At 40.1% G+C, this 72,089-nt stretch overlaps 1 protein-coding gene across 1 annotated transcript; it reads right to left on the bottom strand.

Moving 5' to 3' along the window:
* Nucleotides 1-20,119: 20,119 nt before the first annotated feature.
* Nucleotides 20,120-54,401, bottom strand: MRPS9 (mitochondrial ribosomal protein S9). Its single transcript, XM_061472623.1, has 11 exons — nucleotides 54,275-54,401; nucleotides 47,222-47,401; nucleotides 38,902-38,964; nucleotides 38,781-38,811; nucleotides 36,379-36,458; nucleotides 30,063-30,145; nucleotides 27,323-27,398; nucleotides 24,483-24,651; nucleotides 22,601-22,709; nucleotides 21,636-21,805; nucleotides 20,120-20,314 (listed from the first exon to the last, which is right to left on the bottom strand). Exons 1-11 carry the CDS (start codon nucleotides 54,350-54,352, stop codon nucleotides 20,223-20,225), a joined length of 1,131 nt encoding a protein of 376 aa, XP_061328607.1. The 5' UTR covers nucleotides 54,353-54,401; the 3' UTR covers nucleotides 20,120-20,222.
* Nucleotides 54,402-72,089: the final 17,688 nt, after the last annotated feature.

Genomic DNA, 72,089 nt, shown 5'->3' with positions numbered 1-72,089 from the left:
CCTGAGAAGCAGTTGTGCTAAAAATGCCAGTGCTATAAAGCCACAGGTGAACATTTAGCGTTACACTCTGCCGTAGGGTGGCAAAGTCACTACAGTGGCAATGCAGAAAAAGAAAGGCTGATGAACTGCAACAGCCATGTTTTTTGTGCAAGGTTCAGAAGCCAGCTTCAGAAACTGCTCCCATCCTGGAAAGCAGCAAAGCCAGATGGGGTGGGTTCCCCTTCCCTACAAATTAAACTGAAAAAAGATGTGAAATAGTTTACTAGAAATCTGCTTTTCACTGACAAAACTTGTTAAAAGAACAGAGTTCAGTATAACCAAAGTATTATGGAGGGTTTTTTGTCTCAGAAATATATATTTTTCCATTTTTATGACCACAGGTCACAGGCAGTTTACATCATTAATGTCAGTGTAGCAGAAAATTGATTCCATGGTGCTTTACACCACTGCAATTTTATATGTAGTAATTCCTAAGCCTATTCCTCTACCTGTGTGAATGCATAGCAAGTCTCTTCTAGTAGCTCTGGTAACCTTTTCTAGCTCCATTTGCTTTGTCTGCTTTTCTGTCACTTCTACCCCCAACCCCTTTCCCTCTGATGCAAATAATTCCCAGCAGAAAAAGGCCTATGCTCAAAACCATCTTTTCACCCCGAATAAGGGTCCATGCAAATTAAATGCTCAGCCAAGTAAAATCCAGCTTGCTAAATACCAGTGAATTTATGTCATGGAAACAGACTCCCATAACCTGACTTTGCTTTTACCCACCACTTGTCAGACATGATCATAACAATAGCAAATTAACTTTAGAGGCAAAAGAAAAAACCAACCCTGACAGGGCAAAGATACTCGGGCAATATTCAAACCAACCACTTAACCTTTTGGTACTAAAAGCATCCTGCAATAATGAAACATTAGTCATTAACTCAATGTGCTTTGTTAAATATTAGACAAGAGCTGACATTCAATTTAGCACTCACATACCGTTAGCAACAAAGAGCCATCTGTGTTGACTACAATCTCCAGGATGGGAAGGGTGCTGTGAATGGCACTCTAGCATAGTAAAGCTCTGGCGGTGAGGGAAAAATGCGTAACAGCCAGTACATCATGGGAAAAGGTGATCCAGAAATGAGAATAATCCTGTTTATGAGACTATTCGCCTTCCAGCCTGTGCAAGCACAAAGGTATTCCTATTTCTCGAAGTAAAAGACCTACACCTAGCTAATGGGTAGGCAAGGAAAACTCTGCCCAAAGTAGGGTATTGCCCGTGCTGTTTGCATGGTTTTGTGGACAGGTTGCAGCATGTTACTCCTTAAACTGGGAGTTAGAATGCACTAAGTCACTGGATGGCACAAGCATTGCGACAGAAGCAGTGCTTGCGTAAGTGCCTCAGGGGCGCTGGGGAGAAGAAAGTGAAGAGAGCAATGACTTTAAAATAGTTGCCCAATTAAGCATGTGGACACAAAGACTGCATGAGTGGGACCTACTTCTAAAATGTGCCAAGTTCCTTCATGAGCAAAGAAAAGAAGGAAGAGATTTATTGCCTACCAAAAATTCATTTTTGTCTTCTTCTGTTCAGTCCAGAAACTGCTGTGTAGTCCCCTTCCCCCTTTCCTAGCCCTTATGGGCTCTCTGTTCACTCTGATTGAAGGGCAGTCGCTAGTTGGTAGCTAATGTCAGTAGGGCTGTGTCTGCTCTCCAACATTTGACATGAGGGATAAAACATCCTGACATACCTCCGCTGGCCATCTGATAAAACACAGATGTTAGCCCAGAGCATGTTAGTGGATCCTCAAACAAAGACTCTTCAAAATATCTGAGTTTCATTTACTGTATGATTAAAAGTTTCAAGATGAGCTTCTGAGCCATAAACCACTCAATTTCTTCATTTTAAACATGTGTATTAATATACCCATGAATTCATGTTAAAATAAGAAACTTTATTTGGCTGTCATCATATGTATTTCAATTGCCTGTAATTTCTTTTCTTGCTCCACAAGAACTCGGAAAGTGCTTTAGACAGCTCCTGACCAAGACACAGTACAAGTGTTGTCTTGTTTAGCTTTAATGATATTGCTCTGGGCAAGGTCAGCTATTTCATATTGTTCTGTCAAGAAAAGAAAACGTATAAGTAATAAGATCTGAAAGGTTTCAGGCCTTTTGGGAATGCTTCTTGTAAGGAACACTGCAGCAGAAAGTCTCAACTGGAACGACACCAAAAATATGTGCAATAGGAACAAGCTTCTATAGCAAAAAAAAAATATATATTCTGAATTATTTCCAAGTCCTTTAGCTGCAGAGAAATGCTTTTACAATTTCTACTGAGCCCTATAGAGGGCTTTGCATCAGCACTTGAAAATTCAGGGTATTCTTTACTTGTACAAGTTCCTTATTTGTGACATATATCCAAGCCCATAGCGATGTAGTTCCTATTTGGACAACACCACAATTAAGTTTCTGGAAGCAAACAACCAAAATCTCTCTGAGCCATAATTTCTGTATATTTGGGTTTTCTGTGCGAGGTGGTTGGTCCCCACTTTCAAGAGGTGATTTCTACTTAATCTTGGAACACCTATGGAAACTTCAAAGTTGTGAATCACAGGAGTCTTCAGCTGGTGCCTGCTACTTCTGTTGGAAGATGCCAGATAGAAGAACACACAGGTTAAAACAATTGTAAAACAATTGTAAAACAGCAAGAGAAGATTTGCTGCAATTTGTCCTGGATCTCTTACTACAGATTTTTTTCCAGCTACTTCTCTACAATGAAAGTCACCCTTTCCAGACACAGTGAAGAGCTGAGAATATATTAAGTGCCAAAACATAAAGCTGAACAGTTCTTGTCACAGTACATTATGATATGATGATAGTGCTTTGTCTGAATTGTTCCATTAAAAAAGCTATTCTAAGGGGAAAAAACATGGTTAGCAGTCAAAATATTAGGAAGAATTCTTAGTAAATGCCGCCTTTAAAAGTCTACTAGAATAGCTGTGGAGATTGCACACATGGAATAAAAAAAAAACCAAACAGTTTTATTCTAATATCTATCTTTAGCTAGGTTTAACTGAAAGATTCAACCTACAGTAGGGCAGCAGAGCAAAGAGGGAAAGATGCTTTTTTTGGAGGATTCATTTTTTGGCCCATAAAAATAATTGCATTAAAGGTAACTAGCAAAATGAATTTGTAACTGAGGAGACCTGCTTCTACTGGGAAATATGAGCAGGCACCTTATAACAATCTTCCAGTACCTAAAGGGGCCTACATGAAATGTGGAGAGGGATTTTTTACAAGGGCATGTTGTGACAGGACAAGGGGGAACGGCTTTAAGCTGGAAGAGAGGGGATTTAGGTTAGATATACAGAAGAAGTTCTTTACTGTGAGGGTGGTGAGGCACTGGCACAGGTTGCCCAGGGAAGCTGTGGCTGTCCCATCCCTGGCAGTGTTCAAGGCCAGGCTGGAAGGGGCTCGGTGCAACCTGGTCTAGTGGAAGGTGCCCATGCCCATGGCAGGGGGGTTGGGACTGGATGAGCTTCCAAGGTCGCTTGGAAGGTTGCTTCCAACCCAAACCGTTCTGTGATTCTAAGATTCTATAAACTCAAAAGGCCAGAGGAGGATTTCAAGTGAGGTTTCCCACAGCTCTGCTATGAGTTCGTGGCTCATTTCTGAGCTGCTCAGAAGCTGTAATCAGCCCAGCTGCCCCAGTGGGGACCTCCCTGCCTCCCCGCCTCCCCTCCCTGCACCAGCACCTCCAGGAGACCTGGCTCGGGGCAGACTCCAGGGAGCACGGGTGGCCTGCTCTGTGTCCATGGAGTTTGGTGGGGGCAGCTAGAGGCAGGCAGGCTTGTCTATGTGCATACATCCATGTACCCGCATGGGACATTTCAGAAGGATTTTGCACCTAACCTGGGACGTTACGAACTGTTTAAAAGAAGGTGTTCAACTCCTTAATAAAGGTGGGTTTCAAGTTTGGCTTAAATATGCACTATGTGTTTTATCAATGCATGTTCAACACATATATATGATTTTGTATTTGCATTTATATCTATACACATATATATTTACATATGCACCTATATATAACTCTGCAATTGTCATTCTTAACGACTGATTTCTATGGAGCAGCAAAATAGGCACCATGTGGTGGTCTCATATCATTATGACAAAGTTCGCCCAGAGTTGAGGGGGAAAAGGAGGAGAGGAGAGGGAAGGAAGAGAGAAACTGCATATGAACATTTTTGTTTGGGGGGGATTGAAGGCATTTAAGGGACCTTTACAAAGCCCACATTTAAGAGCCCTCTCGTTCATCTCGCAAATAGTACAACAACAGCTTGCAGGAAATGATAATTATCTTCTACTACCACTTATGGTACCCTATAAAATATTCTTTTAAAATAGCTAATGCGTTGAGGTGTGTCAAGTAGCTTTTTCACCACATGATGTGTGATAAACAGGATATCTCTCATAATCAGAAATCTACAGCACGCGGAATGTAAAGATTAAAAGAGCAGTGTTTTTCTTTAAATGAATGTAATCAATGTGCTTATTAGTTTGCTGCGGCAGAAGGAGGGAGTGGGTGGGTGTTTCAGAGCTGGCACATGTCTATTTGGCAACAGTGAATAGCGTGAGTGTTTATAGAGAGAGCTCTGTGGAATCCCTAGATTCTGCAGATTTCCTTACCAATTTTGTCTTGGATAATTAAGGATTTTAAATAATAAAAGAAAAAGTTAAAGAGGAAGTACAAGCTCCAGCTGGATCAAATGAAAAATTAAAAAAAAAAAATAAAGAAGGGTTTTTAAATTCTCAATATTGCCTTAAAACTAAAAATCAGCACTAAAGCACAATTTGGCTCTTAAAAGTAACTATGGGAAACTGGCACCTGCTTCCTCAACAGATCTACTCCCTGGATGTATCCAGAGATATATCTTCTTAAACTAGTGATTACAAAAAGTTTCTACAGCTGTTGGACCTGCGAGACACAGCCCACAAATGAGACAGGATTGAGCTGGAGACATTCTGGTCTGTACCTAGCCAAACTGCACCACTGCACTGACCTGAGTCCCCAGCCACAGGTTCAGTATAAAGCTGTTGTCAGTCACGGTGATACACAAGCAACAGCCCCAATGTCTTCAAATCCCACTGTGTCCTAGAGGAAGGCTAAGGTGCCAGCAACCCTCCTTGGCTAAAATGGAGATGGATGTCAGTTTGCACAAACACAGCCTAGTCAGTCATGCCTAGGAATAACGGTGGCAGCCCTCCAGATGGGACAAAGCCTCCTTCCCCGGTGAGCAGGAGCACTTAGTGCGTGCATCGCCCGTGGGAGGAAACTCAGTGCAACAAGCTGGACAGAGCATTACTACACCTCTTTCCTGCTCACGAGACTCCTGGAGAGCTAGTGTGGCAGCTGCTGCTGCTGTTGCTGCCCTCAAGGAGGAGGTGAAGACACAGAGAAAGAATATCATTCATTTTTGAGGAAGAACTGGCACCAGTTTTGCTAATAGCAGCGAAAACAAGACCCACCTTTTTCTCCTTTCTATGGCTCAGCCTAGCCACACAATTCTACAATTACAGAAAGCCATTTGGGGCCAGTTTTGACCACCACCTAAAAGTTATATAGCCATACTATGTTTAAAATGTCTCAAAAGCCTGCTGAACCAAGCCCTTGGAGGTCTGGTGGCCAGCTTGGAGCAGATAAGGAAGCAGCACTACTCTCTGAGAGCAGCATCACTGCGGAGCCAGGAGCGGCGGCACCAGCCCTGAGTGGGTAAAAACCTGCCCCGGGGAGCGCGGGCGCCCAGGGCTGGTGGAGGCAGATGAGCGCTCGCCTTATGAGCAGGGCCCGGTGTGCGAGCTCTGCTCCGGCTGCCCCGGCGGTGGCCAGCGTAGGCACCCAGACAGAGCCGATGAGAGGGGAGGCTGCAGCGCAGAGCTCGGAGCGTAGAGAGTGCCCGCACCGGTCCTGTGAGGGAATGGTGCACAATGGGCAGGGCTGCACTCGGTGCTCCCTGGTGGAGGTCCTCCTGCAGCAGGGGCTGAGCTGCGGGATGCTGTCAATAGACTGCGAGATGTCAGGGAAGCTGAGAGGAAGCGGGACTGCTTGCTCCAGGCCCAAACTGTGCAGGGGCCTCGAGCGTCCCCCATAGCTCATGGAGGAAAGAAGGAGGCCGTTAACCCGGGAAGATGGGGAAAGAGCAACAACAACAACAACAACAACAACAAAAAAAAAGGAGGAAGAGGAAAATTAAAAGCAAGGGGCTTCCCCCTAAATCTGTTGTCCCCACCCAGCACTGCTTTGCTGTCCTGCAGGGGCTGATGAGGAAACACACTCGCACCAGGCTGATGCACTGCCAAAGAAGATCACTACTGGTGCTGCCAAGAAAAAGCGGAGGGTCGTAGTAGTAGGCGACTCTACTTTGAAAGGGACAGAAGCACTCATCTGTCAGCCTGACCCAGTCTCAAGGGAGGTGTGTTGCCTACCAGGGGCATGGATCAGGGATGTTGCAGAGAGGCTGACTGCTCTTGTAAGTCCCACTGACTATTACCCACTTCTAGTGATACACGTGGGTGCTAGGGATATAGATAGTCGTAGCCTGGGGAACATAAAGAAGGACTACAGAGCCCTGGGGGAGGTGGTTAGGGGCTCTGGAGCTCAGTCTTTTTGTCAATTCTCCAGAATACAGGGGAGGATGTTAAAAAGGCTCGGAGGATTGCCCAGGTTAATAAATGGTTAGAAGGGTGGTGTCATAGTCAGGGGTTTGGGTGTCTTGAACATGGGACCCAAGTTTGTAGGCCAGGTCTACTGGGGGCTGGTGGAGCTGCTTAGTGGTTTTGGTAGGAGGCTTGCCAGACTTGTCAAGGATGCTTTAACCTAGATGCATTGAGGGAGGGGAAATCATTCCATCCCAACACACCCAGTCAGCTGCCAACTAATAAACACTCGCAGGAATGTAGAGATATTCCAGCCAATGAGCCGGCTTCATTTGGAGCTCAGCTGAGATGCCTCTATACAAACACCTGTAGCATGGGGAACAAACAAGAGGAATTAGAGATGTGTGCACGTCTACGGGGGTATAATAGGCATCACAGAAACATGGTGGGATGGCTCCTATGGCTGGAGGGTTGGAATGGAAGGTTACAGGCTCTGTAGGAAAGACAGGCCTGGCAGGTGGGGAGGGGGAGTTGCCCTTTATGTTAGGGATAGGCTGGAGAGTACGGAACTCTGTCTGGGGACAGGTGAGCAGCCCACAGAGAGTTTGTGGGTCAGGGTTAAACAGCGATGGGAGACATTACTGTGGGGATCTGTTACAGACCGCCTGATCAAGAGGAATCTGTGGATGAAGCATTCTGCAGACAGATAGGAAAAGCCTCACGCTCACAGGCCCTTGTGCTCATGGGGGACTTCAACCACCCTGACATCTGTTGGAGCGATGGTACTGCCTGGCACAAGCAATCCAGGAGGTTCCTTGATTGTGTGGAAGACAACTTCCTTCTGCAAGTGATAGAGGAGCCGACAAGGAGAGGTGCCATGCTTGATCTCGTGCTCACCAACAGGGAAGGGCTCGTTGGAAATGTGACGCTCCAGGGCAGCCTTGGATGCAGTGATCATGAGATGGTCGAATTTGAGATCCTCAGGACAGTGAGAAGAGCGCGTAGCAAGCTCACTGCCTTGGACTTTCAGAGAGCAGACTTTGGCCTCTTCAGGAACCTGCTTAGTAAGGTTCCATAGGATATAGCCCTAGAGGGCAGGGGGGCCCAAGACTCTTGGTTGATATTTCAAGGATGACCTGCTACAAGCTCAGGAGTATTGCATCCCAACTAGAAGGAAGTGCAGCAGGAGGGCCAGGAGACCTCCTTGGATGGATAAGGAGCTCCTGAGGAAAATTCAATTGAAAAAAGAGGCTTATAAAAGGTGGAAGCAAGGACAGGCAGCCTGGGAAGAATATAGGGATGTTGTCCAGGAAGCTAGGGAGCAGGTTAGGAAAGCTAAGGCCCAGTTAGAATTAAACTTGGCTAGGGATATTAAGGATAACCAGAAGGGATTCTATAGGTACATAGCAAATAAAAGACAGACTAAGGACAATGCGGGCCCTCTCTGGAAGCTATCGGGAGAACTGGCTACACAGGATTTGGAGAAGGCAGAGGTTCTGAATGACTTCTTTGCCTTGGTCTTCACTGGCAAAGGCTCTGACCAAACCACCCAAATCTTGGAAGGCAGATGCAGGGATTGTAAGAATGAAGGCGTTAGGCCCACTGTAGGAGAAGAACTGGTTCGAGACCATCTTAAAAATCTGAATGTGCACAAGTCCATGGGTCCTGATGAAATCCATCCGTGGGTCCCGAAGGAGCTGGTGAATGAAGTTGCTAAGCCACTGGCCATCATATTTGAGAAATCATGGCAGTCAGGTGAAGTTCCCGATGACTGGAAAAAGGGAAATGTAACCCCCATTTTCAAGAAGGGGAAAATGGATGACCCGGGGAATTACAGACCAGTCAGTCTCACCTCTGTGCCTGGCAAAATCTTGGAGCAGATTCTCCTGGAAGGCATGCTAAGGCACATGAAAATCAACAAGGTGCTTGGTGACAGCCAGCATGGCTTCACTAAGGGGAAATCCTGCCTCACCAATTTGGTGGCCTTCTATGATGGGGCTACAGAACTGATGGACAGGGGTAGAGCAGTTGATGTCATCTACCTGGACTTGTACAAAGCGTTCGACACTGTCCCACACAACATCCTTGTCTCTAAATTGGAGAGACATCAATTTGATGGATGGACTACTCGGTGGATAAAGAACTGGCTGGATGGCTGCATGAAAAGAGTTATGGTCAATGGCTTAATGTCCAGCTGGAGACCAGTAACGAGTGGTGTCCCTCAGGGATCGGTGTTGGGACCGGTCTTGTTTAACATCTTTGTCGCTGACATGGACAGTGGGATTGAGTGCACCCTCAGCAAGTTTGCCGATGACACCAAGCTGTGTGGTTCGGTTGATACACTGGAGGGAAGGAATGCCATCCAGAGGGACCTTGACACGCTTGTGAGGTGGGCTGATGCCAACCTCATGCAGTTTAACCATGCCAAGTGCAAGGTCCTACACCTGGGTCGGAGCAATCCCAGGCACAGATACAGGTTGGGCAGAGAAGAGATTCAGAGCAGCCCTGCCGAGAAGGACTTGGGGGGTGCTGGTCGATGAGAAACTGAATGTAAGCCTGCTTCAGTGTGCGCTTGCAGCCCAGAAAGCCAATCATATCCTGGACTGCATCAAAAGGAGCGTGACCAGCAGGTCGAAGGAGGTGATCCTGGCCCTCTACTCTGCTCTTGTGAGACCTCACCTGGAGTATTGTGTGCAGTTCTGGTGTCCTCAACATAAAAAGGACATGGAACTGTTGGAACAAGTCCAGAGGAGGGCCACGAGGATGATCAGGGGACTGGAGCACCTCCCATATGAAGATAGGCTGAGGAAGTTGGGGCTGTTCAGCCTGGAGAAGAGAAGGCTGCATGGAGACCTCATAGCAGCCTTCCAGTATCTGAAGGGGGCCTATAGGGATGCTGGGGAGGGGCTCTTCATTAGAGACTGTAGTGATAGGACAAGGGATAATGGGTTAAAACTTAGGGGAAGATTAGATTGAATATAAGGAAGAAATTCTTTAAGGGTGGTGAGGCACTGGAATGGGTTGCCCAATGAAGTTGTGAATGCTCCGTCCCTGGCAGTGTTCAAGGCCAGGTTGGGCAGAGCCTTGGGTGACACGGTTTAGTGGCAGGTGTTCCTGCCCATGGCAGGGGGGTTGGAACTTGATGATCTTAAGGTCCTTTCCAACCCTAACTATTCTATGATTCTATATGCTTATATCGGACCCTTTGTCCAACACCAGTATAAAGCAATCTTTGCTTTAAGGCCATTGTTCTGCAGCCTTTCCCCATTTGGAGGCATTCTGTCACCTGGGGAAAAAACATCAGGCACCCAACAAAGATCCCCCAAAGGGCATGGCAGGGCTTGCAGCTCTCTCGAGGCACTCAGTGTTTAATGCCAAGCTGAAAGGGGTAGTCACAGCTCCAGAGCCTTTGCCAGCTTCAGGAGCCTCACCAACCTTTCGGGTCACAAGCTGTAGAGGGTGGAGAGGCCTCTTGACTCAGGACACTTCTGTCTGGTGGGAAGGAGAGGGAGAAGGGATAATCCTCCACCCTGTTTGCTCTCTGGTGGACCGGTGGATTTGAAGAAGCCATAGGAAGAGTGCAAACCCATAAATCACACTGTGCCATAGGCATTGATGGAATTCCACAGAGGATAAAGGTCATATCTTAAATCCTTGAAAACATAAGGGCCTGATGTAAAGGGCCTTGAAGTCCATATGATTTCCATATGATTTCCACTGACTTTGAATCAGGTCCTGAGGGTACCAGACAGTGGGATGCTATCCTTAGGCAAGACCAGGACAAATGTCACCCAGAAGAGGCGGGCTGAGAAAAGAGGCTTTTGCTTGTTCTGAGCTGTGAGGTACAGTTGCAGCTCCATGCTGCATCTGTTCTCAGTACACATAGCATCAGGATAAAACATTTTAAATCGTACTCTTCAAAGCACTTCCCAACTATTCAGCTTTGGCAGTGACCATTTTCTCACATGATGTTGATTACCCCTACCATTTCCATGACCATCTATTATAAATAATGGCCATGCACAGAACTGTGTAGGTGAAGCACATTAATGTGCTTATACCACTCTGCAATGGGGGCATGTGAAGCTGCTTCTATGGGAAGGTTCCTCCCCCCTCCTATTTTGATTTTTCTGCTGCTATACTTGATGACTAGCAATAAAAATGGGTAAACAGAGATCCAAGGGAAATGAAACTACATCTGCGGAACATTCAGAGCCAAAATACACAAGGTGGATAATTTGCATACTGCATGTAAAAAGTAGTTACGCAGCTTTCTTCCTACTCTTTACATCTCCACAAAACATAATAATGGATTTCTAATTATACATCCAAATAATAGGCAAGCTGCAAGATGCTGGGAGAAATTGGAAAGGGGGAAAGAAACTAACCATAGGTACAGATGTAACGAGGCTAGTGACATTTCTATAAAGATGCTTTAATGGCTGTTAAGTAGTCATTTTGAAACAGAAAATTTTAAGTGTCCTAATAGGAGTTTTCATTTTCAGGCAATTTGCTACGCAGTTAAGTGATGTCAGACTACAAGCTGTAATCTACTACAATGACCGAAGAGGAGCTGTTTTCACGCCCACTACAATATATAATTGATTCTTAAATTGGCGTTCTACAAAAGAAACCAATCAGATTGGTGCCAAATTCAGACAGTGGATGAAGTCTTGACTTTTGATAAACATCTGATAAAACTTTAGGCTAAAGTAAAGCGTTCTATTTGTGAATGGTAAGCTCCTTAAGGTAGAAACAGACTCACAGCGTGTTATGAAACACAGCCAGCATCCCCTTTTCATTGGCAAATGACAGAATTTGGATTGGCCGCATTGCTGTAGGGAAGGGGCACATAGAATCATAGAATTGTTAGGGTTGGAAAGGACCTTAACATCATCTAGTTCCAACCCCCTGCCGTGGGCAGTGACACCTCACACTAAACCATATCACCCAAGGCCTCGTCCAACCTGGTCTTGAACACTGCCAGGGATGGAGCATTCACAACCTCCCTGGGCAACCCATTCCAGTGCCTCACCACCCTAACAGGAAAGAATTTCCTTCTTATATCCAACCTAAACTTCCCCTGTTTAAGTTTGAACCCGTTACCCCTTGTCCTATTACTACAGTCGCTAATGAAGAGTCCCTCTCCAGCATCCCTATAGGCCCCCTTCAGATACTCCTCTGCCTGTGCAAGGTGTGAGAGCTCTGGCCAGCAGTTCCTCCTTCCCTTCCCCACCACTGTCCTGCCTAGCTGAGGCCAGCCCAGCTGCCTGCCTCCTACTGCTGGCCAGTGTGTGGTGGGGAAGATCCAGGACCCCATCCCTCCTGAATGAAGGGTGACATCCCAAAGGACTGAAGTGCTAGACACCATCACTGCATGGGCTGGTGCCGCAGCATCCACACTGAGCAGCAATTAGCTGCTTGAGCTGGCTTTTCTCCCAGAACCTCCCCAGCCTTCAGCAGCCACCTGATGCTCTAACAAGTTCAGTTGCCCTTGACCCTCTGCTGCTGCTCTGAACTGTTCTGCCTCCCGCCTAGTTTTTGTTTTGTACCTTGGGATAACCTTATGGGACAGCCATTTTGCACATTCCTAGTCTGAGGCATCTTCCAGAGGGTAATGCGTATATTTTGCAGGTTCAGCCCGTCAATATCCAGCTCCATCAGCATAGTACCTGATGCAATCAGCTCTCCCCAAAGTGTTAAGGCAGAGATTACCCAGTAATCTTGCTGTTACAGAAACAAAGCAGCAAATGTTTTTCTAATGAAATTTTCTAAATATCGTTTTCCTTTCTCATTTTGCCTTAGTCAAATAAAATCATTAAGTGTTCTTCGCAGCCTGAGTACAAATGAGTCCTTCAGCCTTGGAAGCAGGCAGTAAGAGGAGGAAATAATCTGCCTGTTTGCTTAACAAATTGCTTTGAAATTAAATGGAGTTCAGAGGTAATGTTAGGGGGAGATTTAGACAGGTCTCAAAGTGACTTTTTCACAGGGAAAGAAACTCTTTGAGGGAAGCTGACTGTTAAACCTGAACGTCTCATCAGCTCTCCTAGCAGAAGTAGTAACTACCAGAGAGTTGTCTTAAGTGAAAGATACAGGAGGGACCCCTGTGGCCTTGGCTCAGAAATACACAAGAGATGTCAAAGCTCTTGTCAACATCTTCTCAATGTCTCACTAAAGAACAAGTCTTCAATTCCTAGGAATTTAACTGCAGCTGAGTGAGGAGGAAACAGAATTCTGCTCTACCTTGCAGTGGGCACAGCTGCAAGGCCCAGGATAGTGTTCCGGGCAGTGGCATGGGGCACAGCGTATGTTTCCAGCCACCCGGTGGTTGCTTCCACCATGGTAAGCACATGGCGCTTGCCTTGGCAGGTCGGTGGCAGTGTGATATAGTCAATCTGCCAGGCCTCCCCATATTTATAATTCAACCATGGTCCTCCATACCAAAGAGGCTTTAACTGTTTGGCTTCTTTAATTGCAGCACATTTCACACTCATGAATAACCTGGGCAATAGTGTCCATTGTTAAGTCCACCCCTCGATCACGGGCCCATCTGTATGTTGCATCTCTGCCCTGATGGCCTGAAGTGTCATGGGCCCACCGGGCCAAAAATAATTCACCTTTATGTTGCCAATCTAAGTCCATCTGAGCCACTTCAATCTTAGCCGCTTTATCCACTTGTTCGCTGTTCTGGTGCTCCTCAGTGGCCCGACTCTTGGGTACATGGGCATCTACGTGATGTACCTTCACCACCAGGTTCTGCACCCGGGTAGCAATATCTTGCCACAGTGCAGCAGCCCAGATGGGTTTACCTCTGCGTTATCTGTTGCTTTGCCATCAGATCCAGAGACATCTTTTTCCCTTTCAAGGTGCTGGATAGTGTTGAACAAGGCCCTATAAGTTTAGGCCAAGCCCCAGCACGTTGCCATGATTTGTCCATCTCTGGTATGGCCAGAATGACCACACACCTTATTTGTTTTATTAATTTTTCTGGATTTTGCACTTGTTCAGTGGTGAACTTCCAAAGCACTGGAAGGGCCCACTGGACTACGTACTTGCCCATACTGTCCTACCCACCCTGCCACTCATGACTGTCCAGCCTCAGGGAAAATCTCTTGGTCCTCCTATATCGTCATCTAACCCTAGACAAGACCCAAACATGACTCTGCTTAACTCTTGAAATCAGATGAAATGGTTGTGGATAAAACACACTCTGTATGTGTGCCAACATGGTGATCCCATCACAATCAGCAGGCAGGCCTCAAGGGTATCCAAAGGCCATTCAAAACCTTCAGAACTCTCAAATGATGCTGTAAACGGTCTGGTGGTGGGGCTGGGAAGGTGAGGGAATGTCTCCTTCACAGGTTGACCACCAAAGGAGGGAAAAAAGCTGTGTAATTGCTATACACTTCTATTATATACCTCCCAAAGTATAGATGTGACCACACTGGGAACGCAAGCCAGATCAGTTTCATGGTCAATGACTCTATTGTATTACAAGCAATTACCATAAAGTACAATGAAACAAGAACCTTAGTCCAAGGCCCCCCTAGCTGATAAACACTAACACAGCAAATACTGGCTGTAAGTAAAGTACGACATGCTGAAACTGTGAGATCAAGAGCAACAACTTTGGGAGCCAATAATTCAGCATTGTGACGAGTGACTATTAATCTGAAACAATGAATGCTTATCACAAATATGATCAGACACACTCCGGTCAGATCTGTCATTATCTCAACCCTTTGAGCCCCACGTTGGGTGCCAAAATGAACTGTTGTGGTTTAAGCCCAGCCAGCAACCCGGAACCACGCAGCTGCTTGCTCACTGCCCTCCCTCCCTCCCCCTGCTCCCAGAAGGATGGGGAGGAGAATCGAAAGAATGTAACTCCCACGGGTTGAGATACGAACAGTCCAGTAACTAAGGTATAACACAAATCACTACAGCTACCACCAGTCATAAGGGAAATAACAAGGGAAGAGAATATAATCCCTCACCACCCGCCAACCGATAATACCCAGCCCGATCCTGGCAGTGATCTAGCCCTTCCGGGTACCTGCCCCCAGTTTATATACTGGGCATGACGTGCTGTGGTATGGAATACCTCTTTGGTCAGTTTGGGTCAGGTGTCCTGTCTCTGCTTCGTCCTGGTTTCCCCTCCTCCCTGGCAGAGCATGAGACTCAGGAAGTGCTTGGTCAGAGTAAACATTACTGAGCAGCAACTACAAACATTGGTGTTATCAGCACTGTTCCCAGGCTGAAAGTCAAAAACACAGCACTGCACCAGCTACTAAGATGGAGAAAAATGACTGCTACTGCTGAACCCAGGACAATGATATAATGGATAAACTCTTACTAAATAACAGATCCTAGATATATTACATCTACATGAGTAGGGGCAGCCCTTGCTTTAGTGATGCCGGGCTCCAACCCCACCACAACTTGAGAGTCTCACTGAGACCCTTCCAAGTCTCACACCCCCTTTGCAGTACACACAGACAGCAAACATGCCAGCAGCAAGCAGTTGCTAGTGGGGGGTCCTTAGCTATCTCCAAAGTTGCTTACAGAGATGGGAATGTCTAGCTCTGGCTGAGCGTGAAAGGTGGCTTGCAGCAGCAAATTGGCAGATCACAGAATGGTTTGGGTTGGAAGGGACTTCTAAAGATCATCTTCCAACCCCCTGCCATGGGCAGGGACACCTTCCGCCACACTGGGCTGCTCACAGTCCCATCCAGCCTGGCCTTGAACACTGTCAGGGATGGGGCAGCCACAGCTTCTCTGGGCAACCTGTGCCAGTGTCTCACCACCCTCATAGTAAAGAATTTTCTTCCTAACACAAATCTCCCCTCTTTCAGCTTAAAGCCAACTCCCCTTTTCCTATCTCTATATGCCTTTCCAAAAAGTCCCTCCCCAGTCTTCCTATAGGGCCCCTTCAGGTACTGGAATGCTGCTCTAAGGTCTTCCCTGAGCCTTCTCTTCTCCAGGCTGAACAAACCCAGCTCTCTCAGCCTGTCTTTATAGGAGAGGTGCTCCAGCCCTCAAAGTGTTGTAAGCCTTCCTCTGGACTTGCTCAAACAGTGGTTCCAAAGAATGTTTACCAATATCATGATAGGCACTTTATATATATAAATATATATATACAAAATACGTATTTCTTAGAGCTGAATGAGATAAAAAAAAAAAAAAAAAAAAAAAAGCAAATTCTCCTTGGTTTCAGGACTGATCCTTCATCTGTTCCTCCTTGCCTGGTTATACTTTCTATTAGTAACTGCTCTTTGTCAAAAAACACGATGCCAAGATAAAGGTGATTGCCCCGGTAGGACCAGGGTAGAAATTACTCAAAAATCTCAACTGTGTCCAGGTACAGTCCTTATTTCAAGTCCCAGAGCAGCCCTGCGAGATGGAGGTTGGTGGTGCTTTGACCTTAAATACACTGTACCTCGAGTGACAGCTCACATGTAGGCATTGGCAGCTATAAAGTTTTCAGCTGGTGGAGATATTACCAGGATTTCTTTTTTTTTGTTTGTTTAAACTTGTGTTCATATAATGTAAAAGAGGAAAATACTGTGCAAAGTGAAAGTGGTATATTCATTGTCAACAATAAAATGATACTTACATTGTTATAGTGCATAACAGAGGAAAAAGAGGTCACTGCATTGTAAAGAACCTTGTGACTATCTTACTGATTTTCATGCTTGGCTGAGCACCATGTACTTGTCTCTGCAAGTGTGAGGTTAGCCAGCAAAATCCCCACTGAGAGCTCCTGTGCAGGGACACCACTACGTAGCAAAGCTATGTGCAGCTGAAAATACTGTGTGAGACAAAACATCTGCTTCATCCAACTTCAGTGCAAAAAGGAGAACGCAATCACATGGTTACATGATATCCTCCCCCCCTCAGCTCACATACAAAACCATAGGGCAGCTGGGTTCTCAGGATCTTCGTCAGGGACTGTAGTAATAGGACAAGGGGTAATGGGTTCAAACTTAAATAGCAGAGATTTAGGTTGGATATAAGGAAGAAATTCTTTACTGTGAGGGTGATGAGACACTGGCGCAGGTTGCCCAAAGAAGCTGCGGCTGCCCCATCCCTGGCAGTGTTCAAAGCCAGGTTAGATGGGGCTTTGAGTGATCTGATCCTTTTCAGTTTAAACCTTTAAGGCCCCTTCCAACCCAAGCCATGCTATGACTTTAACTTTATGATGACTGGCACAATGTTACTCTACCATTTCTAAGCTTCACACATTTGCAGCTAGCATTTCTCAGTGTATACCCTGAAATTAGATTGTTGAAAACTAGCATTAACTGATATTTATTATTTCTCACTGAAATCTCTTTCCAGAAGGAAAAAAAATCCTGGAAAGACAATCTGAATCTACCCTTTTGAAACCCAACACATTTATTTTCATATTAATCTGTTGCTATAAAATCAATACAAGGAAGATTCATCGTAATTTCTTTCTCAAGTTACATACCAGTTCTGAAAATAGCTCTTTTCATTAGATTGCAAACTGCTCCATCTTGTGGTAACATAGCAGCATTAATGCAAAACGGCAACACCCCTACAGCTTTACCTTTCTGGTTATACTCCATTTGTCTTAGAGACAGTTTGGTATCTTAACTCAGAGCCAAACATCTATGTGTTGAAGGCAAAAAAGAGGAACCCGGATGAATCGCAACATACATCAACTAAAACCACAGACAGCCTTTTCCTTTCTGAAATGTTGTTGGCAAGATAAGTTGGTCCACACAAAGTGGTTCAAAACAGAGGCCTGGGAAGCCTGGCTCAGACACAGTTAGTAGGCTGATGTTCAGGGCTGCTGCTTTCAGTAACTTTGGGAATGCAAGGGAATGAGAGAATCAGCAAGTTAAAACAGATTACTCAAACTGGTGAACTGATTCTACTACTGTGCTGCTGTCACAAACCAAAACTAACAACCCCAATGAAATTTCCATATTTGGCTCTCCTGTAAGATACTTCTGGTCTGATAAATATGTAACAATGAGTGACAAAAATGGTAGTTTCACAGAAACAGTCCTTAACCCAATCACTTCATCTCCTAACTCCTCAGCTGACATGTATTGCAAACAGAGACGGATTTCATCCAAGTGAAAAATTCAGAATTAGTTGGAAGCCTGAGCAAGTAGCTATACAAAAGCAAGCAACCTGGTACATTAATAGTGGTCCTAAGGACTTCCCTAGAAAGTTGTGATAAATTCTACAGCTTTACCCTATCTGAAAATTTTAATGGATCGAAGCAGCAAAGGACCTGCACGTACATTTTTGGACAGTAAAACATCAAGAAATCCTTTAAAGCATGACAAAAAAAATCCTGTATGTTTTAAGTACTGTTCTGCCGTTGCACTCTTCCACCTTCATTACCCAATACTGAGGTAGGAAAAAAAATATGGTCAAACTGATCCATTTTCATTTGTCTTAAGATAAAAACTCTACTATTAGATTTCATTCTCCATCTTCTTCAGCTAACACCTTCATTTAAGTCTGTATGTTCTGTTATGTAAACATGTCAAAAGAATCCTGAGGTACCTGTCCCAACACAGATATTTACTGAGTGATTTTATTACAAGCCACAGCTTTTACTGAAACATGATCTAGAGTTATTTTGCTACACACAAACAATTAGGAGTTGAATTAGCAGAAATGCTAATTAAGCCACCTTGTATTTGCCTTGGTGTAAAACATGTCTCATGTAACCCATTTGTTTTTCAAAGTGAGATGGATTGCCTCAGCTGTTGAATTCAACTTAAGTCATAGCATCATAGAATTATTTAGGTTGGAAAAGACCTTCAAGATCACTGAGTCCAACCATTAACCTAGCATTGCCAAGTCCCATGACTAAACTAAATCCCTAAGCACCACATCTACATGTCTTTTAAATACCTTTCAAATACCTCATGGGATGGTGACCACCACTTCCTTGGGCAGCCTGTTCCAGTGCTTGACAACCCTTCTCGTGAAGGACATTTTTCCTAATATCCAGTCTAAACTTTCCCTGGCACAACTTGAAGCCATTTCCTCTCAACCTATTGCTTGTTTCTTGGGAAGAAAAGAGACCAACACTCACCTTGCTACAACCTCCTTTCAGGTAGCTGCAGACACATTTTGAATAAGACACACTACCTTAGTTTACTGAGTATTCTCATGAAACAAGTAAAAAAGCACAGAGTGGTTTGGGGGAGTAAAGAATCAGAAATACATCAGTCAAGGATGCATACCCAGTTTACGAATTTCCCTGTTTTACTCAGTTCAAGAGATCCATTTACTTGCTGCCCTCTTCTTGAATAGTGCTCGGGAAAATAATGACCCATACTGATCACTCATAGCTGTTTATGACTTGCATTGCCCTGCCAGCACTTTTTGTTACCTCTGAGGTGTAATAGCTTTGGTATAACCTACAGCAAATAAGAAGTGGGGCAGACACTTTAGTGATTAGAAAATCTGCCTGGGAAGGAAGAATTCCAAGTATTGAAGTCTTCTAAATTAAAGTTGGAAGGTGCTTTGTTGTTAAAAATTACTGAGTTGAAAAGTTTTTCTCTACTTTCTTTTGGTGTGATGAACCTTATACTCTTTTTTGCTGTAGTTCCTATGGGCTATGCTCTTCTTTGGAAGCTCTATGTATCTGACCTCTGTCCCAGGGTTGGCAATAAACCAAAATCTTGCACTTCTGGGTGAATGCTGTTAAGCACTATTCTATTTTGAAAGGATACAATTATAGACACTAGGTGGGCAGCACTGTCATCACCTCCTGCTTCTGATTTAAAAAAAGAAAAGTTATGACTGCTTTTGGCAAAGAATCCGATGCTATCTTTGTGCATTAGCCATATTCGGAACATGCCCCTTGAGATTTAAGGGGTGGGGAAGAGTATTCTAAAAGATTAACTTTAGTCTAATCCCTTCAAGCTCTTTCTGCATTTGGGGAAAGAAGAGAAAAACTGACTCCTCCAGAGGGTGATTCAGAGCACCTAAATTTAGGTATTGCTCTGAATCACTCTCTACTTAACCTGGGGAGGCATCCTGAAGACAACTGATTCCACATGCAAAGGTTATGCTCCGTGACTGTTCCTTTCTCAACATCCCCTCAATTGTCAGTACCGTTCTCGCTACTTTCTTGACTCCACCACAGTTAGGTGGGAAGTTGTCACTAATCCTCAGATACATATGAGGCAGAAAGGGAGGCACGTCAAAGCTGTCCAAATACCTGGTTACGAGCTGCCTCATTCCAGAATTTAAATAGTCAAGTCATTAAACAAATAGACTGATTTTTAGAAGTTACAATCTAGCAACAGTTTCATAAATCATTATCGACTTCAGTGGAGCTAAGATGCAAAGCTGGCACTCACACTATTATTTCAGATGTAGCATTTTGGCAAATCACATCACTGTTTTCTGCAATTCTAAGTAAATTTAAAGAAAGTTGCTTGTTGTTTTTGGAACAAAGAGAAGGTGGTCGTTACAATGGAAAAAAATATCTTTATTACTAAATATATTTATACAACAGTTTTAAATCATAAATCAGTATGTTCTGGAATTATGGCAGCACTCTGTTGTTCTTTAAATACTCAGACTTATCGCTTTTTCCAGGTGAATTTCCGTCTGGCTCCCTCCTGACCAGGCTTTTTTCGCTCCTTCACACGTGGGTCATACGTTAGTAGTCCAGCTACAAAACACAGACAAGCACCCATTTGTTTACTGTTACTAGTTAATATTAGATATACTACATGTGGGGGATCGAAGGCAGCCAATAACTTCGCATATGAATTGGAACATCTAGAAGGATAAAGATTCAATATAAAACACAGGGAAATGAATTTCACCAGATCCTCTAGCATTTCAACTTTTCTTCAGTAACTGAAATTTCTTTACATTTTACTTTACAAACCAGTACAATCCCACACTATTTTATATCTATACTGCTTAAGCCTTTACAGCAGTGGTGTCCAAACTTTCTCAGCATGCACCCCCAATATATGTGTATTTATTAATTTAGAAATTATATAGACTACCAAAATTCTAGTATTTTCTTCCTGTACTCCCACGGTGCATCTTGCACAACACCAGGATGCACACACCCCATTCTGGAGACCACTGCTTTAAAGTGCACTTAGTGTTTCCAAAGTATATTTGGCAGTGTCCGAAACATGTTCGGAATTATGCTGATGTCGTTACAGACACCCAACTCAATACAGCGTCAGTTTACAGGAGTATTCCTAGCAAGTCATACTTGTCAGTAGGTCTTGTTGCAAAGATACTAGCATGAAGATAGCTTTACTTCCATGGATGGCAATAGAGTGAAAAAAAATCATAGTTGTTCTGCCAGTAATGCACACTGGTATGTCTCCCTACAAGCCCAGAAAGTGCATAGTTAAAAGCTAAATTATGATTATTCTTTATTTGCTGAAACAGTACGGCATCTAATCACTGAGAAGCACCAAATACTGCAGTTACTCAAATAATTTCTGTTTTATCCCAGGTAGCTTGTAACCTCTAAATAAAGCAATAAAGAAACTCTTTCAGTCTGGTTAGTTGCGTGTAGTAAGTTTATGCTCATTACTATCCCTTCAAAGCTAACCCTCTAGAATAAAACTTTTTAAACATCAGTAAGATGCAACTAATCAAGTAAAACAAAATACAATCTTAATACCTTATAGCTCAATAATGCCTGATCAAGATTTGTTATAGCGAGTACACATTCATGAGTTGTAATTCTATGTTTTCGCAACAGAAGACGGTTAACAGATATAACAGAGGTCATGAACAGATGGAAAGAATGCTCAAGAAGTCATCCAAAATGTACACAAAGGATGCTATGAAACAAGCAAAACCAACTTGAAAGTAAATGAAAATCCCTTCATAAAATATACAAGGTTTCACTGGGATTATTTACTCAAATCTGCGCTATCTGATCCTAAATGATCCTCGTATTAATTCCGTTAATTATCAGAGCACATTAAAAAATGCTGAGGTAATTTCAGTCCTACCTTGCCTCATGAATTCCACCTCCTTTTCTGTCACAAAGCTCCTTAAGGCTTTTGCAGAGGCTAAACGTATTGCTCCAGCCTGTGCTGATCTTCCTCCACCAGAGACTGTGCAAACCATATCATGTTTTCCAATTCTGTCGAGAAACTGGAAAGGGAACAACAACTGTTCTCTAAAAATAAAAATAAATAATAATAATAAAATATATACATGTATATAAAGTAACATGCTATGTACATTTCTTATCATAATATATATGAAAACAGTTAACTTTCAGGCAGAGATCCAGAAAGACATTTGTATCTCTAATTTCCTACTGATACCAACTAAATCAATGGGAAATCAGCAGCTAGAAACTGACAACAGTGAGTATTTTAAGTTCAATTTTACAACTAATTAGTGAAACAAAAGTATCTATAAATGCCAAGATCCTTCAACTCTGGATATTAAAACTGAGCAATCTCTCACTTTATTCCTGAGCTCAGGAAAAATAAAAATCACATGAGGGATAGAAACCTCATGTGAGCCTTATGAGAGGTCATCTCTATATTAGACTGTGCTCATCCTCCAATATCTGAAGCTTTACATGAAGTGTCTCACCTTGCTTGCCTCCACTGTGTTACTGTATGCCACGTACAATCTGCAAATCTCTCAGGAAACACTTAAAAGACATTGTGCATTTTTTTTTTTAATAAACTGCAAGCAGGGAACAAAATTTCAGGTACCCAAATACCTATGCTCTTGGGTTTTGCATCCCTTCAGAAAGGGAGAGACAAGAAACACAGAGCAAGGCTTACCTAGCAGTTCTTATACTACTGACTACTGAAAACTAGGAGGAAAAACAAGACAAAACGAAGAAAAAAAGCATCAACTCTGTGGCGGAACACAGAACCAAATATATAATTGCATGGCATGACTTTTGCTCGAGTAACTTAAGTAAGAATACAGCATTCCAAAGTGCTCTCACCTGTCCTGCAGCACTGGGAAGTAATGTAAAATGTCTATTCCATTCACTGTAACTTTTCCACTCCCATTGTCATACACTACTGCAGTAGCTCTTGCAGTTTTTCTTCTACCTTAAAGGAATTAAACCAAATCTGTTATGAGGCTTCAATATTCCACAGAACTTCAAGTGCCCAGAAAGTTAAGCAACTCTCAACACTTTCATACTGTATCAGCTGTTTCTTTTTGGATGCTGAGGTAACAACAACAACAAAAATTAAGTGCAGGAAATAAATACAAGCGATACACAACTAGCTTTCAATATTTGTACTCATGTCTGTCAAAGAGGTGGGGAGTGTGTGTTGGGAGGAGGTAAAAGTAACGCTCTACCTCCCATAACTTCAGTAAGTCAGGACATTTTCTTGACCTGGTGATGTCATGTATATGAAAATAAACAGCTTGTTGAACTCCCGTGTTTACTGTAAGTACATTTTCTAGTAATATTAAAATACTTTATAAAATCATAGAAAGGTACGGAAGTTTAAGGATATTCACATGGGAGCGGTTAACATTTTAATTATACTCGTATAAGCAATGCCTATGCATCAGTTGGCATAGCTTCCTCAGAAATTACTACTTACAGTTAGCTCTCTAACTGCATTAGCTTCAAGTTAAACCAGGATAAACTCCCTGTGCTACAGCCTAAGACCAGTTTTCTGAAGCACAAAGGAAGCATTCTGATAAAGGAATTATGAAAAAATTAGATGTTTTTCTCAGTTTAGGAGGGTGATGGGACACAAGACTGTTCTTGAACTTAAATTCTTATGGCTTTTCTTAAATAAGATGGGCTGTATGTTTATCAAGCTTCAAAAACTACTGTTCTGAAGGGACTACTGAAAATCAGTGTGGATTAAACCCCAGATTTGCACTCTAGCCTCTCCTTGTTGTCACATCATCTTGAAGCCAACCCAGCTAGAACAGAGCTCTCTAGCCATTTTGCCCTCAGATTCTCTGCAACCTTTTTTCTTATTCTCATCTGCTGTTTGCTGCTTAAGAATACACATCACCTCTAAGGCTCCTCTTGAACATACAGCATAAAATGTGTGCGCACACACGTGCTCTGTTCATCAAGTCAGACTTTACTACACGTTGTCGCTACACTACTTTTTCTAGGCAATCACTCATATCATATATCATTCTTCCCTCCACTAAAAACATAAGCAAGCGGTGTTTAGAGGATAGAAACCTTCACGGCTTTTCTCTAACATCACCTCTGTCTTGGTGATGGCAATGACTAATTCCTGTCTCCATCCCATAGTTAGCTCTGGTCATCCACTTGTTAAAAAAATTTAGGAATTCCTATTTTGCATGTTTGTAGGCTGTTTGTAAATATCCAGGCTCCTCCTTGGTATCTTCAAAGTTCTCCTTTGCTGGACTGCATACAAAAGTCATGATACAGGTTACTTAGTGGCCTAAGCATGCCACTTCTATACCAGCGTTACATCCATGTAATATATAGTAACAGTATAACAACACTGTTACATCCACTGAATTCTCCATATGGGTTTGTACTCTCCCGGTCCCTTGCCCTTTATGTTCAAGTCCACTCTTGCCAGAAATTAAAGTCCTTTTGTGTCCTACAACATGTAGCACAATGGGATCCTCTCTACTGAGGCACTACTGTACAGAAATACAGATAAAACTAACAGTTGATAGACTCTGTGCTAAAAATTTCCACTTTGTTACCAGACCATGTCATAACTTAGTATGCCATACCATAATGAACAATCATACATGCAATATACACGTAAGCATATAAAATGAAGTAGCATTGTACATATTATAAAGAAAGCAGTGTGAAGGGGAAAAAAATTCTGCATCATTACCAACCAACTTTAAATTATTACCTTCACCAGTGCTGAAGGCCACTCCTCGCTCATCGTACTTCAAGGGCTCAATAACTACCTTTTGTAACTGCACAGGAACTTCTTTGGTAAACTTCTGTATATACTTCTCTTCGATGTCACCATGTGGCAACGTCATCAATTTTTGCAAGAGTTGAATAAACCTTGAATACTGAGGACAACAAGACTTCATTAAAAAATGCGAGTGTAATTGCATTTGCTAAAACTTTCTATTTTTATATAATTGATCTTTCCTACTTTACTTTTATTGATGATTTCTGACAAGATGACACTTTTGCACCTACATGCTGATTTAAGAACAGCATGCATCATTTTCTGTGTGACTAAAGATACCTATTTCTTTCTTCAGGCAACAATGAAACTTTAATTCAAAGCATAACCAACCCCTTTGTGATACAGGATTATTGTATTAGAATGAAGTTCATGTCACTTTTGAAAAGAAAACATTGAGGGGGTCTTCATTCTTTTATTATTGTTTCATTAAAATGGCAAAAGGAAAAGATTTTCACCTCGTTTTCAGTAAGTTAGCATGTTCATTGACTTGGAAATAATTTTATTGCACTAAACTGAACCTCTTAAATGATTATATTTCATAATATATACAGGAAATACCTATCTATCTATCTTTGACTGTTCAAGCTGAGTTACTTTAATGTTTATGATTTCCTTTAAAACCGAACAATCAAGCTATTTAAAAATTCAAGAGATACTTGACTTAAAGGGCAACCTCTTGAAATAAATTATCCTTTGCTACTGTGTGGTTCTCCTTCCCCCTTACACCCCCACCAAAGTTCTTCAACACGTGATTAAAGAGTAAACACCACTGTGTTAACCCATTTGTGCTAAAAGGTGGGATGTCCTGTTACGAAGTGTTACTGCAGGAGCTGCTCACTGGATATAAAGGTATGCTATGAACTAAAATGGATTTCTCATAGAGATAGCATAACCTTACTTTTGAAGTTACCTTTACTTACAAGCTGCTATTAAAAGTGTTTTTTCTTCTCTCCATTACCAAAGCCTTCTGCACAAAATTAATACTTTTCTCGTAACTGAGCAATAGTCCCTAAACTCTGACATCACTTAGAAAGTTGCTTCTAATGATATGACACAGACGTGGTAAAGCCTTTGAAGAACAGAAATACAAACATTAAAAAACTGTAGAGGCTACAGATGCAGAAAGCTTCCAACAGTTCACTTGCAGAGTGCAAAGGGAAAAAAATACAAACAGCTCTGATTTTGTTTAATCATGCAAACACCACAGAAAATTTTGTTGCAATGGCAAAATACAAGAATTTGAGCAGGTAAGATCGGTAGCTCATATGGAGACATTTCAAATACATGTTTTATTCTATAGGCTGAGGCTTTGTGGTCTTACATGTGAGAGATCAGTTAAAAAGCTCTGGGTTTGTTTTGGGAGGTTTCTGTTTGGTTTTTGTTGGTTTGGTTTTGGGGGGGGGGGGGGGGTGTGTTGGAGTTTGGGGTTTTTTGTTTGTTGGGCGTTTTCTGGATTATTGTTTTTTTTTAAGTTTAGTGCAGTCTGCTTTTACAGCTGTAGAATGTACAAAACCCAAGCAGTGAAGAACTAAACTGGTTGTACAACTAGATCGGTTCCTGGCACTCTAAGAGGAAAAACAGCTATGCCAAATGGAGGAGGCACTGAAAACACTGAAGTGACTCACAGAAGAAGCAGTTACAAGACAGAGGAAGTCTCCTGCCTAACCCAGGATGGAGAATTTACAACAGTGATTTCTAATTAATGCTTATGGAACACAATCTGCTTGAGACCTTTTCACATTGCCCACAGACAAGGAAGCCATCACATGTTACTGCTCTGGATGACAAGGGAGCAAACGGCATGTTTGCTGCTATTATGCTATTTTTGCAATGATGCTGTCCACAGGACAGAAGACACTGAAGAACACCGTTTCTCTAGGTGAGAAAATACTTGAGATGTTCAGACAAATGGTGTTATATTCTCTGGTACTATCATATTCAAGCTTAAAATTCCAAAAGAAAACTGAAGCTCGCCCCATACACTGAACCTGCTGTTAACAAATTTAATGCTATTTAGGGGACTGTAGGAAAAAGCTCTGAGAAAAAGTGTACGACTATCAGGATGTATGCAGTCTTATTCCCAGAGATACATGTAAAGAAGGACTACAAATCTAGACAGTGACAGGGTTTGCAAATCCTGGGAAACTGCAAAACCCTCCTCTCTCCCGCCATAATATTCATATCAAGGAGAATATAACCAGATTACTGTATCATACCATAGATCTGTATAGCTCTGTATCTTGGTTTTGGTATTTGATTCTGTAGCCAATCAGTAAGAACAAGAACCCCTCATTTCTGTGGTTTACCATTACAGAAAACCACCATGTCTCCCGTCTTGAACATTTACCCCTCCTCTACAATAAGCAACAGAGGTTTTAGCTCTTTCATCTGTAACTAGAATAAATGATTATTTATGTCTATTATAAAGTGCTACCATACTCCTGACTACATAATTAGATTACAAGGAAAAGTGCCCTAGACCTCACAATGTTATCAGGAGAAAATCTGAATTATGTTAGTTAACAATGGAAAATCCTTAACAGTTTTGTACTGTGCTAGATAAAAAAAGCAACACAGCTCACTTTTCTTGAAAACACAAATGCGACAGTGCTGTGAGCATATACAAACTTTATGAGAAAGAGGAGAATTCTTTTTGAAGAGCACCTGCTTCTGTTCTGCACAGTACCTTTTCAGCACCCAGAAAAGCACCCAGAGTTCATATTTTTAAGACACAAGCCTCCTTAAGATTAGAAAGATTAATTACTTACATCATTATCTGACAGTTTTTCTAACAACATTTCTTCCAATTCAATCTTAGTCAGCCATCTGCTGCCAGCCAGGTTTCTGTTTAAAATATCACATATATTCTCCCTTTAATTAACCATGCAATTAGAGTTACATCACAAAGGACCACATATAAGTCAGTCTTCCTTCAGAAATACATTTTCCAGTATAAATGAATACTGATCACATTCCTATAGTAAACATAAGAAAGCCTACATTGATTTTAAAAGATCTATCTTTTGACAAGGAAGTAACTTCACGTATTGAATTAACCACATGAAAATTAAGAGTATCAGTTATGCATTATTCATATTATCAAAGTCCAAGACTGAGCTAGAGTAATACTGTAATAGTGAACAATCTTCCCCATAACTTAGGACTTAGTTTTAAAGGGCTGCTGCTAGGAAAACTTTGGCTTACAAGCAGCAAAGAACAAAATCAAAGGCAGAATGCTAAAAATCAGATTCTAAATTAACAGGATATTGCCTCTGGTCTTTACTCTTACGATCAATACAAAAAACTCCACTAGCACTAAGCATAGTCAAAGTACTACTGCAGCAGTGACACACTGTATGCCGTCTACTGTGTAATCTTGACCTGCTCAGAAATTGCACTGATGATAGCAAAAGCAGAAATTTCTAAGAATATAGCCTCATATGGAGGTGCTAACACAAAGAAAAAACAATGCTTGAAATAAATCTTTATGAAATACCTATGATACAAACTGACCAACTAAACAGAATGCCACCATAAATATATATGCCAAGATTATCAGCTAAATTTAAGGCAAAGTTGCAAATAGTTTCTTTCCTCTTCAGGATTTTTAGAAACAATCTTAATGAATGTTTTCAGCAGCATTAAGGAAGCTGTGATTCAGAAAGCACTCCTTCTGAAGGTTGATTTTAAGTAGTACTTCTTCTTAAGTATATATTTTAATGCTTTTCTGAGTCAGGGTACAAGAAACGTTTATTTAGAAATGATGCTGGGTTTAACAATAATTTTAAAAGGCTTCCAATCCTGAGAGACTCAAGTATATACTTACATTTACATATCACTACTTCCAGTGAAGTCAGTGAAATTTTTTACATGTGAAAAGCTGTAAATTTAAAGTACTTCAAGATCAGGTCCTAACCCTACAGTTAGTATTGTAGAATGGGTCCACAATAGATCATTTTCTGGGGAAAAAGAAAAACAAAATAGCCCTTCCCACCAAGACTTTACCTATACTTCACAGATGAATTATCCAAACTAATCTCAGAGGAAGTACCATATCCAGTGTGGAAAATAGGTCTCAAAAAACCTTTAAATTCTCTGAGCTTTTACAAACCTAACAGGGAAAAAACCTTTCATCTCTGACTGGCTTTAGGTCATTTTTCACATCAGTAAATCCACTGGCTGAGCTCCGTAAGGAGTCAGGTTATTTTTCAGCAGCATACACCAAGAAACTAAATTCATTTCCTTGTCTGCTTGGAAGCTAACATGAATCTATGATAAAACATTATGTGGGTCATAGGACACTATCTGTATCATGAAGAAACATGAACCTCTGTTACTCAAGAAACTGAAATAATCTCAGCAAATTAATCCTTTCTAACACAAATAACAAATGTCTGAAATTAACAAATAATAAACTAATATGATGTGGATCTGGAACAACACATAAATCTGGCTAGAAATCACACAGCAAGAACAAAGATAAAAATAACTTGAACAGTGAAAAACTAACTATACAGAAAAGCAATAAATGCCAAAATCAAAACTTTCTAGCTGTATCCATTTCTTTTAAAGACTTCCTTTTTTTAATACTCTAACATAAAATCCTTGCAAACCCCCCTCAAAATAGAAAATGAAGAGTATAGCCTAAGAGAAGCAAACAGTTCTTAAAGCATATACCCAGTTCAAAGACAATGCTGACTGTATGCACTAAGAAACAATCAACTGCAGCATCTCCCATAGCTTCTTCTGGTTGACATGTATTTTTTTCTGTCCATTGGTTAACTAGCTGAAAAGATCTCCCTGTGCATACCACAGAAGTTAAAGAGGAAAAAGAAGATAAACTAAATTCAGTTACTAATAATGGTGGTACTTAAACAACCCCAACCAAATAAACTTACTAAAATTAATATAGCTTTTGATGATTTACCTGTTCAAAGCCATTAGAAGAAAAATAGCAAGATTAAGAATTTTGATACTCTTCAAGTTGAATATTGGTAAGAAAAAACATTCAAGAGCTGTTATTAATGAAAGAGCCATAGGCTTTAGGATTTTTCCAACAGATAAACAACTTCTTAGGTATTTTTAAAGACCTTATTTTATTACAAATAAATTATCTCCTTTTTCAAAAATCTTTAATAAAGAAATAATTAGAAAACTTCATCTACAAAAAAACAGAATTCTGTATACACTCATTTTCAAATCAAACTTTTATATAGGAGAGAATATTGAAAAGAGCAGGAAGATATTAAAGAACAAGAGAAATGGAGGTGGGGGGTGAGGGGTGTGCCTATTCAAACAGTGAGAAGCAAGCACTGCAAACATACATACTACGGGTAAGTCTTTTCAACCTGAAATTACCATTAATTACTAAATATTAGGCAAGGAATAGGGAAAAAGTCTGAAAATGTTCTTGTGGAATAAAAGGCAGGTAGCGTGGCGACCCACAAGAAGTGCCAAAACAACATATGGAAGCATTTTAATCAATATTCAGTCTAACTGAAAACTTACTTTTTTTCCTTCTGAGGAGGTAAGTCTTCAGCTGTCAGTTCATCTTCATACTTCTGAACGTTCAGCAATTTTTCATATGTGTCCTAAAATGCATATATAAAAAGTACTTAAATGCACTTTTCCGTTTAATATTTAAATTTTGTTATTTAAAACACATGCTTATGTGGTTTTACTCTCCAAACACTTAAAAATGCAGGGGTTGGAAAACAAGCAGAGCTCTTGACAAAAAGAGAATACAGCAAGTTAAATCTAAACCAGTAAAAATTTAGGCAGTATATATAATATTTTCATAGGCAGGTCAAAAATAATTAATTTTTAATTCAGCTATTTTTCAGCAAAGGATCATATGCTTTTTAAAAAAAAATCTCAACTGTATACAGACTAGATTCATATAATGGATATACTGCACAATAATTTCATCAGTGCATCTACAGTTTAGTTTGACTTCCTTAAAATACTGACAAGGTTTAATTTAGTTAAGAGTTTTGTACTTTTAAGAGTGTGAGCTTTATTGGTGGTCTGCATCAGCCAAAACTCCCTCTTCCCCAGGCATGTCTATAGGGACACACAAAGCTGTATATTTACCATAATTAGAACTTCTGTTCTTTCAAATGTTACAGATATATTTAATCTGAATTTTGATTATTTTTTCCCCTCAAAATTCTTATCTATGCTATTATTTTCAAACAATGCTGTGACAGCTATTTACCACTTCAGAAAAACAAAAGGAAAAAAATACTCCAGAAATTCACACTGAAAATATCACAGAAGAAACACATTTTTAATTAAGTATTTTCAGGGGTTTTTCCCAGTTAAAAAACTTTCAGAGATACCTGGTTCTGAAATACAACATCTAATACTCTGAACTACAACACTGATTCAAATCACAAGTTTAATAGGAGTATTTGGAGAAATAATTTTAAGTGATACTGAAACAAAATAGGATTGCTGTACTACAACAAAGTACTTATTTGTCAAATAGTTTACTTCTATTAACAAGTGAAAATAGTTTATTATCACTATCATATACCTTATTAATATAATGATTAATAAGCAAATACTACACAGATACTATGGTGCAAGAATTAGCACAGGAAACAACTGTTAGGGTTTTTTTTCCTTTGCATTACTTACAAAAAGCAGTAAAAGAAGAAACATTAGCTCAGAAGTTAATCAATGAAACATTAGCTCTTAACGTAATATTGGGATGTGCAACAGCTTGCATTTAAAAAGAAAAAGCCAAGACAAAACCCCTTTGCTTAGTTATAAACACCTAGTGTTTAAGCTGATTTATCCACTAATATAATAATACACCCACACATAGACTAAAAATATTTGTACTGTGAGTGTATGAACTAAGAACAGATTGGTATCTGAGCAGCAGTTAAAGCATTTAAATAATAAATAATAAATAAGGACAACTCACTGAAGTCTTTGATGCTGGCCACTGGTGACATTTTTAACAGCACAGTGGAACAAAAGCACTTTTGGAATAACTACAGTATAAAATCCTGAAGCACAAAATTGTCTACTTTTGAGACAGCCTCTCATCATAGTAGCACACCTTTCAGAAATCTTTTATTTTTTATAGAGATAACTGTATCAGATAGAAACTCTGTAAATTTTTCAACTTAAAGTCCATCTTCAAACACAGGAAACATATATAAAAGAGTACAAGAAATTGTATTTTCAAATACTTCCAAAACTCATAAATAATCTGTAGATCTCTAAGATAACAAGATACTGCAGCATCACTGTGGGCAAGACGCATGTCACATCACTAATAATCTTAACATCTCCATTCAGAGCTGACTATTAAGCTGCAAAAATTACTGCCTATACATTAAAAGCACAAACATGATTTGGGTTAGAGTGCATGAGATGTGCCTGACACTAGGCAATTTTTAGGCATCTGTAGTTAGACATGAGAAAGAATCAGTACGGAAGGTTCTGTTTGGGACTGTAGAGGGAGGGGAGGGGAAAGAGCGCTGTGCTGTGGCTCTCCCTCAGTTGCTTGGAACAGGCTTAAAGACTCCGCCAAGTTCCACGAGTTTCTGCATTTGGGAGCAGTCAAACCAGGCATGAAGACAACATTCTGCTGTTAGATGATGAGAAGAGGTACTGGGTTACTAGGTCTTACGTATAAGGAAGTTTTCCACTTTGGTGCTAGTCTCCCAGCTTACCTCTTGCCTTTGCAAGGCACCGAGTGTCACCTTCCTAACTGGCAAAAGCAGTCTGCAGTCTGCCCCCTCAAATAGCCACCATCTTCACTACACTCCAGCATATACATTTATGTACTGGAATGGTCAGCAGAAAAACACATGAACCAGGAGCTCAATAAAAACACAGCAGTTCTTTAAAAAAGGGCAGAGGGAAGGAATCACAACTGTTAGATTGGGATAGACTGACTACAGTCAGAATTGCTTCTGAACAGCAACTGAAGGATTTTCAGGTAAGGATTTTGTCATCATACTCAGAAACTACCAATAAACACAGGCAAATAAAATGAGATATGGGTTGTCATCCACTAGTTTTTACTCTCAGAAATTTGTTGTTAAAATGAAAGAGCAAGCTTTACAACAGCTGGAACAAGATTTTCCTGAAGATCCTCCCTCTGTATTCCCAAAGAATACCAACACTCCACAGTCCATTTCAGTTCCAAGAATGTGCACTTCTAAGGATTACAATGATCTCTTTCAACTGTCCTTGTTAAATTACAGTAATTATGTCCATTCCTACAGAAAACCTTTTATGCAGGAAATTAAGTCAAATGACATTAAAAAGTAATATTTTAAAATACTTCCAAGTGTAAGAAAATCACTAAATATACTTTCCTGCATATTTCTGGCACTGAAAGTGGACTTGCATCTCTTAAGAAATAGAATTTTGGCTTGAAGTATTAAAAAAAAAATTAATGCATGTATTTAATCTCTGTATAAAGATGAAGTCAACAGACTAAAAGGACCACTCACGTGTGAACTCAAGTATGTTGGATTAGCCTTTGCAAAATCAGGAATCACATGTAATGCCTAATAATTTATCTGACAAATCTTCACTCCCCAATGGCTAAAGAAAGCTTCTGAAGACACACTTGCTTTTTCAAAGCTGACAGGTGAAGATTTTACTAATCACTTCAGAATTCAATAGTCCAATTCATGAATGTACACATCTGTGTGCCTTGTAAACTCAGCTATTACACAATCAAAATAGCTGATTTTACAAGATTGTCTATACACTGAAATGCTTCCATTTATAATAGAGAGATCAAATTTCACATACCTAGAAGGATGCTTTCTCAAAATAAAATCTTGTTTTACTGTGCAAAAAAAAAATAGTGATGAAATCAGCAAATGAAACCTTAGGAGGACAGATTTTTATTATAAAAAATATCTTCATATTTTGGTTAAAATATGCTGCAGATGATATTTTACATCAATTTGCCTTTTTCTTTTCTTATGTGGTTTTAACTTCAGCATATCCTTGGGGGGGGGAGTAGTTCTGGTGGGTTTTTTTGTGGGGTTGCTTGTTGTTTGTTTGTTTTTTAAGACTTTAAATGCTCTGCTGTTAGAGCATTTGCCTCTGATGAACCTTTGATATTTCCAAAAAAGTACAAGAAACACTATTACATAAAATTACTACTTTGTTAGACAAAATGGTATTAAGAAACCATTTTGTCTTGTTCTGCACATTCGAAGTATATTATTCTGGAAAACTCTTAAGTGATGATCAAACACAATATCAAACATTTGTGAAATAGTGTTTCATGCAATAAATATTATTTTGTGTATCAAAAAAAAAAAAAGTGTCCTTTTCCCTGCATCTAAACTTTATTCAACAGGCAGAACAAAGACAACAATGGAGTATAAAGCAAATATCCTTTACGAAAATTCACTTAATAGTCAAGGCATAACAACACATATATCAGCGGATATAATACATGCAAATATACAGTTTATTTTTAGTAAGTGTATAATATTATTTATTAGCATTAATTAAATAATGCTGTGATCAGTTATATTACTAGCAATTCATAAAATTCAAGTTCCACATGAGTCTATGCAGTAATTAATGACATACAAGTTTAAGCTAAATATTATGTTTATCCGATTTATTAGGCTTAATATAGCAATTTAAAAGACATCCTCAAATGGGATTGATTACTTACACTAGCCTGTATTAACATACATCCCCTTTTTTTCCCCAGCCAAATTAATTAGCTTTGAGACTTAAAAATACATTTTGTTAAATACACATTAGTCTAATAAGAGGTTAAAACAATGTTGGGAATTTCATGCAGATTTCAGCTTTCATTTGGCTGACTAAAGAAAAACCCTGTTAGACCTCACTTAACGGATTTAGATTTATAAAAGCCTATTTAATGAAAAAAATCAGAAACAGTAGAACACTCAAGTATCCTATACTAATGAAAATGCATTTGTCAAACCCGTTTGTTTCAAGGTGGTTGCCCTACTGTTATGAACAAGATGCACACTATTCTGTTAGAGATTTCCAAGGCAAGCTTGCATACCCTTTCTAACTGCTAGGAAGAGCTAAAAATAAACTCGTGCTCCTTGTAAAATTTGTAATTTCTTCATTATGATGGAATGCAACAAAACATCTTGCCCTTGGGTTGCTCTGTTTCAGCCAAAACAAATGCAAATGGCTTGTCAGATGACAGCTGTTTGATAAGGCTCCTCTACAAGACCTGCATGCTTTACTTTTTTTCCGTGAAACTTGGGATGAAAGGCAGAAGGCAGGAAGAGAATTAATGTAGCATACAGTCTAAAGGCAATGCTACAACCGTGATTAAGTAGAAAAGTTAAAAGGCACAGATTTTCCACAGCCTTGCTGCGTGCAACCCATCCGTGTAACAAGTTGACAGGCCTAGCGCATCAGCTCCATCATCCTCTCCGACAGCTAAAACGCAGCATTGCATCCCTTTTCAGAGAAAATTTGCGTCTGCACCATGAAGCGTTGTACATTATTTCTTAGCACTGCAGGGGGCTCAAGTCCATATGGAACCTTCACAAATATTACCACAGATCAAACCAGCGGCGTTTCGAGGCAGATTTGACATACCTATTTAAATGAACAGCAGGGGTCCTCGGGCTGCCTCAGGCTGTGCAGGAGAAAACCTCTGTGGAAAGCCTATGCTGCAGCTCCATTACTCAGCAAAGACACACTCTACATTTATCATTCATTTCATTTCTGCCAGGGCAAGAAGCTCATTTGCCCAAGGTCAACAACAAAAAAAGAAGGGGGGGGGGGGGGGGGGGTTGAGGGACTGGGGGGTGGGTTTTATTCTCCCAAAGAAATAAATGTACCTGACAAGTGGGGATTTTGTCCTTTGGGTAGGCAGAATGCAAATAAATATCAGATAATTCCACTAAAAACACTACCCTCAGTAAAGCTGTGCACTGAATTTGAGAACATGAAGCTTATTTTTTTGCTAACTGACTCACCACAGAACTAACTTTCTAAGACTATCTAATGAGGAAACAAAATCTGACATGATTGTCCAATTAAATCTTTCTGCATACATTATAAATTCTTTTGTCTTCTCTACATACATGAAAGAAACATGCACATCTTTCTATAAACTCCTCTAAAGAGAGAGACAATGCTGGCATCATTGATGGTCATAGATATGAAATGTCTGTTCATCATACACATTAAGACTCAGGGTCTAGTGATGTTCTATTAGTTACAGCTTTTTTCATATAGGTAAACAGATGCAGATCCTTTACTCCTGGAACCATACTAATCAGAAAAAGCCTTAAGTTTGCATGAATGGAAGAGTCTTAGAAAAATCAATTAAGCAGTTTAAATGCAAATTTTCTTCACACTGAATGTCAGCACAAATAGCATTTCCTACAGCTTTGCCCTTCAAGGGGGAAAAAAAAAAAAACAACACGAAAACAAACCCACAAACTAAAACAAACTATTTTCTATTCTACACTGAATTTTCCTAAAACTAGGCATTTTTGTTGTATATGCATTCACCACTGCTAACCAGATACTGCCTACAAGAAAGCATGAGGACTATTCAAACCTAATCCACAGCGAGAACTGTAAAATAAACCAAAAACTAATAGTGAGAACTATTATGTGGTCTGCTCTCTTAATTATGATATAAAAACACCACTAATAATGGATATTGTGACATAAAAATATACACTGCATTTAGCTTAAGTGATGATATTAAGGCCTACTGTGAAAACATAAGTAAACTCAGGAGCACCCGATACGCATCTCTAGAATAACACATATTTGACTGGGATCTAGCATTACTTATTACAGATTAAAACATACTTACATGCATTAATGAATAATATGCCTGCTTTCCAGTATAAAAGAGAAAGTGAAATGGTCGGCCATCTTCTCCCCACTGGATTTCTAATGAAAAGCAAGATTGGACAAGAAAGCAATATACACTTACCAAATAAAATCCTCTGTATTTAATTGCAGTTCTAAACCTCTTTCATAATACCTATTACCTTTTTAAATATCAGAGAACAAAGACACTTTACAGGTGTTCAACCTGTCTGGAAATCTAAAGATCTAGACTAGCTTGTTAAAAACCAATCTCCACCTGCAATTATAACCAAATATTTAATAGAATGTTTCTAAATATCATTTAACACAAGGGAATCCCTCATGTACCTCCTAAATAAACTTTCAAAGACTGTATAGTTGGCATTACAGACAGAATTATCCATTTTAGGATAGGAAGAAATACAAATTAAGAGATGACTGAAATCTACATAATGACTGTGAAAGATTAACAGCTCTAGAAAAATGGTGCTTTAAACCCAGAGCAAATTTCTTTTTAGTGTAATACTTTTAAACTAAACCAAGTATTCATACAATTGTCTTTTGCAGGTAACACAGCTGTATCAGAACCGGATGATTTTAGGACTTGTTCATGTTGATACGCTTGGAATATGTAAATACGAAGACCAATCCTATGTTTGTATAATTCATTCAGCATGAAAAAGTATGTTGCATATAATTCAACACATCCAGGTTTTAAAAAAAAATATTATTTAAGGAAAAAAAAAAATCAACTTACAGGGAAAAAAAAATATTAAAAAGACATTTTCCCGTTGAAGCGACAAAAATAACCTGAGAGCTCTTTACAACTGAAATGTAGAGAAAATCCAAGTCACTTTAGCCACTGAAGTTCAAATGAAGCTATCTATAAGCTACAGACAAGACTCCAAGAACCATGATATGTATTGCATTAGAATGTTAAAACATAATATGGTAGAAGCTGACCGCAAAGATGCAAACTTACTAGAATAGAAAGACTACAAGAGGCTTCTATCCACACATACTAGTAGTGGAATATGTGAATTTCCATATACGCAGCGAAACAGACTTTCCATGAAAGTCTATTTCATTGAAATTACTGTTCAGGTAATATTCTGAAGTATAAATTTACATTTTTGTACTTTAAAGTTACCAAAGATGTAATGCGTAAACAAGACAAAGCTGCCTTAAAATAAATACTTAGTTGCACGTGTTACTTTTAGATATAAATACAAATACACACATTAATACTAATTAGTCCTTACACTCCTCAGGACACAGCTAGTATTTCAAAGAATTCTTTAGTCCCGATAACATAGAGAATAGTAGTTTAGTTCTGCTGTAAAACAGCCCTCGGATTCTTGAAATTGCATAATGACTAACTCCCTCCTACCTTTTTGCTTCCTACTTTTCACTTCATAATACTATGAAATTTGAAAATAATTTATGACACCATTTGAAATCTGAAATACAAAAATTTCAGATAATTTAGCTTTCTAAAAGACATACAAAGCCTCAAAAATACCAAGTATCAATTAATTCCACAAACAGGAAAAGGCTAGAGAATGCTAAGATATCCACTATAGATTATCCACTGATAATTAGATGCGTCCATCTGGGACTTGTACTGAATGTAGAATTTGGTGAACGTAGAGTTTCATTTGATGAAATGAACGACATTTCATGTAGGTCAGTGAATGTAGAATTTCACACCCATGCTACTAGTTCATTCTAAACATGAGTAAAAAGTGGCCAACAGGTTTTGACACAGCTCTACGTCAAATTAATTTGGCAGTTTCAGTGAAATTCTCACTGACCACCACACTGGCATATCACTGACAACTGGGACTTCACACAGCATGTATGGAGCAAGACCAAAGACAGTACAGATGCAAGTGCAGAGTTAAACCTTTCAGGTCAAAACCGAGGCAAACTCTTCCTATTCTCTCAATTGGCAATTTCAAAGCTGTAATTTCTAAGCTTTTAGAGCAATGAATTTATCAGGAAAAGTTTGGTTTAAAATAGTATTAATGAATATTTTATGCCTGTGATAGACAGCTCTGACAGAAAGCTACTGAATTCAACAAAAGGTTTCCCCATGACTTCAACAAATTCTGCACGACATCCTACATATTGTTTATTTTTAAACAACAAAAAACATTTATCTATAGTCAGTTAACAAGATGTCTGAAAAGAACACTGGTATTCCAGAATCTAGCAGTACTTTTTATCCTGAAAACTAGAATATCAGATCAGGCTTCTGCTGCTTGTGTCTTAACAGTTATTAGGAACATTGAAAAAAAGGTAAACCTGTGAAAACAAGAAATTATACACATGCAAAAATTCTAAATAATAATAATAACAATAACAATAAAAATAATAAAACAACAAACTATGAACACTTACTCCTCTGCTCTGGAAAAATTTCAGTAGGATGCTGTGAACAAACAAACAAACATCAGCAAAAGAGAAAAGTTACTTAAAATCATACTACAGTTATTTAGAAATGTATCTGGAAAAATCCTACCTTCATCATGGGCCTGGCTTGTTTGTCAAATAAGCCAGAAGGAAAGAGATAGGCAATAGCTCTCTGAAAACAAAAAGAGAGATCATATATGTATTTTTTTTCCCACAAAAAGCATCATGGAAATACTTCTTAGGTACTTTCCCATAGGGAAAAAACAGCATAACTTTTGTAGAGCAAGCAACAAAACCAGTAAGGAAGAATGACATACATGTACTGTGCTCAAAAGCACACCATTTCCATAGGAATCCTCAGGAAAAGTTAAACCTCATTCTGAAGTCTGCACTCTACTGTATCAGAATAAGTGAATTTTCTCCTTCAGTTTAGTTTTTATGGTATGCATTTATCGTAACTTACCAAAACTACTCTAGTGCAAAGACCACCTTTATATACACAATGATTTTCCCCAAAAATTTCACGTGCTGCAACTTCTAGAGGAAATCACAACATTTATCTTTCTGAAAATACATTAACAGACCAAGCATGGAAATTTTACTTAAAGCAGCTGGACAAAGCAAAGTTTTATGCACTTAGAATCTCAATTTCTACATATATTTCTCTAGAAGTCTAAAAGCAGTGGTTGTAGTGGCAGTAGAAGACATTTTACATAGCCTAAATAAGCATTTTATTAACCACTGAATCTGGAAACTGCTGTGCATCACTACAATGTTTGTTGAACTTTCACTGCTCAGAAGACAGAGCTACAGAACATCTTTCTTCTTAAATACCTAAGGGTTTGCTAAAACAATTCAAAAAACATGACATTCATTACACACTCATTGTTTACCACTGTTTTCACAAAGTGTATCATTTGCTTTTACTTAACCAGTATCTACCACTATTCATGTGATGTATGAAGTTAGTAGTATTTGCCTCCAACAAGTAAAATAGGTATACCAATATTCCACATCCACTTCTGCTCAACATCAACTTACCCTCTGCAGCGTAACTAAAACATGATTTAAAAAAGCAAAAGTATGCATTTGTGAGAGCTGTTTATTTCCATTTGTTTTCAAAAACAGAACAGAAAAAGCTAGCCATCAAAAACCCCCAGAGGCAAGGGTCTGGCAAGAGTAGCCAACTTCAGACAGTGAGCAGTAGTGCTTAAGATGGAAATCTTGTGCTTGTACAGTAACAGTGGCTAACTGAATAAAACCCTCTGGCAGTGGTCTTGTTTATATTTCCATTAGACAGTACAGAAAAGTAGAATTACAATAAAATCAGAGTTTAAAATCTTAAAAAGAATGGCTCTTTGTTGGTTAGGTTACCTTAAGGCTGTTGCTTGCTGATATTTTTTTCCACGGACATGGAGTGGTTTGTCAGTGCTTCAACTGATTTAATATGCATGGAGTGTAAAAAGACCTAACCTATTACTTTCATTAATCCCCCACTGGCAGCCTGAACAGAAATTTTGAGAATTCCGAAGCAAACAAAAGGCTTAACTTGATTTTATGAAATGGTAATTTTGTTTCTCTTAGTGACTACTGTATTCCCATTTGTTAGTCAATGGGCATTTTATGCATACACACAGTAGGTGAACACCTATTTATGAACAAATGGGGATTAATTATGATGACAATAGAGAAGTCAGCTGTGAGCCAAATGATGTTAAACAAACACCTTATATAATATATTAACAGAATTTATTACACGATACTGAGACTGACTGTGTGTGCACTTAAGACATAGTCTTTATACAAGCATTTCCAGAATCTCAGTCAAACCAGCTACTGTAACTGTGACACCTTAATAAATGCCAAATACAACAATTTAACATTTATAATGAATAGAGTGGCTGCCACTGGAGACCTTCTACTTCTAGAAAGTGCATTTTATATTGCTTGAGTGTATACTGGCATCTTTCACACCAAAGCATAAACAAACCCTGCATCAAAAAATCCTACCATCTACTTTCAGCTCTCCACACAACTAGTGAAAGAATATTCACTTTGTAAATTCACTTTTTTGTTGTTCTGAAATAAAAAGAAAGCAAAGTCCTCCTTCCTTCTCCCTTTTTATGGAACTGTAATCAAGGATGGGGTATTTGCCTTTACCTCCCATTAGGAACTATGCTGGAACACAACAGAACAGCTTTGTTCAGAAGTTTCTCCTTAATTTTAAATAGCTGTGTCCTCAAGCTGTACTTTTAGGAAAAACATAGCGTATCAGTCAGCCTCTCGGAAACTTCATGTATAGAAGCTGATTTTTGTCCATGCAAATGTTTGGTTTGTAGAAAAGGAGCATTTTGGAAAAACCTGTAATTCTCAACACTAATGTGTACTAGCAATAAAATAAGATGGTGGAACAATCTTAGGAATGGCATCAGAATTAGTCTCTCCAAACTGCAGCTGGAGCACATAAATAACCATGAAATATTTTCCTGAAATCTTTTGACAATGTCTTCAGATTTGGAACACAGGCTTCCTTTCAGGAATCTCCATGTCTCAAGTCAAAATTCCATACAGAATTAACTGCACATTCTGCATTTTCCTGAACATACAAGAAGCAGGTGAACGACCCTCTTAAAACTTTATAATCAACGTTTTAAATGGTAGCAGTAAAGTTCCCAAGAAGCCTTTTAGGTTTAGCTGCAGTCTTCCATTCCAGGAGTGGTTTTCAGTTTAAGGGTCGTGCCCCATATCCTCCTTTTAGTGCTTAATTTGACCTGAACTCTTGATGAGAAAGGAAATGTAATGCTGAATATGACCAAGAACTATATGCTTCATTTCAGCTATGCAAGGTTCATTCACCTTACTCTAGCCTCCACAGGTTCAGGACTGCCATTTCACAATTCCATTTGTTAAATCACACTGTTACCATTGTCTTTGGAAATAAAACACAACCTTCAAAAAAAAGAAGCATCCATAATTATTTTCAGCAGAAACCCAATTAAAAATCCTGATACCTAGTGCTAAAATAGCGTTTCCCAAAATCATTATACAAACTACTGGAAAAAGGTGCAAAAGACACAGCCTGCTTCTGCTATGAGTTACTAAAATAAAAATAGCCATTTTCTTTTGGGATTTAAAAGTGTGCGTTTTTAAACTCTAATAGTACTCTACATGAGGGGAAGGGGGACGGGAAATTCAGTCACACCTTTAAAAATAGCAGATAGTAATGACTACATGTTAGTAACAACATGGCTTACTTCAGACATTTTTTAAACTGTGCTGGTGAACTTAACATTCCTGTAACAAACTGAAAGGAATCCTATTATATCCTTACTTGTTGAGGGATGGACTGAGTCTATATACTGCCCACAGGAGCACAATGTCTTTCACCTGCAACTGTAAGTTTGAATTCAAGCCAGTCTGAATAATGAGAAGAAGCTTCCATCCCTATTAAATAAATATATATCTGGCAGTCCTTCAAACATGCAAACCAGTTCATTAAATAATCTTTCCAGCACTGCATGTTGCACATTCTGACTTCTGATCCTCCTTCCATTCCTACCTATCTGCAAGCCAAGAAGTTTTATTCATTCGCTTCTTAAACATCAGACTGAATCAAACAAGCTCAGCTGGGTCAATAAGGGTTACTTTTATTTTTTCCTTAAGTCTTGAGAAATGAAGAATTCAGTACTTTAATTCAGATAGAGTTGACTGAGTCATGCTGGGATAGGGGAAGGAGAAACAGTTCAGTCCTTAAATAACCTGCCGTAAGGAGGAGAGGCTTGGCAGGGCAAATCAATCTTGCCCAAGTGTCTTCCCATACTTTTGTTGAATCTACAGCTCAAAACATTCTTCCAGTGATTTTCATTGCTTGAATCCTGTGCAAAGATGGTTATCTAAGTAACATCCAGTGAGAAAAGGTATTTTGTAGAGAACAAGGAAAGAAAGAAAAAGAAAAAAAAACAAAATCAAACCTCTACCCTGGGGTTCCCTTGCAACAGCATCCTTTTTGGAAGGGGACTCAAGAATCCAGCTCATTCTTTTTTAAATATACACGAAACTTTAATCATCAAAACACTGAAGCGGGAAGTGACACTTTACACCATCACGCTTAATGAAACACCTGAGCAATAGCTGTTTCAGCTTCTTCTACTCCTCAAATTGATCACACAAGAGCCACTTTTCTTAAACCTTGCCTCTTGAATCACGTTATTTAGCCTCTGTACTTCAGCATTTCTCAGACTGAGATGTTTGCTGGAACAGCTGTTTTCCTTTCTAACCACACTAACAGTATACTTTAAAACTTTTCAGCATCCAAAATCCAGAATATTTGAGGCAGAAAGAGGATTGAATGAAAGCATGGGACATAAAATGTTAACTCTGAAATGGTTTTATTTACTTAACAAAGGTTAAAAAAAAAATAATCCATGACATACCTAAGTTTGCCTTATAAAACAAAAATCCTTCTCTAACAGTTAACTACTTACATTTACTGAAACCACCCAATTATTCATCACTTTATCCGAGTTCTGGTTTGGACAGAAAGAAATTTCAACTTCACAGCGACATATCATTTTAAACCCATCACTTGAGGAAATAAGAAATGCTAGCATTACATGAAAAAAAAAACCCCACCTTTTTTATTACATTAATACTAGTAATTCCAAAACAAAAATTAACATCTTGTCCTGAGCTTGCAGAGCACAAAAATACCAAAAACCTGTTAAAAGAAACAGTCACTATTGCTATCTTCATTTCAACTTTTCAAAACTCTGGTCAATATGAAAAGGAGCTAAAAGAAAAGAATACAGCAGTCATCAACTCAGATAGACTTTGAAACAGAGCAAGAAAATACTAATGCAGAGTTTGGCTCCACTGGGAAATAAAAATGTTGAAAAGAGCATTCTAGCTTCAATGATTTAAAATAATCCAGCATTTTGTGTAAGCACAATGCTGGACAATACACTTCTTGCAGGTATGCATTTGCATTTTGTCCTGAATAATGTTTCTGACATTTCACATATGCCAATATTCATTCATGTCTAACACTGTGTTACTAAAATTTGAATGTTATTTAGAAATCGGATGTGTTGAACCACTTTTAAAAGCAACTGAATACAACCTATTTTTTAATTAAAATCTTCATTTATTAAACAAAACTATACCCTATGAGGAATGAAGTTTCTCCACATTTAACATTTTCATAGTTAACCTTACTGAGAGTTTTGCAACAATATATATGCTAGTGAAGATAAATACATATTTTAGATTCAAAACTGTTGTCAAGCAGATGGAATAATCTATTGAGTCACAGGGCAGACAACAAGAGGAAATGAGCACAGATCTCTCGCTTTTGACTAACTCTTATGTGGAAAGAGTATTGCTTTATGATGAGCTCACATGTGGGAAAGCATTTAGTGACTGCATAAAAATGAATAAAAAAAATACTGGGGTATAAGTAGGTCATGAAGATTAAGATGCTTTTTGTGTATTAATCTTACTTCGATTTCTGGGCTTTAAAGTAGAACAGAACTGACAGTGGAAAATGAAGGTGGGCTATTTACTATAACCATAAGTTAAAGTTAAATCACAAAATAAAAGGATTACAGACTCAACCGGGGAAAAGCACCAGGTCAGGACTGTAATCTCTATTAATTAGTTATCCCAGCTGGGCAGTGGGTATGCAGCTGTTAACTTGATCAATGACTTACCTAAATGTCATCTCCACTGATTCGCTTATAAATTACCAGCAAGTGAGACTAATGTACAGGTGCTGATTTATTTAAACTGTTCTCTGCAGTTCTACATAGCTTTATAAACTGCATCTGGCACCTAATGTTAGCTGTCAGTTGTACTTAGACATGCCTGTCCTAACGACTCTGTTCATTAGAAATGAGCACAAATTATGAAATATTGTGAAAAATGATACATCAAATGGAATGGGCAAAGCAAATCAATTAGAAAAACTTCATAGCACATATTCACACATAGGAGAATAAAACATCCTAGCTTCAGAGTGAGGTCTATAATACCAATTAAAAAGCAATTGGTAGACTTCTGCAGAGTTATATATCAATTTGCTGGATTTTTTTTCTCCTCCAAAAATATAGTTGTAATGCACAGCTTAACTTTTCATTCCTAAATAAAAGCATCTGTATGAGGCGATTCTGCTTCCACAACATCCAGAAGGATTAGCAAATAAGTCAACTTATTTTCCTGCTTAGAACTTCACAAGGTTTAGATTTCCCTAAGCTATACCTAAAACTCCAGTGAAGAACAGAATCCTGTGATGTCTACTTTAGAAATACACTGCACAGGCTGATTAACAGTAGAAAACATGGAGGTATATAAGCACTCATCAGAAAGAATTATTACTATGAAATGTAAAGCTTGATAATTCTCCTGCCAGTGCTTTAGCAGCTTTTATATTTTTATAACAGAAATTTAATTATGCATAGCAGACACTATTACACACACTAATTATTTTCCAACACCTGACAGAACACGAAGAAATTAAATATGTACCATAGATACTTGGTAACACCAAACAAAACATTACTCCTTTGACTCTAATTCTCTATCTTTTCAGAGATAGACTGCAAAGCAGTCCCATACCTGTCACCTGCACTGCATTTGTAAAAACTTGTTTCTAGAATGTATCTGCTTTTACTAATGATGAAGCTCAGTTAATTTTTTGCAAACCATCAGCGTTGTGGATTCATAAAGAAGAAACCACTACTTAGATCTGGTCATTTTCAGTTTCTTGCAGTCTTGTAAGCCATCTGTAAGCCTTCTCCCTAGACCTTATCAAGGAAGAAAGCCAGACTGCAGTTTGATGCATTCTCCTACTATTAGCTTTTTGGGCAAGCAAACAGAATTACTAGCAGCAGCATCGTACTGTACTAACATGGGAGGTATTCTGGTGGCAGCTCTGTGCATGAATCCGAGAAAGTAACTCAAAAAGATAAATATCATTAAAGGGAAGAAACAAACATCTGAAAAATACAGGAAAAGAAACTTCCACTGGCTGTACAGAAATAACAAAGCCAATGTAAAGAAACAGGCTGCTATTACTGCTGACTCAGATGCCTCGATGAATACTTTTACTGCAGACAGGACCTTATCAACTCTACACCAAGACTGTAATAGTCTCTGCATTGGCACTTCTGTGTAGAAGAGCAAAGTGACATCTACAATTCTGAATGAAAGTAGCCACAGTATTAGAGCAAAGCTTTGTACTCATAAAGCTTGATTTCCTATGGATTTGCGACTTGAAGTCAAGCTTCCCTTATGGATTTTCTGGTATCTTGTAAAACTCAAGTGTCATTTCAGCTGTTTTCCCAGCAGGCCAGTAACTGTGTGTCTCTACTGGCTATTTTTGGAGTTTTCAAAACTTAGTTTTGAAGCCTGTCGAATGTATTTGAAATTAGCCTGTATCACCACCTACAGACTTAGATCTTTCTTGGGACAAACATGCTGTCAAGACCTTTTGTGAGGACACAGCTATGCTAACAGAATCTTGCCACTGAGAGACACAAGAAACTCTTCACTCTGAAAAAGCTAAACCACACACACCTCTCATTTTGCACATACCACCTTACTATGTCTACCCCAAGGCCCCTGCTGATATACTGTGCTGCCATGGCTATAGTAACAGTGCTGCTGCTGTACAGACAAAGCTTCGGCCATGAAACTTCACACAGCTTCACCTAAGAGTGAATGCCACCAAATGACATTTCTCCTCCCTACAATTGATGCGTGATAAAACAAGACAGAAGTGAAGACCAGTTGGGACATAAAAAATTTTAAAAATCCATGCAACAAAACATTTTTCTAAGTGAAAGGGAGCATATCTATACATGAGCCTGAATGACACAGAGAAAGAGGAGGCCACCCATCCATCAGTTGTCAGAAGGAATGGCAGTAAAATAGTATGTTTGGAACTACTGAGACAAGTTTAAATTCATGTCTGTATTAAAATCTCTAAGCCAAACCAGAGTGTTAGTTGTAAAACATCCTATAAAATTTAATTTGCATTACCACAACTACAGTATCATACAAGAAAACCCGACCTAAGTATACACAGCAGGTGAAACTGTGGGTAAATGTTTCAAAGTGCTACATAAACCTTTACAGTGCCTCTTACAACCTCAGATGAAGGGTATTATCCATTAGTACTTTCAAAAAGAACCTACTGTGCTTTAGCAAGATATGGTATACAGCTCTAGACTATGATGCCTGACCTTACATGGTAGCAGGGCTAGAATCTCTATTCACAGTCACAATGTTTGCAATGTATAGTAGCATTCTTTCTTATTCTGACAGTTTGATTAAAATTCACAGAGAGCTGAGGGGCTCATGCCGAAGTAAAGTGCTTTTGATATCTGAAACTCTACAGTAAATTACTTCTCCAACAGAGCAACTGTACTTACATCAATATCCTCTTGGGTGAAAGTTTCTGGATCTTCTCCCATCATGTTGGCTAAATGTCTCTTTCCTAGGTTGAACTCTTCAATCTGTTTTTTAATAAATTCCTCTGTGTACTTTTCAGGTCCTGAGGCTCCTACATTTTTTCTCTGCACTGCTTTAGTGGTACAGATTAGCCTTAACACCTAACACAAAAAAAAAAAAAAAGTGAGATTAATTTTATATTTTTGGCACAGTGAGCTCTAAATAACATGAACAGTATAACAAGCCATTCATACCTGTAACAAGATTCAACACGCTGTTGTAATAAGCTGGATAAAGCAGTGTTACTTATGAAACCATTTTCTTCCAATTGTTTAATGCCCATAAACAGATAAACACACTCTAAAAGTTCACATTTTCACATATTACAATTAATTCTGAAGATTTTTCTGATGGAAAGAAATGTATCATATGTCAGGAACATCCAGCAGAAGCAAAACACAGCACTGATCAAGAGACACAGTCTTTAGATAAAAATCTATCAGTAAATACACAGGTTTTGCCTTCACCTATAGGCATCCCATAACAAAATATGAAAATAATCTGTGGGGCAGCTCTCTACTGGCTTTCAGAAGCACATGGCTGTACAAATGGTGCTAAAGGCTCTGGGAAGGTTATGGACGTCCTTGTTCACAGCGCCAGAATAGTTCTTAAGCTATTTCACCATCTCGAGCAGAACAATCAGAAAACTAGTAGGTCTCACCACAAATACTACTGAGCATCACTCCAGCTCAGAAGTCATTTGATCTTTGTGGGATATAGGTTTGGCTTTTTTTCTATCAAGATGATCAGTAGTTAAGTTGACTGACTTCAATCAAGCACTCTGCCAGATAAACAGGAGCTTCACTGACATAGTTACTTATAATGTCCCAATTCTGGCCTATTGCCAATATTATGCGCTATTTTGTCTCTCCAACGTTAGTATTAAAGTCCTCTGCAGCTTAATTATTCCACAAACTGAATGAGAACTGATTATTTGTGTGGTCTTCTGTGGGCGGGAGGAGGGAAGGAATTGCAAGTGAAAAAGCTGTGTGAGACAGAAAAGCAAAGACAGGAAAAGAATCACTTCTGAATCAGAAAAATGCCCAGTTGGGTTCACAACACAGTACTCTGAAACACTTCTCTCCAGCTCCTTCAACATGACACAGCCCGGCTTTGTGAGCAGGCAGTGCCATTTCACATGGCAGAGCGAGCCCACCCTATAGTCTGCCCTTACCAGCATTCTTTCCTCCATTCCCTTCACTTGCCCTGCACCATTTCTGGCACTCAGACTTTTTTGCAAGGCAGCTCAGGTCCCTACATGTGGCAGAATTTCTGCTCCCTCCCAGCGAGTGGCCACTCCTCAGCTGAGCTGGTTAAGTTCAAGCAATTCAAAGAAGGCTCTGAGAAGAGACAAAGCTGAAATGAGGTGGCTGAACCACATACAACTCAGAGCAATGAAGTAAAGGAGGAGTCCTCCCTTTACCTTCATTCAGCAAACTACTAAATTGCCTCTGTTCCTGGAGCTGCAGCCCCAGTCTGCATTTAGCCAAACATTAAAACCCAAACACACACAACAAAGCAAACTAGTTAGAGTCCTCATGAGGAACAGAATAAAGCTAGTATTTGAAACAATTCAGTGTTCTCCAGGTCCCAAGAATCATCTTCTCCAGGTCACAATTTAGACATGCTGACCATTTTGACGGATTTTTTTCCCATTCCACGTTAAGCTAATATGAGCAGCATAAAATACTTGCTATCTTCCTGTAACTAATACAACGTAATCTTCAAACCCAGCTGTAACCAAAATTATATATGTCTCATTAAAAAAAAGATTAGATTGATATATTTGCAAGACAAACAAAAGTGGATCAAACTTCCACCTTCTGTTTGTAATATGAGTTACCTTGCATGAACTTCTCCTGTGACTAGAAGCTTTGGGTGCCCTCTATTACATAGTCAAGACCCACATGAGCAGGAAATGAAACACAGATATTCTTGTACTTTCACAGAGCCTGGCTGGTATTCTGGATATCTTGCAGCCCAAGATGGGCTGATCAAACACACATCTGTAAAATTACCTGTCCAGGAGTGTCTCCAGCTTCAATACACAAACTAACAACCCTACTTAAAATTTTGGTTTGGAATAAAGACTACAATATCCTGCCCTAAATCTATGTATTGTACATGCCTGTGCTGCAGGATCAGTCCTATGAATTCAATAAGGTCTGACACGGCTGCCAAAGTAATCTTGGAATAACAAGGTCATATGATATGAAAAGAACTGACCCTCTATGCTTTTACAACCTGACATAGATAAAGATATGCCCCTCAAGGTATGCTCCTCAGAAAAGTCATCAATACCTCTGCCAGAAAACATTTAAAAACAGCTCCAAGGCAGAATTTGGTGCTGAAGAGCCTGCTGTTGATTTGTTTCTCCACACCTTATATGTATCATATGCAATGCTAGTCCTGGTTTGCTCCCCCACCCCCTTTTTTTAATTCATGTTTTTTGTGAGGTTACATTAACATATACAAAATTAAAATAAAAACAATCAAAGTTTAAAATGTTCACGATTTTCACAGGCAAGGCTCTGGTGATTTCCTTGGAAAGCAGCGGTATGCCCACACATTCTCTATTCTTCTCTCCTAGTCACTCCTCAGGAAAGAATTCAATTCATCTTCTGTCTTACTTGTCTTAATAGTAACTAATTATTTGTAATTCTTTTTAATGAACATATGATTCCTTATTATGTGGCCCAAAATTGCTTTCTCTCTGCTATGCTTTAAATGGAATACTTTAAAAAAGACTGCTTTCATCTTATTCCTGTCAATTTCTATTGTAATTTTCTCATTTTTGTCCTCCTTCCCTCAAGCTATTCATATTCTTCCCTAGTTTCAATTCATCACTAATCAAAAGTCCCTGGACACACAAACTGTTCATAATTAGAAAACAGCCTCTTATGCAAATTAGTATCTACTGCATTGGGTACCTCTTCTGGGATAAGAGTACTATTCCATGGGTGGCACAGGCAAGAACTGCAAAGCACAGCTAAATGCTTCTGGCATTCAGTCAAAAAAAGAAAGTGTCTCCCCTGCTTTCTGAAAGCTTGCATTCACTTCTTACATGTTTCATAAAGCATTACTGCAAATAGCAGCCTCGCAATTTTTTTTACATAATAACAGTTATTAACAGTAGCCCTGAAATAATAAACTCTGCCAGGACAGGGGAGAAGGGAAAGCCTTTACTTCTGGATGCAGCTCCATGGTACCAACCCTCTCTTTCCAACTCCTTCCCAAGCAACCTAGCATTAAGACAGCTTGGCAAATCCTGATTTTGAAGGAGACTATAAACATATGGAAAACCAGCTTATATAAAATTTGCCTTAGGAAAAGAAAAAGGCATTTTCAGACAAGTTCAACTTCTTGAACCTATTTTTTTCAAGAAGATAAGTAACTAGAACCTTTTAATTGCGCTGTTGAATTTGCTTCATTAGAGTGATATAGATACATCACCACATATCACTAATAGAAGAATTGAGCTTCCTATATTTTTGGAATGCAAGGAAAGGGGAACCAGAGACAGGAGCCTTTAAGTCAAGAGAAACATCATCCATTCGACAACAACAGATACTTACAGAGACAAAAGATGACGACAAATGATGGCACACATGCAGTTGTACCATTTTCATGCTGCTTCTATGCTCTAAGCTGGCACATATCAACCACAGCCTTTTCCAAAATCACAGAGCGCATAAATCTGCACCAAAAAGTTATCCCTAGGAGAGAACTTCTGTAAGAGATGTGGAACTGAAGCAATAGAACCACATCAGCATGCAGGACAAAAGCTGCCCTGTGTCCACTGCTCCAATTACTGGCACAGTTAGTGCTGCTGAACCCAGCAGACACGACACTAACAGTGGTCTTCTAGTCACTTGTTGCACAAGAAAAAACATGCATTATGTAGCAATCATATAGAATGTAAATGCTCAGATCCATCCCAAGTTTCTAAAGAATTACATCTCATTCAAGAGGTGACTTTCTGCTTTCTAGTGTGCTGTTTTACAAAAATGTGTTTTATTTACTTAAACAGTATTTACATAATCTCAGATTTCAGTCAGCCTATGAAATAATTAGGTGAATCAGAATCAGGGTTACATTTTAAGGAGCATTCTGTAAAACACTTCAGGAAGTATCACAAGGTGTCAGCAAATATGCATAAATGATTCTATATTACTTTTTATACCCAGTTTCACAAAGTATTTAATCAGAAGAAACTTCTCAAAATAAAGCCTCTTGACAGGTAATTGTAAAACTGCATCTCCCCCACCCAGGAAAATCTACTTTCTATGTGTATTTGACCAAACCTGCATATTAAGGTTTGCTTATACTATATACTATGGAAATAAATGACAGCTCTAAATGTATGGACACATGGCAAGTGGTCAGATGTACATAACTGGGAACAGAATTTAGATATGGTTGTTTTGAGGCACAAGTTATTAAACGCCAACAGGTTCTTCAACTCTAGCTTAGTTAACAACTGCAGAAAAAGCTACTCCATTCAAGTATGCAGTTCTGAAAGCAGTCACCAAAGTGCTTCCATCTCTTTCTGGTATCAGTACATATACCATCTACAGAGATTTAGATAAGGTACCTGAACCGATCAAATTAAGTAGCACACATGGTACTCTGAAATCTTCTGAGAACAGCTATTCAATCACACCAGAAGTGACTAACAGCAACTAAGCTAGATATTTTTTTTTCTCTTTAGAAATTGTGTTAAATCTCTGCAATTTGCTTATTTGAAGAACAAGAGACTAATCCTGTTGCCCAGTCAAGGCTAAGGGAACTGGAATTATAAAGTTTCTCTCCCACTTTCTCTAAGTGAGACACTTTCAAATAAAAAAAAAAAACAACCCAACAAAAAATCCCAAGAAATTGAACTGCTTCCCCCACTAAGATAGACAAGAAGTAATGAACTAAACTCCAGCAAGAGATTTTTAGGATCGTTATCATAAAAAATGTTCCCCCAACAGTAAGGGTAGGTAAGTGGTTAGTGTGAGAAATGGTTATTGCAGGTGAGAATAACAGTACATCAACTTATTGCCCTGTACTCAACAGCAACCAGTATCAAAGGCAGAACAAGATGACAAACAAGTACTGACCATTTTCCCAGGGCTCTTCCCCAGTTTCCCGCAATCTGCAGTTCAAAGACATTCTGATATCTGGTTTTTAACAGTCCTCAGTGGAATTTTCTTCCAAGTTTTCTCAAGTGGCTTTTTGTATTCAAATAAATGCTAAGTTTCCTAAACATCCTCAAAAGAGTTCCACAGGTTAACTACACCCAATGGAAGGAAGAGTTCCTAAAGTCTCCTGGGCCCTGCCTCCCATTAGATCCCTTAATATCAAAGAATTTTGGGTTGGACAGTTCCAACCCCCCTGCCATGGCAGGGACACCTTCCACTAGACCAGGTTGCTCAAAGCCCCATCCAACCTCTCTTGAACACTTGCAGGGATGGGGCAGCCGCAACTTCTCTGGGCAACCTGTTCAGTGCAGTGAAGAGCCTCCTCCTTACACCTAAAAAGCCATTCTCCCTCGTCCTGCCACTGCTTGCTCTTAGGAAAATGTCCCTCTCTAGCTTTCTTGTTTCCTTTCATTTACAGTTAGATGATCTGCATACAACTACAGACTTAGGTACTGATACCACCCCCACCTCGGGGGGGGGGGGGGGGGGGGGAAGGTGAGAGGAGTAGGCAAATGATCTCTTAAGGCCCCTTTGAGCCCTGCCTTCTACAGTGACTCCTCCTTCGAGATCATGTCCTTATTTACAATACAAATCCTTTTCAAACTCAAGCAGGTGCCTGCCAGGAAATCTAAGTTATTGTCATAATCATACCTTTGATAAAGAATAACCTAAATAACACAAACTACTCTGAGAATGGAAGCAAATGTTAGAATATTTTCAGACTTACTCTGTTTCGCATTCCCTGCACAACTTAAGCAGATGTATTTGTGCTGTATACAGAGCTATCCAGATGGGCACCAGGTCTTTATCCCTAATGGATAAAGCTAATCTAGAAGTAACCAATATAAACAGGTCAAATTGCTCCTTCCAGTATTACCTTTCATTTCCTTACTGCATCTATCTTCTGTTACTCCACAGCTTGGTTTAGTTCTGTCACCGAACAGTTCTTCAGCCCCTATTATCCTAAATTACTCTGTAATTTGAAAGTGTTACCAGCATGCCTTTTTATCCACTTTCTGTTGACTGATTAAATATACATACAGGTGTATCAAATACCACTGCACAAACACAGTGGCTGTCCTCAATAGTGACCGCAACCAAGCTTTTTAATTAAACATCAATCAGCTGAACACCAATATCTCTAAAAACAAAGGGGTAACACCGTTTAATCATAAGTTAACATACTTGTGGAGCACATTCCTCTCCCTGTCACAGGAACTGAAGGGTTCATTTCCTACTTACATGCTGAACGAACACAATTCAAGGCGATCAGCCTAACATATTACTGTCTAGTCTAGTAGAAGGTGTCCCTGCCCATGGCAGGAGGCTTGGAACTAGGTAAGTTTTAAGGTCCCTTCCAATCCCCAAACCATTCTCTGATAATTCAACTTTGTGTTGGCTTTAGTCTATGCACTGCCCTGTTAGTTCTAGATACGTATGTAATAAATCAGGTCTTAACTACGCTTTCCATCAAGAAAGATAAGCTCGACTCACGGCAGGGCCGACCTGAAACAAGGCGCCGGCTCTCGCCCTTTCCAACGCCGCCTCCTCTCGGAGCCAGTTCCGCCGGCGGCCGCTAGGCCGCAGCCCCGCCGGCCCGGGGGCAGGGCCGAGGCCAGAACAGCACCACGTCCCGGCCCAACCGGGACCTCCGCACTGTCACCCCGGCAGGGACACCCGCGCTCCAGGCCCTCCCGCGCCACCCTCCGGCTCGCCACCTACCGCCGCACGGAGCCGTCCGCAACCGGGCAGAGCCGAGTGGGCTCCGCACAACGGGGCGGCTCTCACCTGGGCTCGCGGCCCGCCCGGCACCGCCGCGCTCCAACGGCCTCCCAGCCGCAGTACGCGACCAACGGTAGCCGCCATACCCACGGCTCCCCGTCCCGGCCGCCACGCCAAGGTACGGCACGCCGTGGGCCGGAAGCTCCCGGCCGCAGAGCCCCGGCGCAACCGATTGGCGGGCGGGGGTAAAGGGGCGGGGCTACGCCTGCGCGCTGCTCTCCCCACCTCATCGTCGTACCGGGTCATTCGGCCCGCCCGCCTTCACAAGCAGGGTAGCTTCTGCCGCGTGGGTGGGCTGTGAGCGGGTGTTGGACTGTATTTGAACGGTGAAACGCTTCAGCGTTATTAAAGTTCAGGCTGATGTTTAAAAGGACGGTTTATAAGTTGCATTAACTTGGGACCAGGTCAGCAGTAGGCCCCTGGTGTCTGGCTGTCACCTAAGGTGGGCCCTGCCCCGGTGAACATTGCCCCTGAAGGAAGAGGCTTTAATGAAGATTCCTGTTTAGCGCTGGAAATCACAGCGCGTCCCTGCAACACGGCTACTCTGGAGAGTTGTAGCTAAAAGCGTATTTCACCTAGCACTGGGTTTGGATTTTTTTTTTTTTTTGTGGAAAAATGCCATTTTTCTAGATATGCAGCGGTTGTCTCTTGCTGAGTGGGGGTTGGTATCAATACTGTCACTTCCCAAGGTGATGTTAATCTGGATGTTGAACTATGAGAGCTGGAGAGTTTTCATTGAGTGTGACCAGCAGGTGGAAGGAGGTGATCCTGGCCCTCTGCTCTCGTAAGACCCTGCTTGGAGTATTGTGTGTATTTCTGGTGTCCTCAACAGAAGGAGGACATGTAACTGTTGGAACAAGTCCAAAGGAGGGCCACGAGGATGATCAAGGGACTGGAGCACCTCCTGTATGAAGATATGTTGAGAAAGTTGGGGCTGTTCAGCCTGGAGAAGAGAAGGCTGTGTGGAGACCTCATAGCAGCCTTCCAGTATCTGAAGGGGACCTACAAGGATGCTGAAAAGGGGCTCATCATCAGGGACTGTAGCAGTAGGACAAGGAGTAAACAGGGAGATTTAGGTTAGATACAAGAAGTTCTTTACTGTGCGGGTGGTGAGGTACTGGAATGGTTGCCCAATGAAGTTGTGAATGCTCCATCCCTGGCAGTGTTCAAGGCCAGGTTGGACAGAGCCTTGGGTAACATGGTCTAGTGTGAGATGTCCCTACCCATGGCAAGGGGGTTGGAATTATATGACCTTAAGGTCCTTTCCAACCCAAACCATTCTATGATTCCACAAATTGCATAGTATATACCCTTAGAGGTGACTGGATTTTGGCAGTAGTTTTTTCTACCACAGGAAAAGTGGAAAATAATTAAAAATTTAATTTAAGGAAGTTCTACTTTAGACTTATGGGGACCTTCTGTCTAAGAGCAGTTATTGAAATGAATCTCTGCTTTTCCAGGTTTGTTTTTCTTTTCAGATTTTCACGGGTGACGCTTTCTTTGCCCCATGCAGACATAAGGATGATTTTCTCTCTGGGATGTAAAATGGGGCATAAGAAAACTGTCTGTGGGTAAGGGAAGTCACCCATGTGGAGCGGTCAAGGAGAAGCTGCCTGGAAAGGTGCATTTATTCTTGTGGTTACCAGCTGTGAAAATGAAAACGTCAGTAGTTTTATTGACATGGATACATGTGAACACAATGAATGCTGCACTGAAGAGCAGTGGAGTGTCTCTCTCCTGTGCACACCTGGCCAAGCACTGGGAACTGCAGCTGTGCTTTCATTCACGGGATGCATAGGGATGTCATTTGGTTGCCAGCTGTTTCTCCAAAAGAGAAAACGGGGGTCAGGTTAGGGTCACAGTCCCACTGACCCACCTCCCAGAGCAGCCAGCTGAGCTGAAGGGGTGGAGAAAGCCAGAGATGGCATGGCCTCTTGAAGGCCCGTGGTGAATCTCATCTGCCATCTGTCACCCCGCAGCTTGGCTTTGTTCAATGGTGGAGGAGCTCCTCAGTCCTCACAGCACTGAGCAATTGTTACCTCTCACCCCTGTCAGCTCTACAGAAACAAAGCACTGCTGGAGTGAACAGCTCTTATTTGCCATATATAATTAATTGTCAGTTAAACTCCAGGAGAAGGTCCACCTATAAAATTCCATCCACTTATACTTGAGAACTCGTTGATGTAAATGCAACTCCCTTGACTCCCTAAATCTATCTACTCCTATGCCCACTGTGAAATAAACCTAAATGATTTTGCAGTTGGGAGAATTTTCAATGATGTGTGAGCTCATACAGTTTCAGTCTGAGGTTACAAAGTTGTTCTCACAAATTGCTGAATGGAGACCATGGTACATGTGGAGTCCAGCATTTAATTACAAGGGCCATGTTGTGTCCCTCTCAGATCTTTAGAGAGGTCAGCCCTTTAAAGTTAATGGCTGCCCCTTAAAGGTGGAAGGTTTTTGCACAGATTCCAGGTATGTTTCCCAACCATCCTGCTGCTGCCAAAGAGTTTACCTTGGCTTCCTTCTCCCTGGAAGACACTACAGAGGTGCCTGGATGACTCATTTCTCGACTAATTATATAGCTAAATGTGGTAGTAGGTAGTTATTACTTAGCATGCTTTGAAGAAAACATACTTTTGTGGTGGGCACGGTTAATGTGTCCCAGAAAGATTCCTTCCTGCGGAAGGACTGTCACTTCTGCTTGAACATCAGGAGTCTGGGTTTGCCACTTCAAAATCAGTTTTTAGCACAAGCCAAGAAGATAAAAATGAGCAGAAGTTATTTACATGCTCAGTCAACCTGCATCCCCATCCCTCTGTCAAGTTTATTAAGATTTTTAAGAGCTAGAGGGAAATGCAGGGAAACCATGTTTAATCTGCTTATCCAAGATTAACTCCAAGGGGCTTCTCTTTCTATCTTTGCATTTAGTTGACAAACTGTAGATGCTTACCTAATCCATGCAAACTACCCTGATGCTTCACTAAGCCCTCTGAGGATCTTTAGTCTCTTGTGGCAGGAATGTCCTTTTTGAGCACAGCTGGGCAATGTTCGACTCCAGGGACTTGTTCAAATTGTGAACCTGATTATCCATATACTCGTGTAACTTGCCAATCATGCTCTGTGTAATCACAGAACTGGGGACTGTTGCCTGTAGCACGTTACCTGCTTTGTTTTGAGATTTAGGTAATAAGGGTAAGCATATAATTTGGGATGATGGAAGCTTTGGAGTACTAACACAAATATAATGGTAGAGCTTGTAGTTTCTGAATTAAAAAATCACTGAATGCAAGATAAGGAAACTCTGCTGAGCCTGCCATGTGCATGGGTCAGGGGACAGCCTGAGGGGCACATCTGTAGTAGAGGCAAATTATTTAGCACAAACCGAAGGCTGAGCTTCTGTCCAAATTTGCTGATTGCTTAGACTACCAACCTAAATACATACAGTTTTGCAGTGAGATTTGGGGTGTCCCTTCGTAATTAGAGTTGGGATTTGTACATAGCATGAGGTAAGGTTACTGGTATGGATAATATGAAAAACAGTTGCTTGAGGAACAGCTGTCCCAGTGGCAGTGATGGAGATGTATGGATCCATCTCCAGCTTACTGCGTCGTAGCTGCAGACAAAAAAGATGTCAAGGATGACAGTACTGCATCAGACCAAAGGTCCACTGAGCACAATGGCTTCAGTCTAACAGTGGCCAATTATAGATGCTTACAGAAGAGTGGAAATATACAGAGATACTTCTCTAATAGTCTCCTGACCTGCAACAAGCTGAAGGCTGTATGTTAGACATACTTAGAAACTCATGCAGAAGAGGACAGGACTTAACAGAGAATGTAGCAGGTTCTGCTGCTATGCAACAGAAGAAGCTAATCTGCAGTAGAGGGGGTGCAAGAAAAGGGGTCTCCATGAAACAGAGGGCAAAATAAGTAATTGTAAGACAGTTAAAACTTTGCAGGATGCCATAATCTAAATCCACTTCTGAAGAGATGCCTAAGTGTTTTTAATGTTTTCCCTAAACAGAAATAAAATAGTAGAATTGCTTTTGAATTCTGAACTAAAGTTGTTATTCTTAAAAACTATTTTCTGTTCGCTTTACCCTGTGCCTTTCTTGCTTAGACTGTAAGTATTTTGGCTCAAGTTCTAGGGCACCAGTGCCAAAAGGGACAGCAATCACTAGGGCTCATCCAGGGACCAAGTGGTTAGGTGGCAGAGTCTGAGGATACTAGACAAAGCATCTGCATGCCGAGAACATTTCTCAGAGCCTAACCAAGTGCACTGTCTGGATTCTCTTTAGACCCAGGGAATTTTAGGAACACCCAGGTCTTTTGTCCAACAATAACCCTTGAGTTTTTGGCTAGGGAGAGCTCCAGGGAAGGGTGGCTTGGCAGTAAGCTTTAGGTTTCAGAAGTTATCAGTATGTGTTTGAAAAAAAAAATAATGCATGTTAAAAATGCAGAGAATTCAGCAGTATTTTAGCTCTGTTCCAGTTAAGTAATTTCTAGATATTTTATGGCATGTGCGTGCTTTTTGACATAGAAATTGGTTTGCATTGATCTTTTTCCTCACTATTGAAAGGCTTGAGGCTGATATATCCAGAAGTCATGCTTTCTTAAATGCAAACGCATAAATTTTGTTTTTAAAAACCTGGTAATAAGAGCAATGATTTCATTGCACCTACTTTTCTTCAAATGTGGAGTGAGCACACTCCATTTCGTAGACTGCATACACTAGCTACCTAAGGGTTGTCAATTATGTTACGCTATAAAAGGCACACCACTTAGGGGGCTGTCAATCAAGTCTGTTGTGAGAGAGATCTCAAGAATCATTATTCCAACAGTATTTATCAAATATAAAAATAAAACAAATTTACATAACAACACCAAATACAGAGGTACTGTATTTCATTTTATAGTGAAAGTGATTTGGATTGAACACAGAGGCAGTAAAGGGAAATCAAAAATAGCCAGAGGTCTTTGCTTGTAAAGCAGTGGCCCCTGTTTGGTTCATTCCTACAGCTTTCTGTCTCCATGAAAGAAGGTGTTACCCAGATCTTCACTGCACTTTGGATCACAGCCCTGCATCTGTTTCATTTTTATTTCACAGTCTGGTGGTTGTTGGTTGAGGGGTTTTTTTTTCCACAGCTTATGGGTATTGTTGAGCACTGCAAGACATTTTGGGGAACATTCTTTTCTGCAGTATTATGTTCCAGCTCTGCCATAATTTATGTGCTTGAGTAGCCCCCATTGATTTTACAAACAGTTCTCAGAAAGAAAGAGAACTTGTATGGATGTAATTTGGAGGCATCTGAAGATGATAGTTTTATTCCACATGGATGCCAGAGTCAGCCCAAAGAGATCCAAATGCAGTGTCTCGGCCTATTTTTAGTTGGCAAGTGCTTTTAGACTATGTAATGTGTCTTTGTCATTTGTCTACCATACGCTTTGCCTCCATATGTTTATCACTCCTGCTATTGCTGATTCAGTATTTCAATAATAGAATCATTTGGAGCTGTTCTTTAGATTACGGTTTGCATCAGACTTTTTTGTCTCTATATAATTAGACTAATGTTATTACTGATCCCAGCAACAACTTTGAGTCAGAGCTGACATTATATCCAGAAGCTGTGCCTATAGTGCTAAATAAAAGAGGCCAGAAGACTGGCCTAAAGAAGTGACCTTGAATTAGTCACACCAGGACTGATTAGGGCCAACTTTCTTGTACAGCAATGCTGCTTGGAACAGCCCCAAATAGAATCAGAAATGCAAATAATCTACCCCGTCCATAGACATGAGCAGTAGTAGTTTACTTTCGTCATCACACAGAAGGAAATTTATTGCTATTCCCATTAATGAACCTGTTCAGATTTATAAACTTTTCATTATTGATTTTTCTAAGTACTGGAGACATACATATGTTCAGAATAAATAGAAGAAAACCTTAGTTTTTCAAATTGTATATGCTTCCCAAGATTCATTTGTAGATAGAGAATAGACGCTCTAAGTTGTATCTACCTAACAAAATAACCAGGAAATACGTCTCAGAGCATGCCCTCCTGGGACAAAGTGAGGGATTTGCCAATATACAGTTTATGGATGCTGCGGAAGGTTGTGAACTCCATCTGTATCTCTGTCAGACTACAAGCTCCATTCTGGTTTTAAGGCCGGGATATGCCTTCCTGTGGCCTCACGTCTTTCCTGCTGGATTAAAATTCATGCAGGGCACAGGACAGTCAATGGCCAAGTACCATTCCATAGGATGCTGTGGTCCCAGATACTAAGTTACTCCTGCTGAGGAGACCAGGTTGTTGAGGACACAGTCACCTTGGCCAGAAACTACTCTGGCAGAAAGCCGTATTTACCTGCTGTAAGATGAGTGAGAGCAGAGAAGTTATAGAATAAGAGTGATCCTCTTGGTGTCTTTGGAGCTTGGGAAGTGGCAGATCCAGCACCCTAACACTTCCGTACTTCTTGGAGATGCTCTGAAGGACAAAGTGGTTATTCAGAATTAAATTGCTTCTTCCCTCAAAATAAAAAATTATGACCAAAATACCAAGTAATTCAGAGCTGAAAAGGAAGTTTTAACTCTGTTTTAACAGGCCTTGGACCAGTCTCTGAAGTAACGAAGCACAAGAAAATATGACTTAAAAGATTTCAGGTTTTAAAACAGATGTAGCAGCAGCAGCTTCTGAGTCATCAGGCTTCCACAGAAAGTTGAAAGGAATACATACGATGCATCTTTCACAGAAATAGCAACGAAAGGGAATGAAAAACTGGGTGTGGATTAAGGAAAAAGCACCAAGTACTGCTGTTACTTTCTGATCATTATTCAAATAATAAAATAATGTGTGATTTTCTGCGTAGAGCTCTTTACAGAAACAAGCAATTCATGTGCCTGTATTGAATCTATGTCGGGGCTGTAAACTGTCCAGCAAAACCAGGTGTCTAACGTAATGCAGATGTCTTCCCCAGGTGTTCTGAGAAAAGGCCTGATTGTTCTTTTTGGCTTCTCTCAAACTGCAGCAATGAGGTTTACCTATGGTTTACCCTGTGGGTGCCAGTACCTGAAGACCCAGTCAGCATGACACCTAGAAAATGTCCCTTCCTGTCATTCTGCTGCACAAGTAGAGGAACTTAGTCCACAATAATCCTGTTTGGGTATGGCTGCAGGGGGAGGCAAGCACAGGAAGCTTCTTTAGCATTTGAACATCAGTGCAAGATCTAACCTGAATGCAGAAGTAGTTCTCTGCTCTCCAAGAGCTAGGCTGGTGCCTGGAAAATAGTTTTGACTCCAGGTGTTTTATGCTACCCTGGAGAACCAGTAGCCATTGCCCACTTTGGGCAAGTTCCAACTGCAGGAAATAATCCTGAGGAGAAGAGTAGGAAGCGCTATTGAATGCTTTCAGTTCTCAACCTTCTGACCTCCACGTTGAAAAGCACTCTCTGTTCTGACATCTCTTGCTCTGCTGTCTTCAGCCATCAAAGAAAGCACTTAAGAGGGCAAATGATGCAGTCTGGAACTAACTCATGAAATAGCACACATAATTAAGATTATTATATGTACCAGTAGAAACTGCCTGAATCATCACCTCCTTACATGTGAGAATCTAATACTGCATGTCAGCCTAAATCTGAACATCTGCAGCACGCATCTGTATTTCTCAGATTATGATAGTTCTGTTTCAAAATGGGAGGTAAAACAGGGGAGAGAAAGTTTGGAGATTTGAAGCAGGGGAAGAGAAAAAATCTCCAACTTCTGCAAGCGTAGTCATAAACTGACTGATTTACTTACTTATTGATGACACAAGTCATGTGTCATTTACAATGTGCTGCCAGAATCCAGCTGGACATGGTTGGCTGGCAGCAAATTATCCTGAACCTTGCAGAGGTAAGTAGGCTGCAGCTTATTTCAAGGGATGCCAGACATTTTGTCTCTTTGGCCAAGCCTTCTCAGTCATTTATAAAACTACATGGAAAGGTCAATCTGTACTTAGATATACAATATGATTAAAACAGATCACATTAAATTATTTCATTTTACTAAATATATATATATAAATATAAAAGCAAAGCAAAGCAAAATGAAAAAGCTTGTTAAATATCTCATGGGAGAGGACTTCACTGTCCCCTGCGATGCAGTAACCAGTTTTTCTTCTGGATACATTAAAAAAAAGAAAATCAATCAATCAAGAATTTCATTAAGAGTTTCTGTTGGAATCTAGAGGTTCTGAGCAAATATGGAAAGAAATACAGTATTTCTTTTCTGCAAGGAACCTTCAGACTGGAGGTGTCAGGGAAAATGTGATATCATTCAAAATAAAACGCTATGATTTCAAACATTAAAAATAAAAAGGGGGAGGAGTCAACTACATGTAACTCTTCTGTGGGATCAATAGGATAGGTATTTTTTCTCTTTGCCTCTCCTGTGTTTCTATGTGACCCTCCTCTCAGCAGTCTTTTCTCTACAGTCCAATAAATCTACCACTGAACCAGAAGGCAAGAACTTGAAGGCAAGTCTTACTTGTCCACAATAGATGACATCATTTGCTATTTTGTGCTTTCATGTACTTCAGCGACAGCTCCATACCTTACTGACTTGACTTTACTGATCCGGTTTGCCTGAGTCTGTGGAAGATATGAGGTATGACACTGATTTTGTGGCTGCTGGATCAGATCCTCTCTGGATAGCTTTTATATGTGCTTATTTTCCCTGGATTTTTATTCTGCTAAAATAGGAGAACAAAAGATGACCATGTGTTTAGTGGTTCTGGGACTAGAAACTGTTAAGAACAGGACTTCAATCTCACTACAGGCAAATGTCATTGTGTGTGTGAGGACTAAACAGTGGAATGATTGAGGTTACTTTGGTTTTTAAAAGTGCTTTCCTGAGAAACTGCTGGCATTCTTGTTCTTCGTGGGTGTTTTCCATAACTAACAGAATGATACCTGCATATTTTATCAAAAGCTAGGAAGGCAGGGAGGGGTGGTTAATAACGTTGTATTGGATAGTGTGAGGCCTGAGCATCGTGTAAATGGTATGGAATAAGGGTTGAAGAATGTTCTGGTTTTGGCTGGAATAAAGTTAATTGTCTTCATAGTAGCTGTCATGGGGCTAGGTTTTAGATTTATGCCGGAGACAGTGTTGATAACACAAGGAAGTTTAAACTGTTGCTGAGCAGTGCTTACAGAGTCGAGGCCTATTCTGTCTCTCACCCCAGCCCACCAGTGGGCAGGCTGGAAGTGCACAAGAGGTTGGGAGGGGACACAGCCAGGACAGCTGACCCCAATTGACCAGGATATTCCATAACATATGGTGTCATGCTCAGCATATACAGCTGGGGGAAGAAGAAAAAAGATGTGAGACGTTCAGGGGGATGAAGTTTGTCTTCCCAAGTAACCACTATGTGTGATGAAGCCCTGCCGTCCTGGAGATGGCTGAACACCTGCCTGCTAATGGGAAGCAGTGAGAGAATGCCTTGTTTTCCTTTGTTTGCACGCACAGCTTTTGCTTTACCAGCCCATGAGTTTTCTCACTTTCACTTTTCATATCTATTCCCCATCCCATAGGGGAAGGTGAGCAAGCGACTGCATGGGGCTTAGTTGCCAGCTGGGGTTAAACCATGACAAGGGGGAAAATGTTGCTTTTAGATGAATTTGTCATAAAAGTTCTGATTCTGAACAAACTCAAATCAGTAACTTTACTCCTGCGAAGAATATTTAAAGGGTTCTTTCATGATTAGAAATCTGGCTATTGTTCCTGTATTAGAGTACTTTCTCTTGACATCTGAGTAAGTAAAGGATTAAGAGATACAGCTGGCAGAGATATTTGTTACACACCTGGATCTATCCTTTTGCCACCACTTTTCTCAATAGGGTATTATTCTTGTCTTGATACGGACATTTTCCCTCCTATCTTGTCAAGGCTATTCCTTCCTCTGACCTGATAATGATATCTCTTACTCAAGCTGATGGAGTGTTTTAAGAAATACAGATGTGGACTGCTGTTATAAAAAAGAAACCTTTCTGGTGAGGGGTTTGTCTTTGTGCCATTTCATCCAATAGCCAATACACTGAAGAATATGAAATTAAATGAGAAATTGGTTTGTAAAGTACTCTCAGTGCTCAAGTCACTATTTAAACACCGTATTAGAGCTTGCAAACAGCTGTCTTCACAATACGGACCAGACTTGGGAAAGCAAATTTTGTTGTGCTTTTTCTGTTTTGAATTCTCTGCAAATATGTAGTTTAATTGATACTTTGAGTTGTTTATTTAGGTTTATTGAAAGAGGTTTTTACACCCTGCCAGCATATGATGGTCAACCACCTTCTAATTATTTTGACAATGTTCACAAACACGCATTGGTCTTCAGGTTTTTTTCTCAGAATATTTGATATAAAAATTTGTAATTGTTGGAAATTTTTAACAGAAAGCAAATTACATCTTCTTGTATTCATGTTGGAAATTAGGTGATAAATATTTTGCTTCTTCACTCTAGCAGTAGAACAAATCAAGCAAAATGAATCAACATATGTGAGTGAGGCTTCTCTTTTCAAATATTAGAGGACCATCACAAGTTTTCAAACCTTCTTCACAATATTTGGTAAGCATCTCAGTTAGGGCTTAGTTCTAGGATATGGTAATGTGTGTGGTTTAGCTGTTAGAATACATAGAACAGCTTGTCACTACCACTGGGTAATGGCACTGCTTTTACTGCTAGTGAATATGGTATTCAGAAAAGTGTAAAATGTAGGACTCTTCAGAATTTGCATTTAAAGTCACTGAAGCAAATGTAGAGTGGAAGATCATAACAAAATTGAAGGTAAATAGCCCTGCTCTTTTTGAACCTGAAGCATCTGAATTGTGAACAGAAACTGAAGAACAGTTATCTCCTCTGGGAAAACAGATACTGTCAATGAAGACGGATAATAGTTGAGTGAACATATTCGCAAAACTGGGGGGATTCTGTTCTCTTGAAATTCCCTTTAGAACTGAGCCAAGGCCAGGATTCTGCTGCCGTATTTCATTTAAGAGCTTCATATCTGGTGAACAAAGCTGTTACCATTAATGGCATACTATTCAATGCCATTCACCCCAAGAAGGGATTTTAAAAACAGGTCCTAAGTATTTCCAGGATCAATTAATGGGTTTTTTTGAGGCCAGGGACTTTCAGCTTGCAGAAGATGCCATCTGTGCCACATTTGAGGGACCATCCTGAGGAGCCCTGAAGATCGGCCTTTACCCCCACAGCTGATGACTTCCTGGCCAGCAGAGAGTCATCAGATGCCTTGTCAGGTTGGTGAGCACACTAATGCTTGAATATTATGTCCTAGCCACCTTTTGTGGGTGCTGGCCAGTAAACAGTTGGTTTATGCTTTGAAGTTGCACATACGCAGCTTGAAGCCTCTTTAACCCTACTAAAGATATAAGAATGCCTATAGGGATGCTGGGGAGGGACTCTTCATTAGGGACTGTAGTGATAGGACAAGGGGTAACGGCTTAAAACTTAAACAGGGGAAGTTTAGGTTGGATATAAGGAAGAAATTCTTTACTGTGAGGGTAATGAGGCACTGGAATGGGTTTCCCAGGGAGGTTGTGAATGCTCCATCCCTGGCAGTGTTCAAGGCCAGGCTGGACAAAGCCTTGAGTGAGATGGTTTAGTGTGAGGTGTCCCTGCCCATGGCAGGGGGGTTGGCACTGGATGATCTTAAGGTCCTTTCCAACCCTAGCTATTCTATGATTCTGTGATTCTATGAAAGATGTCTGAACAAGCTGACCCAAAAGAGGAGCTGTAAATGGGAGTGGGCAGGGAAGTATCTTCTTTCTGTTTAAAAATATGCTCATTACACTAACATATATAGTGTTTGTTTATGCTAACACAAGTAAGATTATATCCATAAATCAAACACAAGAATAAAATGAGTAATTAATATTCTCTCTTTTGTACCTATTTTGTGCTTGCTTTATAATTTGTAGCAGATGGAAGCCAAATGTTTTCAAAGAATCAAAACCGATTTTATAAGAAGATGGTTCATCTTCTCTAAATAACTTCTCCTTAGACTGCCAGTTATACTTATGATTTTAATCTGTAAAAACATTACTCTTGGTGTATGATAATATTTTGAGTAGTTCCAAATGAATCTGTATTCTTGAACCTCCCTTCATATACCATGTCTCAAGATTTTTTCTTTAATACCACTGTCTCATTATTTTACTTGTCTTTGGAAAAATCTAGAAACCTTTGTGCCACAGCAATATTCTCACTCTCTGGTAACAAGCTGTTAGGACCTATTTGTGGTAGATTTTCCTGATTTAGATCAAAATCTGTTTTTTAAATTTATTTTACTGCAATGGCATATATTACGTTATATGGCATAATTACGTTATGAGTAATTCTAACACAAACCAGTAAAGATGCCTGCCTTTTTTCTTAGTTAAGACTTAAAGAATTTGTAAGTCAATATTTAAAGAAATGAAAGTGAAGATATGAAAATAAAAGAAGCAGAGCTGAGTGAAGTAAAACAGCCAAGGATGTTGACAAAATAGGCTTTCTCTTAAGTGACAATTCCAACTACACATTTAGGAGTAAAATTAAACAGATAATGGTGGTGGGACAGAAGCCTATGGCAGAAGGGAAGCTATAGTGCATGTCCAAAACACCCAAATAAACAAGGCTGAGAATAAAAGCTCTTATGAGGTTTTGCGTAATTCCCTGTCAGAAGTACAAAAAGTGTGCAAAGCTAGGCAGTAGGTTAAGTTGTGTTAGAAGTCACATCATGTGTATTTTGAACTTCACATTTTGTGATGCCAGAAGTTAAATGCATAGTGTAAAATTTGCAGAAGCTAAACTATGTGATAATTATGATAATTGGGGATATTTCTCTGCAAGGAGCGAGGTTCTAATAGTTGAGTCAGGAAGTGAGCTCTAATAGTTAAGGAGTGACTTGATGTTAAAATAAAAATCTCCCTATGCATTGATTAATTAAATAAAAGGACTCTACTATTGCATAGAAGTAAGGCACATGATTTGTCCTTTCTATGGACCACAGTATGTATTTATTAACAACCGTATCTGTGTTTACTGGAAGTTAAGACTGCAGCAGGACATACCCTCTCATCTGAAAATTGCAGCTATGGCAAAGAACACCCGAGTGGGTATATGTATAATCCTTTTCATTTTCATATTGCCTATACAGCAGCAGTCCCATGTTCCGTGGTACTTCCATTTCCATTTCTGGTAGCTACCAAAAGCAATACTTACCTCACTTCCATTAACAAGTGTAACTCAGGCCAACAGCAGCACACGCAGAGGAGGTACTGCTCTCCAGAGGCATGTCAGAGAGTGCCCTGGAGTTCTCAGGGCAAGTGAAGTGGGTGTCATCTTCCACCCTCTCAGTGTCTCCAGACCTGAGCAATATATCACAGCTGGTCCTAAATTTCTGCAGAAGCTGAGAATGTCTTCAGTTGGCAGGCACTTAGGCTATGTTTGGTGGTAGGCAAAGCATCCTGGGGCCCTGTTCTGGCACTGAGGCCAACTGAGCCTTGCAACTACAGTAATAAAGTTCTTACCCTTCAGCAGAGAGCAGCCACATCCAAACCACCTGCTGGAAGCGGTGCCAGGGCTGTACTAATTCTTGAACTATGCTTAGCCAAGTTGTGTTTGGCACAGACCAAAGCTGTGCCTGGAACTATTCTAACAGTGTAATTTTACAGTATATCTGATGGACTTCCTCTGCCCAGGAACTTTCCCTGACACTATTAATTTATAAGCATATAAATTGAAAGGCTGGCTCAATAACGGAGTCCCAAGAATCTCTTGCACCACTGAAGCCAGTAGCAGCTTTCGGAACAGCTTAGCAGGTTTGGGGTGAACCCTTCTGTCAGAACTGCATGCAGTGTAACAAAGCACCATGGAATAATCTGACATTGCTTCAACCCTAGGATGAAGCCGAGGCTTAAGTTACCTACTGCTCTGCTAGAGGATGAGTACTGGCAGAACCAAACCCACCAAGTTCTGGTCCTGTGTTCTGCATGGAAAAGAACCATGCTTCCTTCTCAAGTTCCCTCAGGCCCTTTCTTCTCCAGCCCAGCCCAGACCTTCCTTGCCTTCTATCTGCTTCTCTCCTGCCCTCTGATGAAGCAGACATAGGCCAAGGAGTGTAATTTTCTGTGCCCTGGCTTCAGGCATATTTACAAGAAAACCTCCACTGGCTTTAAGATCCCCTTTCATAACGACCCTGAGGTCCCTGTGACAGGTATTGCCTCTGCTGGGAGATGTTCTGGTAGCCACCAAAATTTTGTCCACACGAGTCTGGGCTTAGAAGTGGATGACAGTCTCCCTTGAGGTGCGGAGGTGCTTAACACTAGGTGGGGTGAAATTTGCCCTTATCCATGGGGAGCTGGGTGGCAGCACAGGCTTACGGAGCTCATCCTGTTCAGATGAGATCTGAGGTATTTTCTCAGGTTACAGCTGCTGGACACTTTGGCTTTTGGGGTCAATACTTTTATCAGTGTATTTAAGTAGAATACTGCAGATTTAGAATTAGATGTATTAAGCTGTTTCTCCTCAGGTACCAGTGGTGTTTTGACTAGTGCTGAGCCACCACTGGTAGCAGGTCAGAGTGGCTTCCTCATGACCTTTGAAATGAGGACATTGCTAGAGTTTTTATGTTGTGGATGTAATAGGTGTTTTTTAGAGTTTTTTAGAAAGGGGCTTTTTCAGAGCCTGTCAGGCCTGGTAGAACAACCAGATTTCTGAAGTCTGGGCAGACTCAAAACAAAAACAGCCTGGGAAATTAACTGGTACAGAGAACACTTTCCAAACTCAGTGAAACTCCTCTGAAGTTCGCTCCTGGCAAGACTCCGCTTTTTAAAAGTCTTTAAAACTTCTAGCACCAGTACCTCTGCTTATTTCAGTTGATGCAGTGTGACACAAGGCAAGTAGTTTAAAGGCTTAGGCAGTTCATCCCACGTTCATAGACTGACACTGAAAAAGAGGACCCAAGTGTTTTTATTCTGAAATCATGTTCCTAACTGACTCATCAAAGTTATTTTCGTAATATTAGGTTAGAGAAATATGATGATGGCATAGTGGTAAAGACTGTTTCTGCTAGGCAGTCTACCTGTGATACTTGTTTGTTGTCTTGTAAGTACATTGTATTAATGGCATATATTTTTACTATGTAGATGATGCAATGTTAGAAGCCACTTTCCACACAGTTTATTCTGAGATTGTATGCCATAACATTGCTTATACAGATATGAATATTACTTGAGCTTACAGTGGCAGAGAGATAGCTGTCTCACCAGGACAGTAAAACAGCTGATTACTTCCTGAAGCACCTCTTTAAATCAGGGATCCTCCCAATAAACTGCCTTTTAAAAATCCTTTTAATATTAGAGCATGCAACAGTTAATCACCTTAAAAAAATGTAGGTACAGTGGTAAAAGGAAGAAAATGTCCTTCCTCTTTCCACTGTTACTTCATCCTTGTTTGAGTTTAAAGTGCAGCTTTGGTTTAGTAATTTTAAATGCCTTCATTTAATATTAAATTCAAAGAGGGTTTTTTTTCAAAATCGAGAGGAAAACAAGGATGCAGAAAGCCTCCTCTCAGTCTAGACTGCAATTTTTTGTGTATGGAGGAAAAATGTTGGATGTCACTCCTGAATAATGTTGAACAATGTTTTATCCATCAGAGTTATCCAAATACAAACAAAGGGCAATTCCATATTTCAGTGACCTGACTGGTCCCTTTGTTGGATGGCCAGCTCTACTTAGTTGCAGACAGTCATAAGATATAAAAGTATAAGACATCACAAAAAGAGGTGCTATGAGCTCTGGAATCTGGTTTTGCAGTATGTGCTCATATTTGCTACTGGAATTGATCTTGTCCTCACTAGAAAAGTTCTAAAGGTTTACATCAATTAATTGTATTTGATCTATGTAAACTAGAAGAAAATCCCTGAGGCTGACACTGAATCCAGTTCAAACTTGTTTAGATTAACTTCTCTCAATTAGTGACCCAAGTGAAAACAAAGCAAGGATAAAATCACTTCCTGTGCACCACTGATGGATGTGTCTTCAGTGAAGAGTTAACATGAATTATCCCTGCTTGAATTACTCTGTTTGTATTAGCTCTGTTTGCATGAAAGCAACCACACTGTGAAATAACACTTGAGTTTGTTTTGTCCATGCTATGCTTGTATGTCATACTAAGAGCTGCGGATGGGCATCCTATGGATTTCTTTACTGGAGCAAGCTGCAAACCAAAACAAAATGAAACAATGCAAAACAAAACAAACAAAACACCCCCATTAATTGCTTATAAGAAAAGGCTGACCTCTTTAGATGAGCAGAAGGCACTGAAGGACTGTATATCCTTGAAGTTTTCCCACAGAGCAGACATATGTCCCTGCTACAGGGAGATCAATTGTTAGGCTGCATCCATTAGTAGGCCAGCCAATTAGCACTCCAGGCTTCACCATGCCAAAGTTAGGATCCTATGTACAAGTTAAACTTGGGCAACATTTAAGCTAAAGTTAGCTTTGCAGAGATGCTTCTACATTTGGGATTTGCACTCCTGCACAATAAAATGCAGATCTTCTAGTACAGCAAGTCTCCTTGTATTGCTCAGATCTGCTTAGTGACAATAATATGTCAGATTTAGGGACAAGCTTGCCTGGGTGCACTGGGTCTACACGTGCTTTTAAGGTCAAGTGTCTGCTCAGAGTGGCAGTCTGAGCTTTGTTCTATGGTATACCCTCTTCTACCTATCATCTACATAGGTATAAAACTTAGTAATTACGTTAAAGATGTATCTTCCCTGCCCCAAAATTAGAAAAAAGGAAAGAAGGTAACAGTTGTAGGACATGTTAGTAAGCATGGCAGTTCACTGTTGAAGGATACTGAAAATACTAGCCAGCCTTTCAAAACAGGAATCTATATTTGAGAATCTGAATACATATTTGCTCACTTAAATGAATGGCCTGAGTTTTGGAGGTGCTGAGTTGATGAAAACTCTGAATGTTTTTAATTCTCAAAAAACTGGCCAATTCCTTTCATGTCTCTGTGTGGAATATAGTCACCCAAGCTTTTTTGGCTTTAAGGCTTGACTGAAAACAAACTGGCTTCAAAACTGTAGGGGAGGTTAGCAGCAGCTGCTCAAACCTATGTATCCAAGAAAGTAAATCTTAAAATGTCAAATGGATTTCTTCTCATGAAGTCAACCAGCAATAAACAGGAACAGAGACATACCTGGAAGGGTAAAACCAGACCTCAGCCTTCTGCTTCTTGCTCAGACGATGTTTCAGAGCAACCTTGCCCTGGGCCAGAGGCTCAGGTGGACTGCTGTATGGGAACCTGAGGCTTGTCACACGTTCATAACAACACCTATGATTTAGATACTTTTCATTTCTAAGTGGAGGAGCTGTGAGCTGGCACAGTGATAACCTGTATATCATCCCTCTTCAAAATAAATGAATAATCCTGCAGGAAACAAGAGCTGCCCAGACTGTGGCAGACTGGTAGAGAACTCCTGTAAGACTGAAATGCTTTGTGCATCTGCACATAGAGTGAAGTTCAAGGTGGAAAGATAGTAGTTAGCAAGCTTTCCAGTTGAATTTGGTACTGCTGAAGCTCAAAAGCTGAGAGCAGAATTAGTGAACCTTTTAGATTTAAGTATTTGAAATTCTAGCATAAAATTATCTTTCAGTAATGGAAAAAAATAGAAATTAATATTGAAATGATTTTGCATTCAAGAAGTGCAAATCTGTCTTCAAGTTCATTTAGCAAAGTGACATTTAAATTACTATGAAGAATTGTG

Source organism: Pezoporus flaviventris, unplaced genomic scaffold (assembly GCF_033815535.1).
Source record: "Pezoporus flaviventris isolate CSIRO_AGI_PZ_B2104156 unplaced genomic scaffold, CSIRO_AGI_Pfla_v1 ptg000072l, whole genome shotgun sequence".
In the NCBI taxonomy this organism is placed as follows: Eukaryota; Metazoa; Chordata; class Aves; order Psittaciformes; family Psittacidae; genus Pezoporus; species Pezoporus flaviventris.
The sequence above is the reverse complement of the archived record's forward strand: the minus strand, read 5'-3'. Positions and strand labels throughout refer to the sequence as shown.

What these genes read in the sequence shown, in the direction of transcription:
- MRPS9 (XM_061472623.1), bottom strand. Translation starts at nt 54,352, where the DNA reads ATGGCGGCTACCGTTGGTCGCGTACTGCGGCTGGGAGGCCGTTGGAGC. An exon ending in CGGGCGGGCCGCGAGCCCAG is followed by an intron (nt 47,402 to 54,274) that starts GTGAGAGCCGCC and finishes TTTTTGTGTTAG; the next exon opens with GTGTTAAGGCTAATCTGTAC. An exon ending in GGTGGAATTCATGAGGCAAG is followed by an intron (nt 20,315 to 21,635) that starts GTAGGACTGAAA and finishes TGTGTTTTGTAG; the next exon opens with CTGGACTACTAACGTATGAC.